The sequence below is a fragment of the Bos taurus genome, chromosome 1, assembly GCF_002263795.3.
Source record: "Bos taurus isolate L1 Dominette 01449 registration number 42190680 breed Hereford chromosome 1, ARS-UCD2.0, whole genome shotgun sequence".
Taxonomy (NCBI): domain Eukaryota; kingdom Metazoa; phylum Chordata; class Mammalia; order Artiodactyla; family Bovidae; genus Bos; species Bos taurus.
Window position 1 is genome coordinate 158,036,895 of NC_037328.1, and position 71,602 is coordinate 158,108,496.

Consider the following 71,602-nt stretch of genomic DNA (forward strand, 5'->3'; position numbering starts at 1 on the left):
TGTTTTTCCAGTCCTATATTATGTGTGGAGTCATACCACTTCTTCCTCTCACTTTATTTCTGCTTCCTTCAGTATCTAGCTCACCTAGCTCTGAAGTATTTTGTTTTTCTCATAGTGCTCTAGACCTTTTGTTGGCTCATCCGAAACACTGGGTGGGACTGGCTGCACAGAGTTGCTGTGACACGAACAGGGGAAGTACAGCCCCCTGTACTTCCTCATTCAGATCCCCTGGGGAGTCCCTTCTTGAATCTTCTCTCTCTCTCAACAACATGCATCCATTTTTGTTTACAAAATTAATTTCTGCTCGCTGTTTAAAAATCTAAAAACATATAAAAGTAGAAGAAAAGCATACCAAACCTCACTTCTAATCAGAGGAGTCAAGAATATACTGGAAGCCCTATCTAGCCCATGCTGTTTTATAATTAAACTTCAATCTTTATATGAAGACAGATTTCAGAATATCAAAAACAGGAAAGAAAAGATTGTATGAAGAGTAAAATCGGTGTTTTTTTCTTTCTCTTTTCACAAATTACTATTAAACACAGCTACTTGCACTTTAAAGGTCTTTTTAAAAACGTACACAAAATATAAGTATCAGTGAGTAATATAAAATATAATTCTGGTTTGTACCTAATAGATGTGATCCCTGACTTAATCTTTATACAGCACATGAAAATTGGCAGACTAAGCCAGAAATGACCAGGGAAGTGATTCTTAAGACTCTAAATATTCATAGATGATAGACACACATGAGAATGGAAAATATTTTCAAAATATTTGGATATTTGTCTTCTTGAATCAAAATCGTGTAAGAAAAAAAAAATGGGTTAAAAAAACAAAGCTAGGGGGGACTTCCCTGTGGTCCCGTGGCTAAGACTCCATGCTCCCAAGATAGGGGGCCTGAGTTCAATCCTTGGTCAGGGACTAGATCCCACGTGCTGCAACTGAAGGGCCCACACGCTTGCCACAAAGATTGAAGATCTTGTGTGTCACAGCTAAGACCCAGTACAGCCAAAAAAAAAAAAAAAAGCTGAGGCTTCCCTAGTGGTTCAGTGGTATAAAGAATCCACTGCCAATGCAGGAGACACAGCTTTGATCCCTGATCCAGGAGGATCTCACATGCCCCCACATGCCACAGAGCGGCTAAGCCAATGCGCCTCAGCTATTAAGCCTGTGCTCTAGAGCCCAGGAGCCCACAACTACCAAAGCCTGGGCACCCTAGAGCCCATGTTCCCCAACCAGAGAAGCCACAGCAATAAGAATCCCAGGTCCCGCAACTAGAGAGTAGTCCCTGCTTGCCACGACTAGAGAAAAACCCTCGAAGCAACAAAGACCCAGCAGAGCCAAAATAAATAAAATTATATATATTAAAAAAAAAAACTGAATGTCCTTGAACATGTCTGAATCTGTGACCCCCATGGACTGTAGCCTACCAGGCTCCTCTGTCCATGGAATTTTCCAGGCAAGAATATTGGAGTGGGTTACCATTTCTTACTCCATGGGAACTTCCTGATCCAGAGATCAAACCCACATCTCTTGCATCTCCTGCATTGTCAGGGGGATTCTTTACCACTGAGCCACAGGGAAGCCTGTCCTTGGTCATAAACCCTGTGACAGGATTTGAGACACCATAACATCTTTTACTGGGCACTGTGTTATTAGGGCAGTGACAGGATTGCAGAACCAGCTACCAGTGGTGTTGAAAAATGTGTGTTTCATTTCTTAGTTATCTTGAAATCTCTGAAGTTCTTGAGAACCCTCAAGGACCTGAACAGTGCTCAGAAGGGTTCCAAATCTGTCACTATTTTCAGATCAGAATACTCAAGGTGCCAGGAAGTGGGTGGAGGATGATGGGATGATACAATGTATAAAATCTTCTCAAGATACTGGTCCAGTCCAAACCAGGAAACTAGTTGGACAAAAGTGGATGCCCCAGGGGAGCAACATCCCCTGTGCACAGTGAAGACCTAAGATGATGAAGGCAGAGAACTGTGGCTTCACCGGAGTCTGTTGCACTTGAGTGGTATAAAGTCTAGGAGGTCTCAATCCTGCCACTGCTCTGGAAAGTCCAGATGTCATATCCCTTATGCCTCCAGTGGCTGGCCCTGAAGAGAAAAAAGAGAAGTTGTTTTGGGGATAGCCAAGACCAGAGAAATGGAAAAAAAAAAAAAAAAATTCCCTTGCACTGGGAGATGAGGGGAGGTGAGGACAGGTGTGAAAGCAGCAGTCCTGATCAGAATATTGCTTCTGATGACGATGATGGTAGTCTTTATAAAAAGAGAAGACCAAGAGATACACTTTCCACTTCTCCCTTCCTCACCAATCCATGTAACAGATCTTAGCCCCAGAGAAAGCCACAGGCAGAAACTTCTGGGAGGGGCAGACTGCCCAGGAGGGTCTCAGGAACTCTGTCTGTTACAGCAGTTAAAACTTGACTGTGACTATCATGGTGATCATCATTTCATTACTGGCACTACTACTGCTGTGGATTTTTATGTTTTTGAACAGAGGTTCGTACAATCTATCATGGAAAGACCTGAGCTAATTGGTTCCAAAACCAGTGTTGTCACAGGAATCTATTACCGGAACACACCATCCAGCAGGCATCTAGAATCAGTAAGGCTCTGCTAACCACAAAACCTTTGAGGAGAGTCCCTGGGGACAGTGTTCTAAAGTCCCAGAGAACCAGGACTCAGACCTTCTCAAAACTGTCCTTTCCCATCTTGTTAAGCAGCCCATCCCTGGAAGTAAGACCCCAATACAGTCTCCCCCATGAGAGATGCTGCAGAAATGTGGTATTTTCCCTGTGGACTGTGTGATTTTTAGGCTTTGAAAGTCCCCATGGTAGTTCTGGAAGCTGGATTCCCCAAACCTGGTAAAGAGTAGCCAAAGTCTCTTCCACAGCACATTGAATCTTTGTGATCTCATGAATACTCCTTGACTTGGTTTCAGGTCCCAGTAGACAGAAGCTGAGACTAGGATTCAGGTACACATAATTTATTGAGAGAGTAGTCTAAGGGAATCAGTGAAGAAAGACAGGGTAGGGGAGAGAAGTAAGGATGCAATTTCTGATGGAGTTCAGTTTCAGATAAATTGCACTATAATTATTTCCACCGTGAAGGAAGACGGATGGACTTTTGTAACTCACGTCCATCAATCATTAGCTATGGGCTCACCCTCCGACCCCAGAGGCATAACCAATGTGAGACGGCCCCCCTAGGTTAAAGGAAATTCTCTGAAGAAGATGGCAGCTGAGGATAATGAGACTTGGCTTTGGAACTGTGACGACCCTGAGAAGAGTCTTAGGTTTGCCGGCAGAGTTTAAGGGGTCAGCGAAAGAAGTTATATTTCTTGTCCGCAACCGGAAAACAGACGAGTTCCCCTCCCCACTCCCAGCCCCCTCATCTCTAACCACCTGGAATTCGAGGCCCGACCTTTTAAAGAACCTGTTGTAAAGATATGGAAAGAAACATCTGTGCGACAGACGCCCTTTTTCGCGGAATACGTTCATGGTCTTAATTTCCAAAGTTCAGGGCTGGGATCCGTGATGCGCATCTTCGCACCCACCCGGGCTCTGCGAGATCCCACCCTAAGGACGGAGTCTGGACCCTCCTCGGGTCTCCCCTCCCTGTCCCGGGCCTCCCTGCCCACGTCACCTCAGTCGTCTCAGCTCCCGCCTGTCCTTGGGGCCCCCAGACCCACCCCAGCTCCCACGGCCCTTCCCCACCCACACGGGGTCTCCTGGGGACGCGCAGTTACGAACCTGTGCGCAGCGCCCCCTAGTCCGGCTTTCTGCTCGTGCCCCCCAGGAGGGGGAGGGGATGCGACCGAGGGTAGAGGGCACCGGGGAGGGGAGGGGCGCACCGAGGGGTGCAGGGACCGGGTTAGAGGGGAGAAGGCGTTACCTTTTCTACGAGCTGATTTTCTAGACAACCTGAGTCCGAGAGAAACAGAGGAGGACAAGAAGTCGGGAGGAACTGAAGTGAACAGTCTTTTTCCGGGTTGGACTTTTTTCAAGCGCTCACCAAATTTCCTGAGGCGGAAGCTGCCGAGGTTCCTGCCGACCCCTATCCCCACTCCCACCTCCACACCCGTCCCAAAAGGCTCCGGGTGGAAAGATGTCACAATAGATTTTGACCGTGCTCTTGAGAATGACAGCGCGGGGTTTGAAGAGAAACTGCACGGGCTGACACCTGTAGCTGAAGGAAGATGGCCCCTGGGTCCAGCCCCTCGGCTCCACCCGAAAGATGCAGGTTCTCCTCCCCACCAGTCTGGCGCCTTCAGGTACCTCAAATGAGTTACTTTATCACATATGGCCCGTTATTTCCTGCAAATCCTTGAAGTTTTTTTTTTTTATTATTACATATATTAAAAAATACATATAATAGTCTTTATCACTTATTTCCTAGCTGCGAGTTTCTGTGACTCTTTTCCTTGGGATAACAGAAATACCCTTGACTAACGCTCCACCTGCCTATTACCGTTTCTGTCCTATTTTTCTGCTTCAACGCGTTCTAGAAAGTGAAGCATCTCCCTGGAGTTGGCATAGTACAGCATAGTTTCGGAAGGCAAAAGATTAACAACTGGATTGTTGTTGTTTAGACGCTAGGTCCTGTCTGACTCTTTTTCGAACCCATGGACTATAGCCCACCAGATTCCTCTGTCCATGGGATTTCCCAGGCAAGAATACGGCGGTGGATTGCCATTTCCCAGGCAAGAATACCGGGCTAGGTTGCCATTTCTTTCTCCAGGTAATCTTCCCGACCCAGGGATGGAATCCCCGTCTGGTGCATTGCCAGGAGGATTCTTACCACTGAGCCAACAACCGGATTGTTGTTGTTCAGTGACTAAGTAGTGCCCAACTCTTTGCGACCCCATGGACTGCAGCTCTCCAGGCTTCCCTGTCCTTCACTATCTCCCGGAGTTTGCTTGAACTCAGGTCCATTGAGTCCATGCGACCATCCAACCATCTCATCCTCTGTCACCTGCTTCTCCTCTTGCCCCTTCTCCAGCATCAGGGTCTTTCCCGATGAGTCAGCTCTTTTCATCAGGTGGCTAAAGTATTGGAGCTTCAGCTTCATTCATCAGTCTTGCAATGAATATTCAAGGTTGATTTCCTTTAGGATTGACTAGTTTGATCTCCTTGCAGTCTAAGAGACTCTTGAGAGTCTCTCCCAGCCACCACAATTCCTAAGTATCAATTCTTCATCGCTCAGCCCTTCTTTATGGTCCAACTCTCACAGCTGTACGTGATTACTGGAAAACCACAGCTTTGACCACAGGGACCTTTGTTAGCAAAGGATTTCTCTGCTTTTTAATATACCTGTAGGTTTGTCATAGCTTTTTCTTCATGGAGCAAGCGTCTTTTAATTTTGTGGCTGCAGTCACCATCCACAGTGATATTGGAGCTCAAGAAAATAAAATCTGTCACTTTTTCCACTTTTCCCCATCTATTTGCCATGAAGTGATGGGACCGGATGCCATAATCTTAGTTTTTTGAATGTTGAGTTTTAAGACAACTATTTCACTCTCCTTTCACTCTCATCAAGAGGCTTTTAGTTCCTCTTTGCTTTCTGCCATGAGTTGGTTATCATCTGTATATCTGAGGATTTATTTTCTTGGGCTCCACAATCACTGTGGACGGTGACTGCAGCCATGAGATTAAAAGACACTTGCTCCTTGGAAGAAAAGCTATGAGAAACCTATACCAAACCTGCTAAAAAGCAGAAGCATCACCTTGCCAATAAAGGTCCCTATAGACAAAGCTATGTTTTTTTCCATAGCTTTTGTTGATATTTCTTGATTACAGCTTGTGAGTCATCCAGCCTGGCATTTGTATGATAATACTCTGCCATATAAGTTTTAAACACGGTGATGATATACAGTCTTAATGTACTCCTTTCCCAATTTTGAACCAGTCCATTGTTCCATGTCCAGTTCTAAACTGTTGCTTCTTATCCTGCATACAGGTTGTCTCAGGAGGCAAGTAAGGTTGGTCTGGTATCCCTATCTCTTGAAGAATTTCTAGTTGGTCTTGATCCACACAAAGGTTCAGTGTAGTCAATGAAACAGAAGTAGATGTTTTGTTTGAAATTCCCTTACTTTTTCTATGATCCAACGGATGTGGCAATATGATCTCTGGTTCCTTTGCCTTTTTAAATCCAGTTTGTACATCTGGAAGTTCTTGGTTCAGAAGTTCCAGAACTTCCTCAGTTTTGGAAGTTCACATACTGCTGAAGCCTAGCTTGAAGATTTTGAGCATTACTTTGTTAGCATCATCTATTACTCACTGGGAGAAGACATCTTGATTCAGTTCAAGTGTACTTGTTCCTAGATTTGAGAAAAAGTTTGGAACAATCAATTAAATGGCCATAAAACAAGAAAAAAGTTGAAACACTCACCCAGTTCCTCTAGTTTGATGGGTAAAGCAATGTATGTTCTCTATAGAGAAGAACATGGGGTTTTGAGGTAATTTCAATTGAAAGAAAAATCATCCAGTGAAACCATTGGCTACATTTTTGTTCCCTTTAGCTTTCTGCCACAGGTATTCTACAAGGTAGAGAATCTGGTGATCAGTTCCTGGTGTTCAGGTCACTGCTCCCAAAGTTTCCTTCCTATTCAAACACGGAGCCATGACAGCAATCAAGAGTTAATCGCCCTATTTTAAGATGTGGTTACTTGTATCTTCTAGCTCACCAGTCTTCAGCAACATTGATGATCACAAATGGCCCTAGATTTTTCTATGAATGAAATCACAGTGACTGTATGGAGTCTTACTCTAGCCAAAATACATGAGATTATCATTTTTATTCAACAAGTGTCTGACTAGTTTGTTTGGGCACTGGTCTCTCAAGTCAAACTTAAGCTCAGGAAGTCCCCAAGGTCTTTGACAGACATCATAACCACTCTTTACCATCCTCAGAGAAAAAGTTGGGGACCTTTTTATGCTGGCCACCTCCTCACTCACACACCCAGTAATTCAACCATCTTGTCTAGAAATAAGTTGTTCAGATTTCTAATTTATCAGTTGACTTGTAAAACAAAATTTTAACTGACCTTCCTAGTTTTACAAATTTCCTCCCTAGTTACTTTGTACTACAATTGCTCTAAATTTGTAATCTTCAAAGCAATAGGTTTCTTCTTTAAGGTTGTAAGGAACCTTCCTTAAATCAACTATATCCCTAGAGTAGAACAGAATAAACCACTGCAAGTCAGTAGATGTTACTCTAGTTTCTAGCTCTTCATACTCTTGTAGAGCCAAGAGCTTCATGTGAGGAGGGCAAATGCATGGACAAGATTCTCCAGAACAGAGCTGGGTTGTACTAGGCTGCTGCTGAGTCACTTCAGTCGTGTCCGACTCTGTGCGGACCCCATAGACGGCAGCCCACCAGGATGCCCCGTCCCTGGGATTCTCCAGGCAAGAACACTGGAGTGGGTTGCCATTTCCTTCTCCAATGCATGAAAGTGAAAAGTGAAAGTGAAGTCGCTCAGTCATGTCCGACCCTCAGCGACCCCATGGGCTGCAGCCTTCCAGGCTCCTCCTTCCATGGGATTTTCCAGGCAAGAGTACTGGGAGTGGGGTGCCATTGTCTTCTCTTGTACTAGGCCAGGGTTCTTGAAAAATAATGCAGATAGCGATTGGCATTAAATATTTTCCGCAAAGTAGTTGACATTGTAGGGGGTGTAGCTCAGTGGTAGAGCGCGTGCTTAGCATGCACGAGGCCCCGGGTTTCAATCCCCGGCACCTCCAGTTAGAATTTGGCTTCTTGTGTAGCAGTTCTTCAGAACTACTCAAAATGGTTTCTTAGTTTTTCCTACCTGTTGAAACTTGTCACTCATAACTCGTGCTGATTTGCTCAAACTTATTTGTCAACCTTTTATTTTTGTAATTGGAGAATGTTGCTTTACAATATTCTGTTGGTTTCTGCCGTACAACCATGCTAATCAGTCGTAATTATATACATATCCCCTCCTTCTGGAACTTGCCTCCCTTCCCTCTAGCCTTCCACCTCCCATCCCCCACCCTTCTAGGTTATCACAGAGCTCCAGGCTGGACTCCCTGTGTTATATAGCAACTTCCCACTTTATACGTGATAGTATTTATATATGTCAATGCTACTTTCTCAGTTCATCTCAGAGCCATCTACAGGGTAGTGTAGTCTTTTTTTTTTCCTTAAGCTCCCCCCATTCCTGCGCCCTATTGGAGCAAAGTAAAATGAGGTAGATTTAACTCTCCTATAGTCACTCAGGTGGCTCTATGGCTTAGTTGGTTAAAGCGCCTGTCTCGTAAACAGGAGATCCTGGGTTCGACTCCCAGTAGGGCCTTACCTTTTTGCTCGAAGGTAGGTAGGGCAAACTCCTGAAAATTTTATTTTGGCTAGTTAACTGTGTCTTCTTACTGATCCTCCACAAATTCTCAACGAAAGTTAACAGCCCTAGAACTCTATCAGATACATTATAGGTTGTTTGATTGCAACCTGCCTCAGATTCCTTACTTTTAAAAGAAGTACATTCTTAAGAGATGACAATTCAAATGCAAGCCACCTAATACTGCATGTGACTTTATACTCAATCACTTTTCAAATAGGTTTTGCCATTAATACTGTTGGTAAAAGTTTTTGATCACCTACAGTGTGTGTTACTGTTTTAAAAGTATCCAGAGAGAAAGATATGTATAATCTCTCTAGACTCTAACAATCTCTAGCTCTACAATTGATTTCATTAAATAAGATAATGAACAATGAACCTATTACTAGCTACAAAGGAAATTAGGATGTTTTGCAGGGTCGTGGCTTGACATTTTGAAGGGACTATGAGGAAGAACAGTATATTCCCATGCTATCTCTCTTAAGGAAAACATTAGAGTATTTCAGGGAATGATGATCACTGAAGGAAAAATGTCCTAGATACAAACACCCTAGAGCTAGGACAAAGTCGCTGTTGAAAAAGAGCAAGCTGGAGAATTCTGCAGATATCTAAGGAAACTTAGATTCAGCCCTAGAGACTTATGGAGCTTCCTTATCTTTTTTTTTTGGGGGGGGGGGGTCTCCTATTGATTCATCAATTAATTCAACAATGTAAGCTGCTGGTTTTTTATATACCAGGCATATTTCTGTCTGTCTTTCCTTTTATTTTCAGTTACATTTTTTCCATATTATGGGACTTTTAAGATCTACTGTCTTAGCAACTTTTAATATGCAATTCAATAATTGTTACTATAGTCACCAAACCTGTGCATTACATCCCAGGATTATTTATCTCATAAATGGAAGTTTGCACCCTTTGACCACGTTCACTCATTTTGCCTGCCACCCCTCATCCCCTGCTGCCTCCAGTAACCACCACCAGGAATATTTCTAAGGGCAGGAAATACAGTAGCAAACAAAGCTAACAAAAAGCACTGCTGTCACGGATTCTCACATTCTGCGGGGGTGACATGAAAAATAAAGAAAATTAATATATAAAATAAGTAAGCATATAAGATACTGATGAAGTCTGCGGAGAAGAATAAAGCAATGAAAGAGTATGGGGACAGCATAGGAATAGAGCTGGACTAACCAGAGTGTCATCTGTTCTTTAATAAAATCACTGACATGTTAAAATATAATTTTTTTAACTTTTTAATGAGAAATGGTTACAAAGTGGCTACTATATTACTCTAAGAACTTGAGTAGCATATTAAATAGAAAACTGATGCCCCTTCCGCCCAACAATGGCCTGGATTCACTTCTGTTCATTTTGATTAGGGCTTTATTTAACTAGTTCCACTGCCTGTACTCAAATCTCAACTGTTCCACTTATTAGTTACGGGAGCTTTGGTAACTCTCAGTGGGCATCACTATCTTCATGTATAAAAGAGAAATAGTATATAAGCCTACCTAACAGAGTTAATGGGAGGACTTGTGGAGTAAATACCATATAAAATATTTAGAAGGATATCTAGCACATAAAGAAGCAATCAATAAAATAAAATAAGAATTGATTATACACAGAGCCTTCATTCCAAATCTGGGTGATTTAGGTGATGATATTGGAAGTTTTGAAAGGACAAGATTTAGATATGTTGATGGTGAAATGAGTTAAGATTTGGGGAAAATTGGAATGGAGTGAATATTTTTTTCATGTGACACAAGTGTGAATCTTTGGGGACCAGCAGGAAAGACTATGGTAGGTATAATTATGTCTCACACCCCCCACCCTGAGATGCCCATTTCCTAATCTCTAAAACCTGGGTAATATGTTATCTTGCCAGCAAAAAGGAATGTGAATTAAGAATCTGGAGGATAGGGAGATTATCTTGGATATTTGGGTGGCTCTATGTAATCAAAGTGTCGCTTATAAGAGGGTGGTAGCTGAGTCAGAGTTAGAAAGGAGATGAGACAACAGAAGAGAGGTCGAGTGAAGTGAACATGAGTCAAGGAATAGGAGCATCCTCTAGAAGCTAGAAAAAAGCAAGGAGTAATTTTCTCCCCAAGACCTCTAGAGAGGGGCAGCTCGGCTACACCTTGATTTTAATCCCACAAGACCCATTTCAGACTTCTGACCTCCAGAGTTGTAAAATAATAAATTTATGCTATTTTATGGAGAAGGCAATGGCACCCCACTCCAGTACTCTTGCCTGGAAAATCCATGGATGGAGGAGCCTAGTAGGCTGCAGTTCATGGGGTCGCTAAGAGGTGGACACGACTGAGCGATTTCACTTTCATCGCTTTCATGCACTGGAGAAGGAGGTGGTGGCCCACTCCCGGTGTTCTTGCTTGGAGAATCCCAGGGACGGGGGAGCCTGGTGGGCTGCTGTCTCTGGGATGACACAGAGTCGGACACGACTGAAGTGACTTGGCAGTATGCTATTTTAAGGTAATAAATTTTGCTAATTTTCTAGTGCAGCAGAGACGGTTAATCCAGATTATGGTTATAGGAAACATATTGAAAAACTGCTTTGCTGCCTAAGGAACCTGGTTCGAAAGAAATCAGCTAAACTTTCTTGAAGGACTACAGTTCCATTTATAATCGCATCATGTTGACAGGGAGTTAGTCCTGGGGCCTAGATTTCACACAGAACTTGATTGGTGGGATAGGGAATTTTGTTCCTTACCCCGCTTCTTTCTCAAATTGAAAGCATGTAGGAGTCAGAAAACTACTGTGCCTTCTCTTGAGGTTCGAACTCAGGACCTTCAGATTATGAGACTGACGCGCTGCCTACTGCGCTAAGAAGGCTCTGAGACAAAAGGTTTCATAGAAACTATCGATTCTCTTTCATGTTTTATACAAATTTTTCTGAGAAGTTATATTTTTCAAACAGAGTGCAAGATAAGAGTATGTGCTGTGGCATATATGACTGTTGCTCTGAGTATGTCATAATGATCAAAAATTATTTCAGGATTTCATCCATGAATAAATATGCAACACGGTGAATTTTTTTTCTCCCACTTATGCTTTAAATGGCAACCCACTCCAGTATCCTTGCCTGGAAAATCTCATGGACAGAGGAGCCTGGTGGGCTGCAGTCCCATGGGGTCTCGAAGAGTCGAACATGACTGAGCGACTAACACACACACACACATGCTTTAAATACCACTTACTGCTGGCAGACATCAGACTTCATTAGATTTCACTGTGCCCTACTTCACAACTACGTGTGTAGAAAGTGGCATACAGATACGAGGGGCCTGAGTTGGGTCCACAGGCTGGAAGATTTCCAGACTGAAACAGTGAGGACACAGAAATATGCTTAGCTCTGCTGAGGGCGAAGCTGGAGTATCCTTATCTAGCTCTGCATCTTCTTTGTCTGCCAGTATTCCCCTTAAATCCATGTCTGACCAAGTCCGTGATCTGAAGGCCTTTCTATTCTGGCTAAAAGTCCAGAATAATGTAAACAGAGGCGAGATAAGGTGGAAGAAATGAGGTGAGATGATTGAAAATGGAGAAACAATACACTGGATTTCAATCTGGCAAAGTGAAAAATGTCCTAAATAGATATTGTAGGACTGAAGTGTAAATCTTGTGTGTGCCATCTATTAAGTTAGGAAAAATAATTCACTTGGTTTTTTTGAGAATATGTCAATTTTTTAAAACTTCATTATCTGTAAATAGGATAATATTCACAGTATTATTTAAAAGACTGAATTCGACATACAAAAAAGTTGTTCAATGAATACTAATAAATGATACAAATGATGATAGCAAACTGTATTGAGTGCATATTACGGGCAAGTACTCTTATATGTGTGTTACATGTAGTGGCCATCTATCGTCTATCACTGTAGGCAACTTTAATTATTGTCATATCATTTACATATGATAAAAGTAAGAACTGAATAAGTTTAAGTGACTTGCCGATAGGGCTTGTGGCTACTCAGTAGATGAGAAGCAGTAGAACTCGGGCTCACTTAACTATGACTATGAAGCCACTCAGTCGTGTTCGACTCTTTGTGACGCCCATCGACTACATTAGCCCACCAGGCTCCTCTGTCCCATGGAATTTTCTAGGCAAGAATACTGGAGTGGATTGCCATTCCCTTCTCCAGGGGATTTTCCTGATCCAGGGATCAAACCCCAGTGTCCTGCATTGTTTATTGTCTGTCTTTTCTTCTAGAATATAATGCTCGACAAGGGGCATCGACTTTGTTTTTTTCCTTGTTCACCGTTCCCATCCCAGACTTAAAATAGTGACTGGTACATTGTATGGTTTCAGTAAGTTTTTATTGGATGAAAACCCCTACCTTAATGTATGGGTACTATACAACTGACTAAAATTTTCCTGAGTACCTATGATGTGTCAAGTCCTGTGCTAGTAGGTGTAGTGACAGAGTGGTTATCATCTGCCGGGGTCCAGCCCAGCAGGATCCAGGGGTACCCTCAGGATGACGGCATATGCGATAAGGAAAGTAAAAAAAGCGAAGAGAAAGAGGCTTGATCTTCCTTGATTAACACAGAAGCCAATAAAGCTACTGTGTTCCAAGGAGTCATCTTGAAAGAAGAAGAGAGAGAGAAAAAGAGAGAAAAGGAAAAAAGAACGACACGGGGAGACCAAGCTTTGGTGAGCGAGGCCCATAACTTATTTTCAAAAGGAACTTTTAATACCTTGACTTGTACATAGAGGGAAATGAAAGATGCAAAGTCATATAGAGTCAGCCCAAACAGTACATCTGTTTTGTCTTTATCAAAACCAGGATTTTTTCTGCATACCTTTCCCATAAACAATGTTGTGTACATTATCTTGTGGCCTTGGAGGCCTGTGAACATTTTATGACCCTTTATTGATAAAGGCTGATCAGCCAGAAAACTTGTTTTCCCTTAAAGTGTTTCTTCTTTATTTCTCCCAGCCTCAGAAAGTACTCAAACAGTTACATTCTCACGGAGCAAAGGTGCAGTGGGTCACAACAAAGAAAGAACCAAATTAGCTCAAAGGTCTGATATGGTTAACTCCAAGGCCTGCTACTTGTTTTTCTTACATTCCAACTGTGTTAACTAACGCATTCCCAGGTGCACAATGGATAAGGGATATGGGAACTTGGCAGCAAGCATTGGCCCAATAATGAAGCCCTTTACCAGTACTGTCTATTCTAATAATTTTCATCCCTTAAAGGACTCTATGCTCATTAGGATTTTTAGAAATGTTTTTGGCTTCCGTGCCTTTCAAGGTTGGGGAGTTGTGAACAATCAAGTGTGCTAATTGCAAGAGTATGGATAAACCTGTCAGGCAAGCTAGAATGCCAACAGAGGGTTAAAATAGAAATATTCCTTTCATGCCCAGGAGACTTATTAACTAAAACCCTAAGTTGACTTTTTCCAGAGAAAGGTGGTCGGGGATAGCCCCTGTTAATGTCAGAAGAGTTGGTGAAAGGCACAAAATAGTAAGAGAGACAGATTTTGGTTTTGGGGTGGATGCTCGAGCAGATTCAGGGGGTCCCTTGAGGCCTGATCCGCCTTTGCCTGTCGGGTTCTGTCCGCATGACCTTTGTCATGGGTGGGATCTCCCGTGGTGGCTCCCGGCAATCATCTGTGATTTTACAGAACTAACAATCACAGATAAAATTTCAGTTTTCTACTGAACAGGAATATTTTATTATTGATAAAATGTTATGTGATTACTTCATTAAAATTCTACATAATTTAGTTCATTTAGCAACACTTTGTAACAAAAGTTTACCTTCAAAATGCTATACTTTTTACCCTAAGATCCCAAATATTTCACAGACTATTTCAGTTACTTTTAAAAAACATCCCTGTCCCTCCATCATGGATTAAGTGATGTCAGCAATAGTAGTAGACTGAATATATCCTAACTAGTCTCTACTTTCAAATTGCTCTCGGGCACTCTCCTTTGATACTTTTCCATACATTTTCTCTTTAACTAAAAAATATAGAAAGCCTTTGACTGTGTGGATCACAATAAACTGTGGAAAATTCTGATATGCAGATCAGGAAGCAACAGTTAGAACTGGACATGGAACAACAGACTGCTTCCAAATAGGAAAAGGAGTACGTTAAGGCTGTATATTGCCACCTTGCTTATTTAACTTCTATGCAGAGTACATCATGAGAAACGTTGGGCTGGAAGAAGCACAAGCTGGAATCAAGATTGCCGGGAGAAATATCAATATCCTCAGATATGCAGATGACACCACCCTTATGGCAGAAGTGAAGAGGAACTAAAGAGCCTCTTGATGAAAGTGAAAGAGGAGAGTGAAAAAGTTGACTTAAAGCTCAACATTCATAAAACTAAGATCATGGCATCTGGTCCATGGGACCAGAAAATAGATGGGAAATAGATGGGGAAATAGTGGAAACCGTGGCTGACTTTATTTTTTGGGCTCCAAAGTCACTGCAGATGGTGATTGCAGCCATGAAATTAAAAGACGCTTACTCCTTGGAAGGAAAGTTATGACCAACCTAGATAGCATATTCAAAAGCAGAGATACATTACTTTGCCAACAAAGGTCTGTCTAGTCAAGGCTATGGATTTTCCAGTGGTCAGGTATGGATGTGAGAGTTGGACTGCGAAGAAAGCTGAGAGCTGAAGTTGAACTGTGGTGTTGGAGAAGACTCTTGTGAGTCCCCTGGACTGCAAGGAGATCCAACCAGTCCATCCTAAAGGAGATCAGTCCTGGGTGTTCATTGGAAGGACTGATGGTGAGGCTGAAACTCCAATACTTTGGCCACCTCATGCGAAGAGCTGACTCATTGGAAAAGACCTTGATGCTGGGAGGGATTGGGGGCAGGAGGAGAAGGGGACGACAGAGGATGAGATGGCTGGATGGCATCACTGACTCGATGGACGTGAGTCTGGGTGAATTCCGGGAGTTGGTGATGGACAGGGAGGCCTGGCGTGCTGCGATTCATGGGGTCGCAAAGAGTCGGACACGACTGAACGACTGAACTGAACTGAATCTCATTTTTTTAAAAAAAAGACCACTTCTTCCCTGTATATAATATAATCAGACCTTTGAAGAATTACACACGACTTCCCCTGATCATAGTAGGGCTCACTTAAACGGTGCAGCATATAATGGATCAGGTTGTTCAGCTAAAGGATGAGCCGTCTGGAGACAGGGATTATGTGGGGAGGAGACCCGTGGACTCGCGAAGTTCGCATAGGTGAGGTTGGAGCGGGTAGAGCAAGTAGTCTCTGGGCTTGGAGAGTATGCTACACCACGTACTGAAAGCAAACTAATCCCCTCCCTGAACTTTATAAATGAAGAACATGATCACATTCAGCGAAAAGTAGGTCGGTTTGCACAGTTGTTTTCTTTAGTAAGAAATCACACACAAACTCTGACTTAAGTTCCGTGTGAGCGGGGAGAAGAGCGTCTCTGTTTTCTAGGTGAAGAAATAAAAAATAACTTCCCACTGCTGACTCCCAAACGCAGTTGACAAATTGGAGACTCCTGATCTCTACATCCCGAGTTTCGGTGGGTGCTGTGCCGGCGATTTCTCATCCTCTTTTTTTTTTTTTTAATGACTGATTCGAGTTTATGACTTCGAGTTTGAGGGAATTATGCATGGCTGCTTCTCCCTTTACTTTCGAGTATCAGAAAAATAGCACAGAAGGCAAATGTGAATCTCCTAAAGTAGGAACCTGTTTGCGGATTTTATTAGTGGATGAAATGACAGAGTTGTATGTACAGGGGGAAAATAGGAAAAATAACACAGGTTTGTGCAAGTCTTTTAAACTGCTAAGAAGAAGTTTGAGGTGGGGCACTTACGTGGTAGCGTCGGCGAACGCGGTCTAAGGCGCTGGATTAAGGCTCCAGTCTCTTTCGGCGGGCGTGGGTTCGAAATCCCACCGCTGCCAATCTCTATCGTAGACCCATTCTTTAAAGCAGTCGTGTGACCCCCTTTAAAAGTTCCTACGGAAGAGAGTATGTCAAATGGTTTGAAATGTTCTTACAGATTTAAGAAATAAGCAGAAATTGGTTGATAGTTATTAGAATGTATTAATTGAAATTCAGTCTTCATCCTATTTCATTCCACTCCAGCACTGGATTCTGATTCCTCTCACAAACATATAAGGAATGATAACTTCACGCCTGAAGTTAAAGATGTGCTTTTTGCATGCAAACCAGAAGAAGCCTATTATTTTCTCATATTTTGCACTTTTCAAAATCTATTCTATTGCACTTGCCTTTTCAGTTCAGTTCAGTTCAGTACCATCAGTCGTGTCAGACCTCTTTGCGACCGCCATGGACTGCAGCCCGTCAGGCCTCCCTGTCCATCACCAACTCCCAGAGCTTACTCAAACTCATGTCCATCGAGTCCATGATGCCATCCAACCATCTCATTCTCTGTCATCCCCTTCTCCTCTCACCTTCAATCTTTCCCAATGAGTCAGCTCTTCGCATCGTCGTGGCCAAAGTATTGGGGCTTTCAGCTTTGATCAGTCCTTCCAATGAATATTCCAGGACTGATTTCCTTTAGGATTGACTGGTTGGATCTCCTTGCAGTCAAGGGACTCTCAAGAGTCTTCTCCAACACCACAGTTCAAAAGCATCAATTCTTCGGTGCTCAGCTTCCTTTATGGTCCAACTTTCACATCTATACCTGACTACTGGAAAAACCCTTTGATTATAGGGACCTTTGTTAGCACACGTAACGGTCTCTGCTTTTTAATATGCTGTTTAGGTTGCGTCATAGCTTTTTCTTCCAAGGAGGAAGCGTCTTTTAATTTCACGGTTGCAGTCACCATCTGCAGTGATTTTGGAGCCCAAGAAAATAAAATCTGTCACCGTTTCCAATGTTTTACCATCTTGTTGCCCATGAAGTGATGGGACCAGATGCTGTGATCTTTGTTTTTTGAACGTTGAGTTTTAAGCCTCCATTTCCATATCAGCATAGAAATAGCTTATTTTCCTTTGTCTCAAAATATTCCATGTTATGGATATATTTTTATTTAACAAGTCACATTTAACAATATAAACAACACAAATAAATAACATCTGCATTTCATAAGTGTGTGTATTAGAGAAATTTTTTGAAAATGCAATTGCTGAATTAAATGTGTGTGATGGTAATTTTGGTGGTTCTTGTCTTAGTCTTTCCTAAATGTTACTAATTTATCCCAGAGAGCCAAGGAAGGGCTTGTTTCCTTGACACCATGACCCACACAGAACATTGCTGTGACATTGAGAATTAACAGCCATTAAATTCTTACAGAGCCCCAGATGTTGTCATAGTTCTTTTATATTCTCAGTAATATATAAGAAAGTTCATATTATTATTCCTATTTTATTAAGAGAAAGAAACTGAAGTTATACCAGTTAATCTCTTGTCTGTAGGTGGAGGAATCAGGATGTTACTTCTGTAGGTGCAGACTGGAACAAAAAATGATCCTTCAAAAATATTTTCACCCTAATTCCTGGAAGCTGTCAATATTCACCCTTAATATGGCAAAAAAATAAAATAAAATAAATAAAAATGAGAGCGTCTTTGCAGAGGGGATATGAGTTTAGGATCTTGAGATGGGGAATTTATCCTGGATTATCCAGATGGAGCTTGAATGCCATGCCAAGTGTTCTTAAAGGAGAGAGGCATAGGGAGATTATGGAACAGAAAGACGATGTGAATATAAAGGCAGAGGAAATGCAACTGCAAATCAAGGAAGGCTGGTAGCCATCAAAAGCTGGAAGAGACAAGGACAGATTCTCCCCTACAGCCTCCACAAGGGAGTATGACCCTGTCAAAAACCTTGATTCTGCCCCAGTTGATACTGACTTTGGACTTCCGACCTCCAGAACTGTGGGAAAATTAATTTCTGTTCTTTAAATGCTACTGGAGCTATGGTAATTAGTTACAAAAGCCACAGGAAACTCATACAATGGACTTCAAGTGCTAATAGGCAACACTACTGCAAACAATTATTTTTGTTTGTTTTTTTACCAATCCTGCTTGATAGAAAATATTATTTCATTGTAGTTCTTTAGTTTTGAATGTCTCTGCGGAAACTCCACCCAACTAGGACAGAGAAAAGGACTGGATTAGGGAGGTTTCCCACCCTAGAGAAGGAAAATGGCAACTCCAGTATTCTTGCCTGGAGAATCCTATAGACAGAGGAGCTTGGTGGGCTACAATCCATAGGGTCAGAAAGAGTCCGACACGACTGAGCTGCACCCCCGACTCGCCCCCCCCCACCCTCCCCCCACACCTTTAGCTAACTTGCCCTCGGTGAAATAACTCTTCTTATCTAAACTAATTCCGGAAGCAGGAGTGTTTTTCTTTAGCTTTTAAGGAGAGCCTATTTACTTAGGTTCCGTTTGCGGACCTGTGGGGCCTGGGATATGGCAGTGGGTCTGAACCCATGTTTCTACAGAAATTAGAGACTTATTCTGCATCCTAGAAGGGCTCCCACACTACCTCCAAAAGGGCTTTAATTAAACATTTTTCTTATTTCAAAAACATATTAAGAAACTTCTGTAGTTTTTAAATAGACTGCTTTTCTGCTCCTTTGTACAAAATAGGAGCTTTGATTCCTACCCTTGGGAATATTCAGAGGCCCACGTGCGAGCCTCACCTGCTTTATCCTACCACGGTTCCCCCCGGTCAGCTACCTCTGTCGCCTTCTGGGCGTTCAGGTGGACCGAAGTCGCGATCAGGTACTAACCTCAGACCTAGATCTCAGGCCTGTCCCCTCCGGGGATGCGACTTGGGAGAGGGAAGGGCGGGTCATAGCGGAGTGCAGGAACCTGGTTAGAGGGAAGAAGGCATTGCCTTCTTTGCGAGTTGAGGACCTGTTGCCTGGAAAGCGGGCCCTTGGTGGGTAGGGTTCAGTGGGTGGTTCTCTGGAACTGTAAGGCTCTCCACCTAAGGAGGATGGTACGTGGATCCAGTGAACACTCTGTGGTCCCAGGGGACCGTTAGGCCCTCTCCCGTTCAGCACTCCGAGGGGCTTTACAACTATGGTTGTGTATCTGAGTCTTTACAACCACCTTGACACTGCGTTTTTTGGATTTTTAGAGAGCGATATGCCTGACTGTAGCTTAACTCTACACTTCCAGCCGCCTTCTCCGCTCGCGGTCCTTCCCCTTCAAGTCACCGCTTGCTGAGTGCAAACGTGTAGGAACGCTAGGTGCCCCGACTCGGCGGTCTAACGAGCTTAGACTAGTTAGTGGAGTTCCATTTTTAGAGCACCTCACTTAGGATACTGGAACTGAAGAAACTTAGTTACGAAAAGTCGAGGTGCAGTAACATCAAAGTTTGCTTTTAGAAGAATTTATCCCTTTTAGGGAGAAGGCAATGGCACCCCACTCCAGTACTCTTGCCTGGAAAATCCCATGGATGGAGGAGCTTGGTGGGCTGCAGTCCATGGGGTCGCTGAGAGTCGGACACGACTGAGCGACTTCACTTTCACTTTTCACTTTCCTGCATTGGAGAAGGAAATGGCAACCCACTCCAGTGTTCTTGCCTGGAGAATCCCAGGGACGGGGGAGCCTGGTGGGCTTCCGTCTATGGGGTCTCACAGAGTCGGACACGACTGAAGCGACTTAGCAGTAGCAGCATCCCTTTTAGAAAAAAGTGAGTAGCTCCGACTTTTATTGAACGATTCCCATTGAATTAGTTGAAGTCCTGTTGGTTCCAACATTCAAGCTGCCCGAAACTTTTCCAGCTTGTATCTGTTCTGCAGCGCGTCTAAGTAAGCAAAACGTCTTCTTGAAGTTTATCTCTTTTCTCATAGTAAACTGCTCTAAATCCCACAAACTGCCTCAAGAATATTTAATCTCACGGTAAGGACAGACCGAGTATAATGCAGGTTTATGCGCAGGCTCCATGGCTTAGTTGGTTAAAGCGCCTGTCTTGTAAACAGGAGATCCTGGGTTCGAATCCCAGTGGGGCCTCTCCTTTTTCCTCCCTCTTCATGGGGACCCAGATTCTTCATTAACTCCCCACTGCTTCTATTTCTCCAGTGTACTAGGTATTACTGTTAAATTTTGATTCAATCATGCAAAAGCAGCTGTAACTGCAAAAATTCTCAGTTCTAAAGAAAAGGCGAGGACTTGCCGACGTTCCGGCCTCAAGACACTGCCCTTCCAATGCAGGAGATGAGGGTTCATCCTTGCAGGGTTGGAGCCAGAAACGAGCAAACAAACAAAAACTTGGAAGAGAAGATGGTGGGTCACTTTATGGAAACAAAGAAAATAGCCCTTTTGTTTTTCATCTTAGCTGTCCTCTCATTTCTAAACTGGGAGGTGGGAGTGGGGGTGGGGACAAAACTGTACCAACTCTTAAAGCCTATTTCTGAGCTCCCATGCAAACTTATTAGTGATTTTAGGGAACTCAGCATTTATGTTATCTGTTTTATATATGATTTTCCAAATATTACTACATTATAATAATGGTAATTTACATTTGCTTGTATTCCTTCAGTCTTCATGGAAGGGCTTTAGTCCTAAAGGGAATACATAAATTGGCCCCACTAGAACCTAAACTTTAATTTTATAATTAAAAAGAAAACAACAGAATGATTCTATAATGCAATGATTCCCAAGCCCAATATACATTTAAATTGCCTTGGGAACTAGTTAAAACTCATCCCCAGAGGTTTTAATTCTGTTTTGGTGGACGTCCCAGAGATGTGTGTTTTTCACAAGCACCCCAAGTGATTTTGAAGTAAATGAATCACATTTGCAAGTATCCAGCTTAAAATATTGCACACAGAGCAGAACTGAAAGTGAGGTCACTTTTGTATACTCTTAGCACTTTTGTACTGATTCATGAACATCTGCTTACTCTCATTATCATCAAGTTACCATTATTGGAAATCTGCTACATTCCAAGAGTTTCCAGACATGCTGTCATCTAATTAGCCCAACAATCCTGTCAAATATGTGTTATAATCAGTTCTTTAAAGATGAGGAAACAGATTCAATAATATTCACGGTAACAAAGTGACAAAGTTAAATTTCAAATTCAGATCTAATTCTGGAATCCATGCTTATCTCATGATATCTATCTTCTATTTCATTAGAGTCAAGAATGAAGTTTTTGGCCACACAGCTAAATAAAATAAAGCAACTTAGACTGATCTCAATCCTTAGTCCTATTCGTTGGGAATCCTGAGATAACTTTCTGTTTTCTACTGGAAGATAATCAGCCCAGTGAACAGTTGCTTAATGCATTTAACTTAGGGAGGAGGAAAATATAAAACCTCAGAAGTCTATGTAGGAGGTTCTCCATGAAAAAATGAGCAGGCCATATAGACAAACTCAATTAATCTTCTCCATCTCCTAGACTCTGTTATTTGGTTGGTTTTGGTTTTGTTTGTTTGTTTTTGTTTTTTGCCTTGGACATGCTCTCTTCACGCCCTGATTCTTTAGATTTAAACATAGTGTATTAGTCAGCTAGTGAAAAGTGATAGTGTCTCAGTCATGACCAGCTCTTTGTGACCCCTCGGACTATAGTCAGCCAAACTCCTATGTCCATGGAATTCTCCAGACAAGAATACTGGAGTGGGTTGGAGTGAGTAGCCATTCCCTTTTCCAGGGGATCTTCCTGACTCAGGGATCAAACGCAGGCCTCCTGCATTGCAGGCAGATTCTTTACCGTCTGAGTCACCAGGGAAGCCCTGTTAAGATGGAATTAATGAGTGGAAGAACTGATGCAATCTTCAATCGTGACCAAAAGTATAAACAAAAGATAGACACTATCTCCAAGGAAATTAATTCACCAATGACAGCCCCTATGGGATCACTGACACACTGGGTGCAAACTGGTTTTATTTGCCTTTAAATCAAATTTGGAACCAATACAGATTATTCGATGCCTCCAGAATCACATTCACCCTACTTGCATATGGAGACCCTTAGTGACTTTTACTGAAGCCCTGACCTTATCATATTTGCTTCCCTCTCTCAGGATTGTTGGAATCCAACCCTTTTGCAACCTTTCTCTTGACTAAACTTCTATAGCTAAAGACATCTCCTAAATACAAATTCAAATAAGAAGAGGTAAGTTCTAGTGATGTCTCTTTCTATTCACACCATCCTAGATGATATTGGGTTTTGTTCAGTTTTGTTTTGAGATAGAAAACGAAGGTTCTGAGTTTTGGACAAGATCAGGCAGGATAAGATACCTCTATGAGCTAAATGGTTTCTCATTATGCCAGACCAATGGTTGTCATTTGTTCAAAATCATGTTAATCCCAGAATTATGTCCAAAAAAATCCAATTATCTAGGAGATGGGGAGGAATCAGAAGGCAGGTCAGCCACCAAAAAGCAATTCTCTAAAGACCAATACTGTCATTTTTGTTACACCCCAATGTGAAGATCAGAAAGAATTTCTCAGTAATAAATTCTTTATCTTTTTGCTTTAAAATGAATGAATGAAGGCCAGTACTCTGAAGATAAATTTGAGGATTAAAAAATATAAACAATAACCAATGGTTAAAAAAAAATGAGGATTTGCAAAGTGGAGTGGGGTCAATGGGATCTTGGTCTTCAGCCATTTTATACTCAAATGTATGAACTTCCTGGCAAATGTAGTCTATTATCTTTTCTGGAGACATACTCCATTGCCTCTGCTTCTGCCTCTTTCTAACTGTGTCCCCGTCCTTGGTGGTTAAACAACCACAACAAACCATCCTAGTCATGAATTCAGGTAGCTGTATGATATTTTATAAATGAGTAGTTGGTCAAGTTGAACTAGAGGTATCTGGGTGAAGCAGGAATCCATCCTCTAGTGAATGGATCCTCAGGGCCAATTGTTATAGGTTAAATTTATTTTTTTTCTGAGCTCTTTTCTTGGTTAAATCATGTATTCCTATCAATTCTTATATACATGCTTCTTTCTGTTAACTGAATTTTCATTCTCTCAGCACCTCAGATTGAAACTTCAAACGTTCTTTCAGCTCTTTCCTCTCTCCAACATTCCTACTCTGCTCTTCATTCCCACTGCCACTACCAGAGCTAACGTTCTCAGCCTCTCTCCAAAAGACTCTTGTTGTAACCTCCCAGCTTCTGGTCTCTTTTTGAATCCCTTGTTATTCAGTCATAATAAATGTTTTAAAGCGCTGCTCTAATCATTTCACACCTCTTCTTTTTTAAAAAATGAATTTTAAAAATTCATTTTTAAATGAATTTGATTAGATTCCTTGCCTAGTATTCAAGATTTTCCATATCCTGGACCCAAGCTGTTTTTACAACTTGATTTTCCACCACCTCACATTGTGGACCCTGTGCTGCAACAATTGATGAGGTGTGCTTTCCATGCTTTCAGATAATGTATATCCCTTCAATGCCTTCACCATCATTGGTAAATATTCAGATCCCTTCCATTCCTTCATACTTAATTTTCTGTTATATTAAAGACATATATGTTTACAGTTAAAAAAATAAAATAATATATAGGGTTACGATGAAAAATAGCAGTTCCCTTCCTCATCATTTCTCACTCTCAATTCCCATTCTCCTGAGGTAACACATTTTTAATAACTTAGTGTTTTCTTCTATATACCCATATTTCTTAATAACATGCTTTTATTCTATCTGCATTTTTACTTTTAAATATGATTTATTACTTACTACAAAAAATGAGAACTTTTAACCCTTACATAACAAAGAGAGAGCAAAAGTGAGGGTGAGAGAGAGAGATCTATGCTTCACTCTCCAGATCCTCTTATATCTTTTTGGTTTGATCACTGTGGAGTGTATACACTTCCACGACCTTATAAACATTAGCCACAGTGGAATCATGTAATGAACTATTGTTACCTAAAAAATAAATCTCTCAGTTCTCATAGATGATCAAATTATACAATTCCTGTTGTTTTGTTTGTTTTTGGAGACATTACAAGGAATCTTGTCCTCATCACCAGTCTGTTTTCATCAATCAAGTTAATGCAAATATTACATAACCCACACATGTCTTCAGGGTCCTTCTACTATATGCTAAGGGAATTCTGACAAGTCAACATCATTTAGGTGGGACCCCTTAAACCCAGGTTTTAGTGTTAACTAAAACAACAGAAAAAAAATTAAAATCATACCCATGGCTCCAGCCAGTAAACTGAAACAAGCCTCTCTGATAAAGGTAACAATGATAAATTCATAACAATCTCAGAATTCATTCTCGTATACTGTCTCCACATTTCTGCCCCAAATTAGCAAGGACCTGTAGTGTTTCTTGCCCTGGCAGAGCCTGCAGCAGTCTTAACCCTGTTTACTTGGTGGAGAGGGCCATGAGGAGAATTGTTCCTTTTACTCTGCATCGCACTCAGTAAGGAAGTATTAGGATTTTTAAGATTTTATCTTTAGAACAGTTTTATATCACAGCAGAACTGAGCAAGAGTACAGAGATTTCCCATATAACCCTTACTCCCCACACATGCATAACCTCCTCCTTTATCAACATCTCGCACCAGGCTGGTACAATTGTTACAACTGATGAACCTATTCAGGAAGTCATAATCACCCCAAATCCATAATTACATTATGGTTCTGTCTGGTATTGTACATTCTGTGAGTTTGGAAAAATGTATAATGACACGCATACACCATTATATCATACTGAGTAGTTTCATTGCCTAAAAATCCTCTGTGTTCTACCTAGTCATCCCTCCCTTCTTCCTATACATTGGCTGATCTTTTTACTGTATTCCTAGGTTTACATTTTCCAAACATACTGTACGATAGTTGGAATCATACTGTAAATTATGTTGCCTTTTCAGATGGCTTCTTTCAGTTAGTAATTAGCACTTGAAGTTCTATGTCTTTTTGTGGCTTGACAGCTTGTGTCTTTTTAGCACTGAATTGTCTGGATGTACCACAGTTAATTTACCCATTCACCTTCTGAAGGACATCTTGGTTGTTTCCAAATTTTGGCAATTATGAGTAGAGCTGTTACAAACATCTTTGTGCAGGCTTTTGTGTGGATATAAGTTTTCAGCTCCTTTGGGTAAACACCCAGGTGTGTGATTTCTGGATCACACGATTAAGAGTATGTTTAGTTTTGTAAGAAACTGCCAGAGTGTCTTCCAAAGTGGCCATACCATTTTGTATTCCCACCAGTGAATGAGAGTTCCTGTTGTGCCGCATCCACACCAGCATTTGGTGTCACTGTTCTGGATTTTATTCACTCTAATAGGTGTGTCGTGGAATCTGATTGTTGTTCTAATCTGCATTTCCCTGATGACATATGTCTTAGTCCATTTGGGTTGCTGTAACAAAGTGTCACAGACCAGGAGACCTATTTACAACATTTATCTCACAGTTCTGGAAACTGGGAAATCCAAGATCATGGCACTGGCAGTTTCAGTGTCTGATTAGAGCCCACCTTTTGGCTAATAGATAGCACCGTATAGCTGTAACTTTGTCTGGTGGAAAGGACAGGAATCACTGTGGGTTCTCTTTTATAAGAGCACTAACCCCTTACAGGAAGGCTCTACTTTCATGATCTAAGCACCTACCCAAGCCCCCACCTCTTAGGTTGTACACTCATTTAGCTGCAAGGTAGCTAGGAGAAAACTGCCTCCTAGTGGCCTCTTTAATCATACAGAATAGCCAAAACAAGTGATGAATGTCCACTAACCTATCACATAGGGCACTGATACAGGGGGGGAAAATGAAGCCACTTTCTCTACTGAGAGGATTTTTTCAAATGTGAATTTTAATATTAATTTTAATTATTATATTCCTTAATGTTTCTATTGAGGATATACCCCATTGCTCCCCCATAAGGGTATAATTTTCCCCCTGGTATCATCAAAACTTCTGCCAACTCAGGGTTTTTTTTAAAGATATGTTTTTATTCATTCATTCATTTATGCATGCTATGCCAGGTCTTAGTTGTGGCATCCCCTAATCAGGGGTTGAACTCAGGCCCCTTGCATTGGAATATTTGAGTCTCAGCCACTGGATCACTAGGGAAGAACCAAATCAAGGTTTTTAAAAGTCATCCTTTTTCTTGATTTTAGCAGGTGTCTCTCATCAAAATTCAATGAAGCACATGAATGAAAGTTTTCCAGAGGATTTCATTCTCATGGGCTTTACCAAATATCCATGGTTGGATGTTCCTTTCTTCTTTGCCCTCCTAACCTCCTACATGTTCACACTATTGGGAAACATTGCTATTATTCTGGTTTCCCAACTAGATTCCCAACTCCAAAGTCCTATGTATTTCTTCCTCACAAGCCTCTCCTTCCTGGACCTCTGTTTCACCACCACAACTGTACCCCAAATGCTGTTCAACTTAGGCGGACCCAACAAGAACATCACTTATATAGGCTGCATGACCCAGGCATATGTATTTCACTGGCTAGGCTGTACTGAATGTGTCCTGCTTGGCACCATGGCCTTAGACCGCTATGTAGCTGTGTGTAAGCCTCTGAGATACCCTGTAATCATGAACCACAAGCTCTGTCGGCAGCTCTCCAGCACTGCTTGGCTCATTGGTCTGGCCAATTCACTACTGCAGTCCACACTCACAGTCCAGCTGCCTCTGTGTGGGAAACAAGAACTGGACCACTTCTTTTGTGAACTGCCTGGTCTAATTAAGATGGCTTGTGTGGACACCACAGTCAATGAGCTTACTTTAGCGGTGGTGGCCACCTTCCTGATAATGGGTCCCCTCTCCATGATTCTTGTCTCTTACAGTTATATTGCACAAGCTGTATTTCGAATTCCTTCTGCTGGTGGGAGACTTAAGGCCTTCAACACTTGTTCTTCGCACTTATTGGTGGTGTCTTTATTTTATGGCCCTGGCATCTACATCTATATGCAGCCTTCAGGGGACAGCCCTCAAGACCTTATCAAAGTTCTGACGCTGTTTTACTGTGTTATTACTCCCATGGCCAACCCATTCATCTACACCTTGAGGAACAAGGATGTTAAAGGAGCTTTGAGGAGACTTCTGAGGAGGGCCATTTTGTCCAAGAAAATATGATGCTTTATTCTGAATAGGAAAGCTCAACAATAACGTGAAATATATCCTCCTTTAAATAGATGTTCCATCAAAATCATGCTCAAAAGTCAAGTCAAAAAAAACCTTTGTGTGTTCTGTTTACCACTTCTGATATCAAACACGTAGGGTTTTTTCCGCACAATATCTGGTTCTCTAAAACCAACTGGGATGTCCTACAGTTCAGTTCTATTTTTTGGTTGTGCTGGGTCTTCCTTGCTCAGTGCAGGCTTTCTCTAGCTGCGGCAAGTGGGGGCTACTCTCTCTGGCTGCAGTGAGGGGTCTCCTCATTGCAGTGGCTTCTCTTGTTGTGGAGCACAGGATCCAGGGTGCACAGGCTTCAGTATGGCTCCAGAGCACAGGCTTATTAGTTGTGGTGCATGGGCTCAGTTTCCCTGTACACGTGGGGTCCTCCCAGCCTAGGGATGGAACCAGTGTCCCTTTCATTGCAAGGTGGACTCTTAAACCAATGAACCACCAGGAAAGCCCTCTCAATTTAATTCTGACACTACCCAGAGTTAGCATAGACCTCACAGATTAAGGGCTCAATTCCACAAAATTTTATTATTGGAGAATAGGTTCTCTTCTTGTTGCAGTAAGAATTCAGAGTTGAGACAGGGAAGCTAAGACAGCAAAGTGAGAATTTATTAAGCAATAGTATACTCTCAGGAGGGAGAGTGGGCAGGATCAGATGAGCAGCTGCTCTGAGTTCCTTCGGCAAGCTGGTTATATGGAATGTGAAAATGATTGCACAGACAATATTCATTGAAGAGGCAGGGGTTTCGGGTCAAATCTCTTGATTTTCATCCCAGCTCTACCTTCCCCAGGGGAAGAGGGATTTTCACCCCTCTTTGGTCTTGAGCAGAAGTGTCATGGTGTCAGTGCCTAATGGGTACTTCTTTTCTGCAAGGCTAAATTTATTGTAATTGAGGGCATAATGAGCAAAAGGTGACATTCAGAGACCAGAAATGCCCATCTATTGCAGCCTTTCTTTGCCTCTAGGACTCCTGTCTCCACAAGATGGACCGTTTCCAGTCACTAGCTCTTGCTCCCACCCCCTTTCTCAGCTCACATCTAGTTAACTACCTGTTCTCATACCTCCACTTCAGAAGCCAATAACAAATTCAGGCCACCTGTACTTCTGACCAGCCAACTATAAAATCAAGGGCTTCTACAACTCCTTCCTCAGATTTGATAATTTGCTAGAATAGCTCACAAAATTCAAGGGAACATTTTACATACTTTTACTAACTTATCTTGGGGCTGAAATAGCTCAGTTGAGAGAGCATTAGACTGAAGATCTAAAGGTCCCTGGTTCAATCCCAGGTTTTGGCAGAAAAGCACTTTTTTGGGGGGCTTCCCAGGCCAGTAGAGGTAAAGAACACGCTTGCCAATGCAGGAGACCTAAGAGACATGGGTTTGATCCCTTGGAGGAGGGCACAGCAACCCACTCCAGTATTTTTGCTTGGAGAATCCCATGGACAGAGGAGCCTGGAGGGCTGTGGTCCATAGATCTCAAAGGGTCAAACATGACTTAGCACACACGCACCAATTTATTATAAAAAATATAACTCAGGAATAGCCAAATTCAAGATATGCATAGGGCAAGATATGACAGGGAGGAGCAGTGGGCAGAGCATCCATTCACTTTCAGGGCATGCCTCTCCTGCATCTCAGTGTGGTCACCAGTTAGGAAGCTCTCCAAACTTCATTGCTCAGTTAATTTTTATTCCAGGTGCCGATGGACACAGACAAAAAATGCAACTTCTGATATCTAATAAAAAGGAGCTACTTACTTAGTGGGTAATCAACAGCCTGCCTCAGTCCTAAATAAAGTCATGGCATTTTGAGTTCTAAAGTGCATGTACCTACTCTTAATGAATGTGTGCTAAAAGATCAGTGAATAGTTGGATGAATGAATGATAACAGGTACAAGAAACAAAATGAGAAACTGGAGATACAGTGGTCTAGTGGTTATCAAGAGGGGAGGAATATAATAAGGAGAAGGAAAAGAGGAAACCGGAGAATGAGAACTGATGAAACTCCTGAGTTGGAGTGTCCTTAAACTCACTAAACTTCAATAATGACAATATTTTTCAATAATTATAATAATATTTAAAAGCCGGAGGAAAAATAATTTAAATCCATTTCTCAGTTTCTTCATCTCTAGAAATGGTTTGATTTAAAAAAATAAAAACTATTGAAATATAGTATATATATTTAAAAAGTACACAAATCTTAGGTGTACAGCTAAATGAAATTCCTGAAGTGAAATCACCACACAACCACCACCAACATCAAAAAATAGAACATTACCAGTTCCCCAGAACACCCCAGTCGTGCTCCCTCCCTAACTATTCCTTTCTTACTCCCTGTTGTGGCTTCTAACACAGAGATTCCTTTTCCCTGTTTTAAACTTGATATAAATGGAATCATGAAATATGCATCTTTTGTGTCTGGTTTCACTCATCATTATGTTTGTGAAATTTATCACTTTGGCTTGTAGCTGTAGTTCATTCACTTTCATCATTCATAGTATACCATTTTATGAATAAACTTCCATTTTTGCACTCATCTTGCTGTTAATGGACTTTTGGATTGCTTCTGGTTTAGAACTATAAAAAATGTGGCTAAAGTGTGTCTTCAGATGTAAATATATATACAATATATATACTCTGCTGGCAGCAATATAACTAAAAGTGAAACTCCTGTGTCGTAGAATATGCATATGTTCAACTTCAGTAGATATACCAAAGAGTTTCCCAAAAACGGTGTTGCCAATTTACACTCTTATGAACATTTCCATTGCTCCATAATCCTCGCCAACATTTGGCACTGTGAGTTCATTTTTAACAGGGATTTTAGCATTTAGTTTGTAATTCTTTCAGTTCAGTTCAGTTGCTCAGTTGTATCTGATTCTTTGCGACCCCATGAACCACAGCACGCCAGGCCTCCCTGTCCATCACCAACTGTCGGAGTCTACCCAAACCCATGTCCATTGAGTCAGTGATGCCATCCAACCATCTCATCCTCTGTCATCCCCTTCTCCTGCCCTCAATCTTTGTCAGCATCAGCGTCTTTTCAAATGAGTCAGCTCTTTGTATCAGGTGGCCAAAGTATTGGAGTTTCAGCTTCAGCATCAGTCCTTCCAATGAACACCCAGGACTGATCTCTTTTAGGACGGACTGGTTGGATTTCCTTGCAGTCCAAGGGACTCTCAAGAGTCTTCTCCAACAACATAGTTCAAAAGCATCAATTCTTCGGTGCTCAGCTTTCTTTATAGTCCAACTCTCATGTCCATACATGACTACTGGAAAAACCATAGCCTTGACTAGATAGACATTTGTTGACAAAGTAATGTCTCTGCTTTTTAATATGCTGTCTAGGTTGGTCATAACTTTCCTTCCAAGGAGTAAGTGTCTTTTAATTTCATGGCTGCAATCACCATCTGCAGTGATTTTATAGCCCCCCAAAATAAAGTCAGCCACTGTTTCCACTGTAGAGCCCCCCAACAGTTTCTACTGTTTTCCCATCTATTTGCCATGAAGTGATGGGACCGGATGCCATGATCTTAGTTTTCTGAATGTTGAGCTTTAAGCCAATTTTTTCACTCTCCTCTTTCACTTTCATCAAGAGGCTCTTTAGTTCTTCTTCACTTTCGGCCATAAGGGTGGTGTCAACTGCGTATCTGAGGTTATTGATATTTCTCCCAGCAATCTTGATTCCAGCTTGTGCTTCCTCCAGCCCAGCGTTTCTCATGATGTACTCTGCATAGAAGTTAAATAAGCAGGGTGACAATATACAGCCTTGACATACTCCTCTTCCTATTTGGAACCAGTCTGTTGTTCCATGTTCAGTTCTAATTGTTGCTACCTGACCTGCATACAGTACCTAATGGCCTATCAGATCGGCAATATTCAAAAGCCTGAAAACATACAATTAGGGAGGTTGTGTGAAAGCAGGCACTATCTCACATTGCTGTTGAAAGTGCAAAATGATACAACGCTTACAAAGACATCTCCCTTCTCTCTTCATTGTTCATTGCAGCATTATTTGTTAAAGCAAAATACTGGAAAGAATCCAAATACGCTCCCTAAAAGATTGGTTAAAAAAACAATAGTGTGTGTGCTTAGTTGCTCAGTCGTGTCTGACTCTTTGTGACCCCACAGACTGTAGCCCACCAGGTTCCTCTGTCCATGAGATTTTCCCAGTCAAGAATACTGGAGTGGGTTGCTATTTCCTTTTCTAATGCAATGAAGTACCATGTCACAGTAAAAGAAAAAGATTATTTCCATCAACAGATTTAGGATGATTTCCAGCTTATTCTTGGAGAAGGAAATGGCAACCCATTCCAGTATTCTTGCTGGGAAAATCCCACGGGCAGAAGAGCCTGGCAGGCTACAGTTCAAGGGGTCGCAAAGAGGTGGACACGACTGAAGCAACTGAGCATGCACGTGCACCAGCTTATTCTATTAAAGTAAGATGCAAAAGGGTATATATAACATTATTTATAGATATAAAGGGGTAAAAGTTTGTTTTTGTACAAGAAAGGAAGGGAAGGGATAAGAGAAGGAAGTAGGAAGAAGGAAAGGATAAAACTAATAAAAATGGGGCAAGAGTATATAGGAGATAAAAGAGTTAGGGATTGAAACAAAACTCTGAATATATATATTTTTTTATGTAATTTTAATTTTGAGCTGTTTTTCATATTCAGAAAGGAGAAGGAAGAAAGGAAAGCAAATCTTGAAACTGAATAAAACAGAAACAAATGACTAACTGTATATCAAATTTATAATATAACTACACAGAGAAAAGAATTCAAATAAGTTATGTATATATACTCTATCTCCCTTAATGAGATACAATTCAAGAACAAATAAAGCAAGCAAAGAAATTTAGAACTGTACATAGTAGATGTGTTATTGCTAATGGTGTTGATATTTTAATTTTGAAAAAATTTAAAATATATATTGTAAGACCAAATTGAATGACTATATGGATGTTGTTGGGAACAGGGTTTTTTTCCTGTGGAAGAAGGGAAGATCATATGTGCAATGGTGAAAATGAAAAAGAAATCTGTGACGTTGTATTTGAATTGGAAATATTTTATAAAATCCTTATCATATGTATATTTTATTCCAGCCCTAAGGTCTAGTGATGACTTTGCAGGTGGCCAAAGTGGTAAAGAGTCCACTCGCCAATGCAGGAGATGTAAGTGACGCGGGTTAGATCCCTAGGACAGGAAGATCCCCTGGAGGAGGGCCGGGCAACCCACTCCAGTATTTTTGCCTGGAGAATCCCCAAGGACAGAGGAGCCTGGTGGGCTATAGTCCCTAGGGTCGCAAATGAGTTGGACGGTAGTGACGCAACTTAGCACGCACGCATGTGTTACTAAAAAAAAAGGGGGGGGGGTCTAATGATAGGGATACTGGGATACTGATCTATCCCAGTAGCAATGAGTTTATTATTCAAAATTCAGATCTTAGTTTCTGTATATCATTCTACATTAAAAGGAACCACAGCTTCATGGAGCAATGGAGGATTCCAGGTCTAAGGCAGGAAAAGTATAAAATGAGCCTGGAATATCTTGTGCTAGAAAATAAGGTGCACACAAAGCTTTCTTTGCAGGAAATAGTAATTGATAAATGTAGACAGAATGTGCCTTAGGTTTCGATGCTGGGAGGGATTGGGGGCAGGAGGAAAAGGGGACAACAGAGGATGAGATGGCTGGATGGCATCACTGACTCGATGGACGTGAGTCTGAGTGAACTCCGGGAGTTGGTGATGGACAGGGAGGCCTGGCGTGCTGCAATTCATGGGGTCGCAAAGAGTCGGACACGACTGAGCGACTGAACTGAGCTGAAACGGATATAATTATACCGAACCCACAGGACTGTTATGCAGAATAAGTGAGTGAGTACGTGTAAATGAAATAGTGTACAGAAAACACTGTGTTGGACAGTTATTGTATTACCCCACCCCCAGCCCCTTGAAAGAGACTATGAAAGCCAGCGCCTCCCTACGCCTAGCAGGGGATTCAGAGCAGCGACCACAGAGGTGTGAAAACCTCCGGGCTTACTAGAAGGAACACACCCTGAGAGCCGCGGTGTGACGCACTTCCGGCCTTTGTAGTTTATCGTTATCCAGGCTGAGATTGTCAAGGATTCGAAGGTGGTGCCGCGGCTGCCCGGTGAGCTTCGGAGTCGGGCTACCGCAGGGCCTTTGAAAAGTCCGGACTGTGCGCTGTGACTCTGGACTGGGTGTGGGGAGGAGGCAGCGGGTCTTCTTGGCCAGGGCTTGGCTGGAAAGGTGAGGGGCAGAGGAGGCTGCCCCGGAACCTGCAAGGGCCTTGTTAGTTGAAAGTCAGCGTCCGTGTCCCCACCCCCATCCCCTTCGTCTGTTCCTGAAACCTTCAAACACTTGGTCCTAGCACCGGTGTCCTTCGGAACTCTCTTTCCCTGCATCCTAGGATAAGATTAGGTTCCGATAGCCAGAATGGTTTGTATTTTCCCACGGCTGCCATTCTCTACTGGGGGCTTATTTTAAACAATGAGCACGACAGTTTTATAACATTGCCACAGCCTCTTTTAGTCTGATTCACTCAAGAATGTATAGGCTCTTGCCAACTGTTGATTTAAAACAAAACAAAACAAAACACGAATATTTAAATAGCACTTTCATGTCCGCCAGCACTGTTCAAAGCACTTTCCCGATATTAACTTAGTTCTAATAACTTTATGAGGTAGACACTAGTAGTATGTTACTTCCCCGTCCCGCCACCTTTTTTACTTTTTTAAGGCCCAGGAAGAAAATGAAGTTGAGTAACTAGCCCCGGGTTTTACAGCTGGTAATGGGGTGTACTCAGGATTCACATCCAGGGAGTCTGACTTCAGAGTCCATTTTCTTAAACCCTTTGCCGTGCTGACTCAGCTCTTTTTTTCTGTATTAGCTTTATTGTAAGGGAAGTGAGTTCCCTTATTTGAATATGGTGCTACCCCTTTTACACCTTAGTAATCTTGAACTTCTAGTTAGGATTTAAGTTTAGAGAGAGGAATATACTTGAGGACGTGTGCCGTCTGCAAACCTGATGAAGCAGCCATTTCATTTGTGTGTGTACACCTGTTTTCCCACCCACTCGCTGGTGTTGCGCTTTGATCAGTAGAAAAGATGACAGAGAAGAGGGAAATTGATCTCAGTGAAATTGAGTCAAGATTTGAAACACCATGGACCAGAATAGCACCAAGTGGCGCTAGCGGTAAAGACCCTGCCTGCCAATGCAGGAGACATTAGAGACGCGGGTTGGATCCCTGGGTTGAGATGACCTGGGGAGGGCATGGCAACCCACTCCAGCAGTCTTTCCTGGAGAGCCCCATGGACAGAGGAACCTGGCAGGCTGCAATCCATAGGGTCGCAAAGAGTCAGACACACTGAAGCGACTTAGCACCCGTGCATATCAGAAATGGTTTTCTGTTGGCAGAGCTCAAAGCTTCAGTTGCATTGTCTGTGAACAGAAAAGCTTTGACTTGAAACCAAGATGAGTAGGTAGCAAATAGGGAAAAGATATTTTTCAGGGGCCTGAAAAGTTGACTAAACAAGTGGTTGTTTATTCCTTTGAAACCAATCTTGGTTAATTGAGTAATTTGTACCCCAAAACTTTCTCACCCTAAAACAAGCTCAGCAGACCTGGTTCATGCTACCACCATCTCACCCCTGAACTATTACTTTAGCTTCTCTTCCTGCTTCTGCTTTCCCCATAGTCTTTTGTAGCAGCAGCCAGTTATGTTTTTATATTAAAACTGAGTAAAATTTTATCACCCCTCTTGCTTGAAACTTCCAGTAGCTTTCCTCGTCTCTTAGAGTACAAGGCAGAACCCTTATAATGGCTTTTCATGATCTGTTCCTAACCTGACTTCATCTCCTGTTCCTGTCTTGTTTGCCTTCTCTCTTCTAGCCACATTGGTTAACTAACTGTTCCTTGAAAAATGCATACATGTTCCTGCCTCCAAGAACTCAGTGTTCCCGTGCATGCAACAGTCTTTCTCCAGATAGTTCCATGATTTGCTCCTCACTTCCTTCAGGTCTCTGCTCAAATAATAGTTTATCAACAAGGCCTTCCTTGACTAACCCACATAAAATAGAAACCTTTCTTCCCTCTTACTATATCCTTTACATTTATTGTTCTGCATAGGATTTATCACTACTTGACATACATTTAATTATCATCTGGCCCCTCTGACCCCCTTTTGTCCTCCTGTCTCCTTCTTCCCCCTACATAGAGGAGAGATAGTGGTATAGTGATTGAGAATATGAATTCTAAAGGTAGGTTTTCTGGGTTTGAATTGCAGCCTCACCACTAACTACTTGTGACGCTTTGGGAGAATGATATAGACTCTTTATGCCTCAGTTTTCTCATCTGCAATATGGGGTTAATAATAGTACCTTAACTCATGGTTGCTTTGTGGATTAATTGAGTTAATATATGTAAAGCATCTAAAATGGTGCCCAGTACATTAAAAGCACTGTAAATGTCAATTATTGTTATAAGACTGTAAATTCCTTGAGGTGAAAACTGTTTTTGTTTGTAGCCCAAAAGAGTACCTGGAATATGGTAGGCTCTGAGTAAATATTTGCTAAATGAATGAATTGGCATATGAAAAGTTCAACAGAAAAAGATAATGTGGTCAGAGTGGTGGTGAGTTGGGGGAAAACATGAATTCAGGGATCCTATCTTTTGAGTAGAAACTGTCTCCACTCTTCCTGAGGTGGTCTATAGAAGTCAAGCAAGCCAAAGATGTTAGAAATTTGTGAAGGGATAATGTTCACAGGTAACCTGTGAAGGATGCTGTCTCATACCAATGTGCTTTTTTTTTTTCTTTGATGACTATAACCAATAATGGCAATATGAATTTAACTTTTCTTTTAGTTGTAGTATGATCAATGTTCACTAACAACTTAAATAATCTATCCTTAGTTTTTTAAATTTTGTGATGCCTGCCAATACTTATGAATGATGTAGGGTTATTTCTACAGTGAATTACAGTAATTTTACTTAAAATTAGAACAAAAATATTTAAAAAACTATAAGTCATGATCCCTATGTGGGTCGTGTAATCTATATAGTGGGTTATGACCAGGGTTTTTTGTTTTTTTCATTTTAAAAACTAGGATTTTAAAAATAAGAGTATATATCACATAAGGTAAGTATACATGGTATTTTGTAAAAAAAAATTATTTCCATTTTTGTGTTTGTGTATATCACACATGCACAAGCATATACTCATATGCACATGTATATGTGTTCTGGGTCATAATATAAAATATTTCTTACTAAAGGCCCTGGTCAAAAAAGTTTGAAAGCCTGTGCCCAAGAATGGTGCTTGGAAATCACTAGGTCACATAATTATTTTTCTTTCAGAAGATTGCCTGTCCTGATTAAGATTGTTCATAAGGTTAAGTGGTCATAGACATTTGTCTCTTTTTTAAAAAAATATTTATATATATTTCCCTGTTCCAGGTCTTAGTTTCAGCACACGTGATCTTTGACCTTTGTTGCAGCATGCAGGATCTTTAGATGTGTCATGTCGAATCTAGTTTTCCAACCAGGAATCACACCCAGGCCTCGTGCATTGGGAGTATGGAGTCTTAGTTACTGGATCACCATTGGAAATTCTGACATTTGTCTCTTTATTAGCACTTATTTTACATACAGTTGCCCACTCTCCATCCTTGAGGAGCTTCAAAGAGAAACAGTTTCCAAGAAATTAAAAGGTAAGAAAGAGCTAAAATTCTGTATTTTAAAAATAGTAAAACTAACATTTCCTTCATTTTACTATCTATGAGCCAAGCCCACTCCAGTTGACTACTTTCTGATTCTTTTGCCATTGTGTTTAGATCACTAGGATATTCATTTAATCTTTCAATAAAATTTATAAGAAAAAATATTTGAAAATTTTATAAGAAAAATAGTCATAGTAGTGATTAATTTTTTAAAAAAGATTATTTATTTATGACTGCTCTGAGTCTTCACTGCTGCATGCAGGCTTTCTCTAGCAGTGGGTGAGGGGGCTGGTCTGTAGCTGTGGTGCCCAAGCTTCTCAGTTCTATAGTTTCTTTTTTTTGCAGAGAAACGGGCTTCAGTAGTTGTGGTGCTTGGGCTCCATAGTTGTTGCTCATGGGCTCTAGAGCACAGGCTCAGTAGTTGTGGCCCACGGGCTTAGTTGCTCCACAGAATGTGGGATCTTTCTGGACCTGGGATTGAAACTATGTCCCCTGCACTGGCAGGCAAATTCTTTGCCACTGAACCACCAGAGAAGCCCCACAGTCATGGTAATTTATAATACTTTAGAGTTTACCAAACTGCCTGCTTCTTTGTGCTCTGTATCTGTGCTCTTATTTAATTTCTATATCAACCTAGAGAGGTAGACAAGGTTGGCTTTAGGATTCCTATGTTATAGATTAAGTAGACTAAAGTGCAGAAGGTGAAGCCCAAGACTGTGGAGGGAGTACCTGGGGATCAGTCTCAATTCCAGGTTTCCCTGCTCCAAGCAGGCATCTCTTCCCTCCAGACCTAACGTGCTTCAAAGAATTCAGCTTCTTTTCCCCAGGCACATTTTTGTTTTTGTTGTTCCTCATTCTATTTATTTATCTTCTTTACTTTCCCTCCCTACTCCTTTTTCTTTCCTTTTTCTCCTTGATTCTTAGTGTCTTCTGTGACATCTTGGAACCAAAGTGTTTGTTTACCTCCATTCAACTAAAAACTGCCTGAGTCTAGTATCTTGCCATTCAAATGGAAACCCAGGATATTCAAACTGATTTATTTGAGCTGATTCATTCAGGATGATCAAACAGTCCCTTCAATAAATCTCAGGGAGAGGGCATTGTTTTGGTTTTGTTTTCCTTCCTATATTACCTTCACCAGTATTTGCTTAATCATTATCATTATTATTATTAATCATGCATTCATGTTCTTCATTAGAGTTACTGATTTGGGTATAAATACTTCCAGTGCCTACCAGCAAAAAGAATTTTCTTCATTTTCTTTCCTGCAAATTATTTTTTAGATTTTGGAATTTCCAGAAGAAAAGATCAAGAGGGAATTATTAAGATTAGATTCTTTTTCTGAATAGCCACAGCCTTGGCCCTTCAGACTCCAGAGATGCACGAGGGACTTCTAGCAGTGAAAGTGAAAGAGGAAAAGGGGGACCACACAAGAATGGGCCAGGAACCTGGCCTGTCAGGAGATAACCCTCATACCAGGGAGATCTTTCGTAGACGCTTCAGACAGTTCTGCTACCAGGAGACACCAGGGCCCCGAGAGGCTCTTCGAAGACTCCAGGAGCTCTGCCATCAGTGGCTGAGACCAGAGATGCACACCAAAGAGCAGATCCTGGAGCTGCTGGTGCTGGAGCAGTTCCTAACCATCCTGCCTGAGGAGCTCCAGGCCTGGGTGAGAGAGCACCGCCCAGTGAGTGGAGAAGAGGCGGTAATTGTGCTGGAGGATTTGGAGAGAGAGCTGGATGAACCAAGAGAGCAGGTGGGAAGAAGGGAGAACAAGGATTTGTGCTTGTATGGTGAAGCATGGGGTTTCAGTGCAGTAAGAGGAAGAGGAGGAAAAGATGGATTTCTTTATACCTGACTTGATCTGTAATAGACTCTTTAATCTCTCCACCTTTTCTCTTTGCCAGTTTCTTGATCCATCTTTTCCTATCCATTGATCCTGAGAAGGCCTTGCAGTATCTTCTCTGATATTTGGTTTCCAATTGTCCTTAATTTTTGCCAGGTCCCAGCCCGTGATCATGAACAAAAGGAGCTTGTGAAGGAGAAAGCAGCTCTAGGAACAGCCCAGGAGTCATCAAGTAGCCAGCTCCAAACCTTGGAAGAGCGGCCTCAGTGGAACTTGAGAGGGGTGGGCCCGATTCAGGAGATTGGTGAGGATTAGAATTTGCTCAGGAAGCCTAAGTCATTCCCCGAATGGTCATCAATTCAGCATGTTTACTTGTTGTTTACTTTGGGCCCAGCATTGTGCTGGGTACTGGAGAAGCAGTGATGAGCAAGGTAGACATGGTCCTTGCCCTTAGGGAGTTTACAGTCTGGTGGGAGAGGTAGACAATAAACAGGCAATTGTGATACAGGGCATCTTCTCACTGAAGCCCAAGTATAATTATTAAGAGTGGGAAAGTAAATAGAAAACATGGTTGCTTGTCCCCTTCCACCCACTCTCCTGACCAGTATTTTTCTTTCTTTGGGAACACAACATTCATGTAATCCATTTATTATTTCAGACAATGAGACTGGAACTTGGAATGTGGAGTTAGCTCCAAAGAGGGAGCTGTCTAAAGAAAAGAAATCTCTTGTGGAGGCACCTGAAAAACTGAATGGTGATACTATTCCAGTGCCTGAATATGGAGAGACCTGTGACCAGGAAGGTAGACTGGAGAGGCAACGGGGAAGCTCTTCAGTGGAAAGACCCTATGTCTGCAGTGACTGTGGGAAAAGCTTCACCCAGAATTCCATCCTTACTGAGCACCAGAGAACGCACACGGGCGAGAAGCCCTATGAGTGTGATGAGTGTGGGCGGGCCTTCAGCCAGCGGTCAGGCCTGTTCCAGCACCAGAGACTCCACACTGGGGAGAAGCGCTATCAGTGCAGCGTTTGTGGCAAAGCCTTTAGCCAGAATGCTGGGCTTTTTCATCATCTCAGGATCCACACGGGGGAAAAGCCGTACCAGTGCAATCAGTGCAGTAAGAGCTTTAGTCGACGTTCTGTCCTCATTAAGCATCAGAGAATTCACACTGGAGAAAGACCTTATAAATGTGACAAATGTGGCAAGAACTTCATCTACCATTGCAACCTCATCCAGCATCGGAAAGTCCACCCCATGGCTGAATCCAGCTAGCTCCTTGGAACAGGTAGGGCAACATTTCCTGATGCCAGACTGCTGGGCAAGGAAGCCAGGGTCCTGGTTCTTACTTTGTCCCTGAGAGAACAATAGTATTAATAATTTAATCCTCTAGTAATAGGAAGCTCCAGAGAAAGCCAGTGAAAGTGTCCTGATTTTTAGGCTGAGATCAGATCAGTCACTCAGTCGTGTCTGACTCTTTGCGGCCCCATGAATCGCAGCACTCCAGGCCTCCCTGTCCATCACCAACTCCCGGAGTTCACTGAGACTCACGTCTATCAGGACGTCATTATCAGTCAGTAATGCCATCCAGCCATCTCATCCTCTGTCATCCCCTTCTCCTCCTGCCCCCAATCCCTCCCAGCATCAGAGTCTTTTCCAATGAGTCAACTCTTTGCATGAGGTGGCCAAAGTACTGGAGTTTCAGCTTTAGCATCATTCCTTCCAAAGAAATTCCAGGGCTGATCTTTAGAATGGACTGGTTGGATCTCCTTGTAGTCCAAGGGACTCTCAAGAGTCTTCTTCAACACCACAGTTCAAAAGCATCAATTCTTCGGCGCTCAGCCTTCTTCACAGTCCAACTCTCACATCCATACATGACCACAGGAAAAACCATAGCCTTGACTAGACGGACCTTTGTTGGCAAAGTAATGTCTCTGCTTTTGAATATGCTATCTAGGTTGGTCATAACTTTCCTTCCAAGGAGTAAGCATCTTTTAATTTCACAGCTGCAGTCACCATCTGCAGTGATTTTGGAGCCCAGAAAAATAAAGTCTGACATTGTTTCCACTGTTTCCCCATCTATTTCCCATGAAGTGGTGGGACCAGATGCCATGACCTTTGTTTTCTGAATGTTGAGCTTTAAGCCAACTTTTTCATTCTCCACTTTCACTTTCATCAAGAGGCTTTTGAGTTCCTCTTCACTTTCTGCCATAAGGGTGGTGTCATCTGCATATCTGAGGTTATTGATATTTCTCCCGGAAATCTTGATTCCAGCTTGTGTTTCTTCCAGTCCAGCATTTCTCATGATGTACTCTGCATAGAAGTTAAAAAAGCAGGGTGACAATATACAGCCTTGACGAACTCCTTTTCCTATTTAGAACCAGTCTGTTGTTCCATGTCCAGTTCTAACTGTTGCTTCCTGACCTGCATACAAATTTCTCAAGAGGCAGATCAGGTGGTCTGGTATTCCCATCTCTTTCAGAATTTTCCACAGTTTATTGTGATCCACACAGTCAAAGGCTTTGGCATAGTCAATAAAGCAGAAACAGATGTTTTTCTGGAACTCTCTTGCTTTTTCCATGATCCAGCGGATGTTGGCAATTTAATCTCTGGTTTCTCTGCCTTCTCTAAAACCAGCTGGAACATCGGGAAGTTCACGGTTCACATATTGCTGAAGCCTGGCTTGGAGAATTTTGAGCATTACTTTACTAGCATGTGAGATGAGTGCGATTGTGCGGTAGTTTGAGCATTCTTTGGCATTGCCTTTCTTTGGGATTGGAATGAAAACTGACCTTTTCCAGTCCTATGGCCACTACTGAGTTTTCCACATTTGCTGGCATATTGAGTGCAGCACTTTCACAGCATCATCTTTCAGGATTTGAAATAGCTCAACTGGAATTCCATCACCTCCACTAGCTTTGTTCGTAGTGATGCTTTCAAAGGCCCACTTGACTTCACATTCCAGGATGTCTGGCTCTAGGTCAGTGATCACACCATCGTGATTATCTGGGTCATGAAGCTCTTTTTTGTACAGTTCTTCTGTGTATTCTTGCCACCTCTTCTTAATATCTTCTGCTTCTGTTAGGTCCATACCATTTCTGTCCTTTATCGAGCTCATCTTTGCATGAAATGTTCCTTTGGTATCTCTGATTTTCTTGAAGAGATCCCTAGTCTTTCCCATTCTGTTGTTTTCCTCTATTTCTTTGCATTGATCGCTGAAGGCTTTCTTATCTTTTCTTGCTATTCTTTGGAACTCTGCATTCAGATGTTTATATCTTTCCTTTTCTCCTTTGCTTTTCGCTTCTCTTCTTTTCACAGCTATTTATAAGGCCTCCCCAGACAGCCATTTTGCTTTTTTGCATTTCTTTTCTATGGGAATGGTCTTGATCCCTGTCTTCTGTACAATGTCACGAAGCTCATTCCATAGTTCATCAGGCACTCTATCTATCAGATCTAGGCCCTTAAATCTATTTCTCACTTTCACTGTATAATCATAAGGGATTTGATTTAGGTCATACCTAAGGTCTAGTGGTTTTCCCTACTTTCTTCCATTTAAGTCTGAATTTGGCAATAAGGAGTTCATGGCTGAGAGAAGCATAGTATCTTAAATACAACTGTCAAAGTCTCTTTGGTCAGTGACATCCATAACTTTGCAACACTGTTATTGCATTGATTTCATAATTTCATACATATCTGTCCAAAAAGTTTTCTAGATATGCTTCAGGAAAACTTTATCCTAGTTTTTTAAAACTTATTTTAAGTCTTAAAAATTATATGCAACCTGAATACAAAAAGTCAAAGGTAGTATTTAAAAATTAATTTAAAAATAATTTCCGTAAAATCTATAATATAAACTATTAGATTAGTTTCTATTTGCATAAGATAGGAAAATTTGCCTTCTAACCTACAAAAGGGGGCACTTGGATCTTTCCATACACAAAAGGCTTTTCCCTGTAGAGGTTTAGTAACTCAGCCCTCAGTTAAAAACCAAGAAATTGATTATTAAAAATCTGATATCTCACTTAAGATCTTTGTTGTGAAAATATAGGTCTAACTGTATTTTTGCTGTGACTTGAGCATTTTGGGGTTTTTATTTAGCCTTTTGTTAAGGAAAATTTCAGACATATACAAAAGTAGAGAGAAAAGTATGATTGGTCTTCCATGCTGATTGCTTTTTATAGCCTCCATGCTTCTCAGTGCTATTTATTGATTACTACCAAAGTCATACATTAAAAAACTCCTTTCCCTTAACACTGAGTGTTATGAAGCTTTATACTAAGGCCAGGAGACAAAGAAGTGGAATATCTATGGTGATAACAATCTGGATTGGAATATTATATACACATGCAGGTAACTTAAGAGTAATAGAACACAATAAGGGACCTCAGCGTCATTTCTGCATGCCCTTTATTAACAGATATGGATACAGAAGCTCTAGAAGTGACTGTGTAACATCACACAGCTAGTTAATGCAGCTGGAACTAGAACCCTCTCTCCTTACTCTTAGTGCAGTGCTCTTTCTGCTGAGCCATCGGAAGCATTGTATTGCCATATGCAACTTAGAGCACTTACAAGGCATTACAATTTTGCTTTTTAGCTCAACAAACCTGCCCGTTTATTTGTTTCAATAGATGTACAGCCTATTTAATTTACAGTGGAGTCCCAAGAAAGATTCCTCCTACTTATTTCTCATTTGAGGCATTTCATTTATTTTTGTAATGAGTGATTATTTTTAACTTTAAATTTTAATTTACTTAGAAGGAGTTTTTAAAAAAGATAATTCATTCTGCACCTGGTTCTAATATCAAAACATTAAAAAAGGTCCCTATCTTTCCCCTTGTAGGTAGTCATTTAACTAGTTTCTTAATACTTTTCAGGGTTTCTTTATGTAAATACAAGAAAATATGAATATAATTTTATTCCCTTGATTACGCAGAATGATAGCATACTATTCACACCCTTCTACATCTTGTTGTTTTCATGAAACAGTGTAATCTTCAGATATTTCTGCCTTATAACAGCAAGCTTCCTTACTCTGTTTACAAGTTGGTGATATATCATTTGTTGGTGCTGCACAGTTCAATGTACTCCTACAGATGAAAAATTGCTACTTCAGAATGTTGTATATTGTTTTATTCTTTTCCCTAGTTTGGTCCAAGTCAAACTCTTTCTGTTTAAAAGCTAACAACCTCCACATGAGCTAGAAAACAAGATTTGGATGATTAGAAGTGCACATAATGCTTATGTTGAGAAATGAAGTTATAAGTGATGTTTTTTATTTCATGTATTTTGTTCTGTTATATATTCTTAAACCTAACATTTCAAACTGTTAGTGTCACTACCTGTGACTAATTGTATGTATTATCAACAATTTTAGAAGAAGAAAACCTTAAATTTCCTCAAGAGTATATAGTTTATTGTGTCTTGAGGTTTAAATTCTTATCCAACAGAAATACATAGGGATTTTAGGATGAAGTTAAAGAAAATATAGTAGGATAAGTTTGCAATAAAATCAACTTCTCAAGTTAAATATATACTCCATATAGTGATATAATAGGCTTCCCAGGTGGCTCAGTGGTAAAGAATCCACAGAGCTATTGCAGGAGCCACAGGAAATGTGGGTTCGATCCCTGGATGAGGAAGTGGCAGCCCATTCCAGTATTCTTGCTTTGATAATCCCATGGACACAGGAGCTACAGTCCATGGGATTGCAAAGAGTTGGACACGACTAAGCAATTGAGCACATAGTTATATAGTATTTATACTATTATAGTTTGAGTTCATAAGTTTTAAATGCTTCTCCAAGATGCTGAAGCAGCATGTTTGTTAGCTTTTAAAATATTTAAAATATGAACAGATTAGGATTTTAGAGGAAGTATTTCTAATGAACTGAGTTTTTACATTTGCAATTGAAGGTTGAATGTTTGATTTGTTCTGTGCTTGTTTTTTTGTTTTGTTTTTTTATAGCTTTTCAAAAATTCTTAATTTTCTCAACAGCTGGTAAAACACCAAGAAACAAAATATGTTATATATGCTGTAGAGACAGATGTACTCTTAGAATGCAATGATGGTTCATGCAATTAAAATGACTTACAGTTCACCAAACTAACTTTCCTTGTTTTCTGATACTGATTGTACTAATTCTCTTATGCTAATTCTTTTATCTAGGATCCACATTCCTCATTATTTGAGAAATAATATTTGACTTAACCTGTAGGCAATGCAGTCACAAAGAGTTGGACATGACTTAGCAACTGAGCATGGACACAGACAATGGCATGAAGACCTTGGCTGTTTCTGTGATTATTCCAGTCTTCCAGACCAGAAATTCTTAGTTGTCTCTTTACATTTCTAAACTTCCCTCACTTCTCTCTTTTCCCATCCTGGCTCCTTTTATTCACCTATGAAGTCTCTAGTGTTGAACTCATTTCAGGTGTTCCCTGGACCAGTATCCATCCCTCCCTGTGCCCTTGAAAAGTCCAATCTGAAAGAGATTTTTGGTTTTATTTTTGAGCAAGATGTAAGAAATTCAGTTTTATGATTGAGCAAGGTATAAGAAATATTGATTCAAATCCAATTAAATAGGCTTATTGGTTCTTGAAGGATAGTCCAGCACCCCTTTCAGCAGTTAGGACAGTGGACACTACATCAAGAAATGGTTAAGTGGGATGTCCTTGGTGGTCTAGTGGTTGACTCTGCTTCCACTGCAGGGAGCCTGGTTCTGTCCCTGGTCAGGGAACTAGGATCCTACATGCCTTGCTAAGTCGCTTCAGTTGTGTCCGACTCTGTGCAACCCCATAGACGGCAGCCCACCAGGTTCCCCCATCCCTGGGATTCTCTAGGCAAGAACACTGGAGTGGGTTGCCATTTCCTTCTCCAATGCATGAAAGTGAAAAGTCAAAGTGAAGTCGCTCAGTCGTGTCCAACTCTTAGTGACCCCATGGACTGCAGCCTACCAGGCTCCTCTGTCCATGGGAGTTTCCAGGCAAGAGTACTGGAGTGGGGTGCCATTGCCTTCTCCCTACATGCCTTAGGTGCAACCAAAAAAAAAAAAAAAGAGGAAGAAATGGCTAAGTGTCTTGCAACTAAAACCTACCTAGAGTTGTGGATAGAGCCCTGAAGATTCTCTTTCACTATAATTTTGAGTTGAAGGTCAGGACTCTAGGAGAATCAAGACTGTCCATATTTTTATATTTGGAAATGATTCCTATTTTCTGTATCTGACAATGCTTTCCTTTAAAAAAAGTAACTTCTAGTAGAAGATTTTTTTAATATTTTGCTAGTAAGACAGAAGTTATTTCTGAGGAGATTCTAAATGAAAGTATACCTAAGGTCAAAATTTTATAAAATATGAAGATTTTCTGTTTTAGAATTTTTAAATACAAAATATATACCAACATATGTGGGTCATTGGTTAAATGTTGAGTTAATAATGGAGAGAAATGTAGATTCTTTGCAGAGGGAGATGGAGGATAGAGGAAAGTGTTTTTGGCCGAAGGACTAGAGTGAGGCAAGACCCTAATTTAAGACATGTTCAAGAGGCAAAGGGTTTCCAGTTTGTCTGGGTCACAGAGTTCCTGCAGGGAAGTGCAGGAGTGGGAGATTGTAGGTGGGGGCCAGATTGAGGGCCTTGAACACTTTTCTAATGCATTGAGTCTTTGTTTGATAGGCAGTGTAGAATCATCAAAGGTATAGTAGGAGCTTTTCAGTATATAGTCAGAGAATGCATACATGCATGCAAGTCACTTGAGTTGTGTCCGACTCTTTGCAACCCCATGAACCATAGTCCATCAGGCTCCTCTGTTCGTGGGATTTTCCGGGCAAGAATACTGGTGTGGGTTGCCATTCTCTGATTCTCCTTTTCCAAGAATAAAAAAATACTGAGATTTAAAAAGAAATTTTGGAGTTTAGCTCATTTCATACCTACTTGAGAAAAGTGAAACCCAAGTGGTTAGTTATGGTGATCTGTTTTTTAGCCATATTAAAAAAGTTTTTTTAAAAAACTATGAACAAAGATCACTGTGAATTATATGTAGTTTCATGAACACTTAGACTTGGAGCCCTGAGACACATTTTCAGTTCAGTTCAGTTCAGTCGCTCAGTCGTGTCCGACTCTTTGCGACCCCATGAATCGCAGCACGCCAGGCCACCCTGTCCATCACCAACTCCCAGAGTTCACTCAGACTCACGTCCATTGAGTCAGTGATGCCATCCAGCCATCTCATCCTCTGTCGTCCCCTTCTCCTCCTGACACATTTTAGGCATCAGCAAAAAACAGATGAAAAGAGGAAAAGGATGGCCAAAATGTGAGAATACAAAAACGAATCAGAGGGCAACAATGGTGTCCAAAGAGAAAAAATAAAAAATAAAAAGATAGATACAGAGACATCTTTACCAAGTGATGTTCTTCATCTTCACAGTACGTATTAGAAGTCCCTCCATCTCAGTTGTTTCAAGTGTCTTAGGTACTGGTGTCTCAAGCAGTGGTAATCTCTGCCTTTGGTTCTCATTTATTTTAATACTATCCATAAAAAGGAGAACTGGGAGAAGAACACAGTCTGTAAATTACCCTGTGATGTTTTTAGGTCTCTGGACCCACATTCAGATTTCCATGCTAGCAACCTTAGCTCTATGATGAAGTCACTGTTTCTTGGTGTCTACCTGTGTTAGAATCACCTAGGCTGTTTGAAGTGCAGTTGCCCGGCCCCACCCCAGACGGACAAAATCAGTGGTTAGGTTACTCAGAGGGACTCAGTTATTCAAAGAATTAAAACAGTGGAGGGCAAGCCATCCTCTGCCCCTTTTGTTGCTGCTCTTCCCATAGGTGGGTGTTGATTATTGCTTCTGACCCTGGGAACCGAGTGAGGGTAATTGTCAGTTGGTATCTTAAGAGACTCTTCTGGAGAGTGATCCTAAGGGCTGAAAGCTCAGAGGACCTGGTGCTAAGGGAACCTAGGGCTGCGCAGCATCCGGTGAGAGTGGCCAGGTGTCCTCATTGGGGTAGAAAGAAACAAGCCCAGATTGAGTGGCTCCTGGACACCAGAGGTTACAAAAGAACCCTTGTCGACTTGCCTGCCTTATCGATTAGGAGGAAACCTCTGAGCATGCACCTTGATAGCTCAGTTGGTAAAGAATCGGCCCGCAATGTGGGAGACGTGGATTCAATCCCTGGGTTGGGAAGATCCCTTGTAGAAGGGAAGGGCTACCCTCTCCAGTACTCTGGCCTGGAGAATTCCATGGACAGTCCATGGGGTCGCAAACAGTCGGACACAACTGAGCGGCTTTCACTTTCACTTTCTGAGCTCGCAAAGTTGGGTCAGTTGCCAGTTCAGTTCAGTTCAGTCGCTCAGTCTTGTCTGACTCTTTGCGACCCCATGAATCAAAGCACGCCAGGCCTCCCTGTCCATCACCAACTCCCGGAGTTCACTCAAACTCATGTCCATCAAGTCGGTGATGCCATCCAGCCATCTCAACCTCTGTTGTCCCCTTCTCCTCCTGCCCCCAATCCCTCCCAGCATCAGGGTCTTTTCCAATGAGTCAACTCTTCGCATGAGGTGGCCAAAGTATTGGAGTTTCAGCTTCAGCATCAGTCCTTCCAATGAACACCCAGGACTGATCTCCTTTAGGATGGACTGGTTGGATCTCCTTGCAGTCCAAGGGACTCTCAAGAATCTTCTCCAACACCACAGTTCAAAAGCATCAATTCTTCGGCGCTCAGCTTTCTTCACAGTCCAACTCTCACATCCATACATGACCACTGGAAAAACGATAGCCTTGACTACACAGACCTTTGATGGCAAAGTAATGTCTCTGCTTTTGAATATGCTATCTAGGTTGGTCATAACTTTCCTTCCAAGGACTAAGCATTTTTTAATTTCATGGCTGCAATCACCATCTGCAGTGATTTTGGAGCCCCCAAAAATAAAGTCTGACACTGTTTCCACTGTTTCCCCATCTATTTCCCATGAAGTGATGGGACCAGATGCCATGATCTTCGTTTTATGAATGTTGAGCTTTAAGCCAACTTTTTCACTCTCCACTTTCACTTTCATCAAGAGGCTTTTGAGTTCCTCTTCACTTTCTGCCATAAGGGTGGTGTCATCTGCATATCTGAGGTTATTGATATTTCTCCCGGCAATCTTGATTCCAGCTTGTGCTTCTTCCAGTCCAGCATTTCTCATGATGTACTCTGCATAGAAGTTAAATAAGCAGGGTGACAATATACAGCCTTGATGTACTCCTTTTCCTATTTGGAACCAGTCTGTTGTTCCATATCCAGATCTAACTGTTGCTTCCTGACCTGCATATAGGTTTCTCAAGAGGCAGGTCAGGTGGTCTGGTATTCCCATCTCTTTCAGAATTTTCCACAGTTTATTGTGATCCACACAGTCAAAGGCTTTGGCATAGTCAATAAAGCAGAAATAGATATTTTTCTGGAACTCTCTTGCTTTTTCGATGATCCAGACATTGGCAATTTGATCTCTGGTTCCTCTGCCTTCTCTAAAACCAGCTGGAACATCGGGAAGTTCACGGTTCACATATTGCTGAAGCCTGGCTTGGAGAATTTTGAGCATTACTTTACTAGCGTGTGAGATGAGTGCAATTGTGCGGTAGTTTGAGCATTCTTTGGCATTGTCTTTCTTTGGGATTGGAATGAAAACGGACCTTTTCCAGTCCTGTGGCCACTACTGAGTTTTCCACATTTGCTGGCATATTGAGTGTAGCACTTTCACAGCATCATCTTTCAGGATTTGAAATAGCTCAACTGGAATTCCATCACCTCCACTAGCTTTGTTCGTAGTGATGCTTTCTAAGGCCCACTTGACTTCACATTCCAGGATGTCTGGCTCTAGGTCAGTGATCACACCATCATGATTATCTTGGTCGTGAAGCTCTTTTTTGTACAGTTCTTCTGTGTATTCTTGCCATCTCTTCTTAATATCTTCTGCTTCTGTTAGGTCCATACCATTTCTGTCCTTTATCGAGCCCATCTTTGCATGAACTTTTCCGTTGGTATCTCTAATTTTCTTGAAGAGATCTCTAGTCTTTCCCATTCTGTTGTTTTCCTTTATTTCTTTGCATTGATTGCTGAGAAAGGCTTTCTTATCTCTTCTTGCTATTCTTTGGAACTCTGCATTCAGATGTTTATATCTTTCCTTTTCTCCTTTGCTTTTCACTTCTCTTCTTTTCACAGCTATTTGTAAGGCCTCCTCAGACAGCCATTTTTCTTTTTTTGCATTTCTTTTCCATGGGGATGGTCTTGATCCCTGTCTCCTGTACAGTGTCTTGAACCTCTGTCCATAGTTCATCAGGCACTTTGTCTATCAGATCTAGTCCCTTAAATCTATTTCTCACTTCCACTGTGTAATAAGGGATTTGATTTAGGTCATACCTGAATGGTCTAATGGTTTTTCCCACTTTCTTCAATTCAAGTCTGAATTTGGCAATAAGGAGTTTATGATCTGAGCCACAGTCAGCTCCCGGTCTTGTTTTTGCTGTTATATAGAGCTTCTCCATCTTTGGCTGCAAAGAATATAATCAATCTGATTTTGGTGTTGACCATCTGGTGATGTCCATGTATAGAGTCTTCTCTTGTGTTGTTGAAAGAGGGTGTTTGCTATGACCAGTGCATTCTCTTGGCAAAACTCTATTAGTCTTTGCCCTGCTTCATTCCATATTCCAAGGGCAAATTTGCCTGTTACTCCAGGTGTTTCTTGACTTCCTACTTTTGCCTCCAGTCCCCTATAATGAAAAGGACATCTTTTTTGGGTGTTAGTTCTAAAAGGTCTTGTAGGTCTTCATAGAACCGTTCAATTTCAGCTTCTTCAGCCTTACTAGTTGGGGCATAGGCTTCGATTACCACGATATTGAATGGTTTGCCTTGGAAATGAACAGAGATCATTCTGTCGTTTCTCAGATTGCATCCAAGTACTTCATTTTGGACTCTTTTGTTGACCATGTTGGCTACTCCATTTCTTCTAAGGGATTCCTGCCCACAGTAGTAGATATAATGGTCAAGGTCAGGAGGGGTGGCCGTGAGAAGATACCCCTCATCCAAGGTAAGGAGAAGCGGCTGCGCTTCCGTGAAGAGATACCCATGTCCAAGGTAAGAGAAACCCAAGTAAGGTGGTAGGTGTTGCAAGAGGGCATCAGAAAGCAGACACACTGAAACCATACTCACAGAAAACGAGCCAATCTGATCACATGGACCACAGCCTTGTCTCACTCAATGAAACTAAGTCATGCCATGTGGGGCCACCCAAGACAGACGGGTCACGGTGGAGAGGTTTGACAGAACGTGGTCCACTGGAGAAGGGAATGGCAAACCACTTTAGTATTCTTGCCTTGAGAACCCCATGAACAGTATGCAAAGGCAAAATGATAGGATACTGAAAGGGGAACTCCCCGGGTCACTAGGTGCCCAATATGCTACTAGAGATCAGTGGAGAAATAACTCCAGAAAGAATGAAGGGGTGGAGCCAAAGCAAAAACAATACCCAGTTGTGGATGCGACTGATGATAGAAGCAAGGTCCAATGCTGTAAAGAGCAATATTGCATAGAACCTGGAATGTCAGGTCCATGAATTAAAGCAAATTGGAAGTGGTCAAACAGGAGATGGCAAGAGTGAACGTCGACATTCTAGGAATCAGCGAACTAAGATGGACTGGAATGGGTGAATTTAACTCAGTTGCCAGACCAACCACGAAAATGACAGGTCCTCTGAGTTTCCTAGAGAGGCGGCTGAGGAACCGACGGAGATGCGTTTGAGTGTTGTGACGTATTTCCAGTTCCTGGTGTGAGCTGTGGCTTAAATACCCCTTTCCTTGGTTGACTCAGGACTGTAACTGGAGTAGGTGGAAACCTGGTTCATCCCGAGGCTGGATGCTCCATTTTTGGTTTAGTCGCCAAGTCACGTCCAACTCTTTTTGAGACCCCACAGACTGGAGCCTGCCGGACTCCCCTGTCTGTGGGATTTCCCAGGCAAGAATACTGGAGTGGGTTGCCATTTACTTCTGCAGAGATCTTGGGGCTGGATTGGGGGTGTTGTCCTCTTTTCCTAGGCCTGGCTTGGGTTCCTCTTCCTTGCCTTACATAGATCCCTCAGGACCGGACTCTTCCATGTTGGAGCTTCTGTAAGTTTCAGCGATGCAGAGAGCTAAACACAAACAGGGTACAGGGCTGGGTCTGTGTGCACCATCTGGTTTTCGAAGGAGACGCATTTACTAGCGGGGAAACTCCTCCAGTGTCCATCGGTTGATGGACCTTAAGGCTAAAACATGGTTTCTTACACTTTTCGTGAACTTAACTGAGCAGTTTCTCAGTTTTCATGAAAAGCTCTTATAGTAATGGTCATGATTACATATTTGTAGAGGTTTAGTTCTTAAAAAATAAAACTATAACGCGATCCTCACAGTTTTGCAAAGCAAAGGGAAGTGCTCGTTCATTTCTGTGGCGAAGAAAACAGATTCAAAAGTGTGGCAGGGAAGTAGAGGAGGGTGGCAGCTCATTACTGTCAGGTAAATGTAGAAATCCAAGTTTCTACTTGATTGCCATTTAGGTTCTCCTTACTGTTGGGTAGGGGTAGAAATTCTGAGTTTCATGTGGTCACCACAGACACTGTGTGAGCGCTGATTAGTTATTGCTGAGTGATGGTGGAAGTCCGGACCTCACTGGCCCTTTTCTGACGTTGCCTTAGTGTCACCGTTCCCTACTTACCCTGCCACAGTAGTTTCAGGGAAAACCAGCTAAAACTAAGGTTTAATTAAGATCCAGTCTCATAACACAGTACAAATAGCAATAAAAAAATCCGAAATACCAAGAACCAGGAGATCGCAAATGGAATGAAAAGAGATGCCAACACCAAGCGAATAGAGGTTTTAGAATTAACAGAGGTTTTAGAATTAAACAGAAATTTATAGCAATCATGATTAAAAAAAAAAAAAGCTTCGATGAGGGACTTTCCTGGTGGTCCAGTGGCTAAGACTTCTCTCCTGATGCAGAGGGCTCCAGTTCAACATCTGGTAGGGGAATTAGATCTCACATAGTGCAACTTAGGGGCTTCCCTGGTGGCTCAGAGGTTAAAGCATCCACCTGCAGTGTGGGAGACCTGGGTTCGATCCTGGGTCGGGAAGATTCCCTGGAGAAGGAAATGGCAACCCACTCCAGTATTCTTGCCTGGAGAATCCTATGGATGGAGGAGCCTGGTGGACTATAGTCCATGGGGTTGCAAAGAGTTGGACATGACTGAGCGACTCACATCACTTCTGTTGCAACTAAAGATCCTGCATGCTGCAAGAAAATCAGAGATCCGGTGTACTGCAACTAAGACCTGGTGCAGCCAGATAAACGTTTTTTTAAAAAAAGCTTCAATGGGAAATTGTGAACACATATAAAAGAAGTGAAAATATAGAAAGAAACCCTCAGCAAGGAAATAGAAAGTCCTAGCAAGTAAATAGAAAATGTAAAAAAAAAATCAAGTGGAAATTTGAGAACTGAAAAATACAGTTATAATATTAAAAGCTCTGTGGGTGGCCTTAACAACAGGATGGAGGCTAGAGAAAATCTGAACTAGAAGACTAAACAACAGGAATAACCCAGTTCTACAACAGAGAAAATAAGCTGGAGATGGGGAAAAGGAGAAACAGGGGTAGTAGGCTGAAAAATAGTCACCCAAAGATACGTTTCACTTCCTAATCACCAGAACCTAAAAATATTATGTGGCAGAACAGTGAATATTATTTTATATGGCAAAATAAGTGATTAAGGATCTTGAGAAAAGGAAGATTGATCCTGAATTATCCAGAAGGGGTCCAGAATGCCATAATAAATATTTTTATGAGAGAGAGGCAGAGGGAAATTAGACACACAGAAAAAGGTGATGTAAGATGCAGGTAGAGATTGGGAGTGGTGTGACCTCAAGCCCCAGCGACACCAAGGGATGACCAGGAGTGGAAGAGACAAGAATGGGGTCTCTACCTCAGAGTCTCTGGACAGAGCCTTGAGTGTAGACTTCTGGCCCCTAGAATTGTCAGAATAAATTTCTGTTGTTTTAAGCCACAAGTTTGTGGTAATTTTGTTATAGAAGCCAAAGGAAACTAGTACAGTGATACAAAGAACTTCAGGGATTTGTGCAACTGTAGAAAGATGTAATGATCATATCAATGAAGTCCCAAGAGAGGATGGGGCTTAATAACTACTTAAAATAGTGGCTGAAAAGTTACCAATTTTGCAAGAGAAGTAAAGGCTGCAGATTCAAGAAGGTTGATCAAAATGGAAACAGGACAAACCCAAGGAAATCCTTTCAAAACAGCAATACAATTAAACTACCCAAACCCTAAGACAGCGAAAAGATTTTGAAGCAGCCAGAGAAAAATGACATCTGTAGGAGGAAATTCAAATGACAGTGGATTTCTTATGAGTAATGAGGCCAGAAGAGACTTGGACATGGTATTTTTAAAGAGCTGAAAGAAAGAAACTATCAAGCCAGAATCCTGTACTTGGTGAAGTATCCTTCAGGGAGTGAACAGAAAAATCAAGACGTCCTCACATGAGTAAGATGTAGATTTGTCACCAGGAAACCTACATGTTAAAAAAAATGGCCAAAGGACAATCTCTAAATAGAGAATAATCAGGAAAGGAATATGGGTAAATACAGCAAGCTTTCCTACTTCTCCTGATTTTTCTAAATTATGTTTAACTGTTGAAGCAAAAATTGTAATTTTGTCTGCTGTGGTGCTAAATATATTTAGAGGAAATATCTAATTAAGAGAATTATAAGTGGGAAGGGCAAGAGACGTAAAGGAAAGTAAGGTTTCTATACTTCACTCAAATTGGTAAAAAGATGCTACCAATAGAACGTGATAAGTGTGTATATATAACTGGAAACCTAGAGCAACTACTTAAAAAAAAAAAGTGTACAAAAAGATTTACCAAAGATGGTAAAAGTGGAAGCAGTGACAGATTTTATTTTCCTGGGCTCCAAAATCACTACAGATGATTACTGCAGCCACAAAATTAAAAGATGCTTGCCCCTTGGAAGAAACACTGACAAATCTATGCAGCATATTAAGAAGTAGAGACCTCACTTTGCCGACAAAGTTCCGTATGGTTAAAGCTTTGGTTTTTCCACTAGTCATGCACGGATGTGAGAGTTGGACCATAAAGAAGGCTGAGTGCTGAAGAACTGATGCTTTTTAACTGTGGTGTTGGAGAAGACTCTTGAGAGTCCCTCGGACTGCAAGGAGATCAAACCAGTCAATTCTAAATGAAATTCACCCTTAGTATTCCTTGGAAGGACTGGTGCTAAAGCTCCAATACTTTTGCTACCTGATGTGAAGAGATGACTCACTGGAAAAGACCCTAATGCTGGGAAAGATTGAGGGCAGGAGGAGAAGGGAGCGACAGAGAATGAGATGGTTAGATAGCATCACAGACTCAATGGCCATGAGTTTGAGCAAACTCTGGGAGATGGTGGAGGACAGAGGAGCCTATTCGTGATGTCACAGAGTTGGACACTAGTTAGCAACTGAACAACAACAAAATATCAAAAATAGATAAATCAAAATGCAGTTAAAAAAGGAAAAATGACTTCTTCTTGAAGTAACCTACAGGAAGCCAAGAAAAAGAAAATAGAGAAATATGGGAATTCCCTGACAGTTCAGTGGTTAGGACTCCGTGCTTTCACTGCAGAGTGCCTGCAGTGATCAAATCAGGTTTGATTTGGGAGACTAAGATCCTACAAGCTGCACAATTCTGTCAAAAAGGAAAACAAATGAAAAAATAAATATGAAATGGCAAAATTATAGAAGCAGAGAACAGAGTCCTGGTCGCCAGTCATTAATGAGAAGATGGGAATTAGGTGTGTTCATAAAAGGGATTAATGTAGTGATGGAAATGTTCTGTATCTTGACTGTAACAATGCTCTGGTTGTGACTGTACTATAGTTCTGCAAGATATTGCTATTAGTAGAAACTTGGTAAAGAGTAAATGAGATCTCTGCATTCTTTCTTAAAACATATGAATCTACAATTATATTAAAATAAAATTTAACTTTAAAAAGCAAAATATAAGCATAGTGTTTTGTGAGTAGAGAAAGTAATATTGAATTCAAGTTTCAGTGTGCAGAAATCAAGCTTTATTGGAAGAAAAAAGTTAATTCTCAACTAAGAAAACCTATCTTGAGGTCAGTTGGATAGAATTAGATGAATTCTATCTGCAACCTGAATCCCTCTTGCCAGGTAACATAATAAATTCACAGGCTCTGGAGATTAGGTGAGCAGTAGACTTCTTGGTGAGGGTGGAGCAGGTGGTGTCATTATTCTACCTACTGCCAGTAGTCTGCTGTCAGCACCCAACGGTCACTCTATAGCAGTACCTCAAAATACTTCTCGTTCTTTTTATAGCTGCCTCAGTAGTTATGCCACAGTTTATTCAGTCAGTCACTTATTGATGGACATTAGGTTTGTTTCCAGTCTTTTAGCTTGACTATCTAAATAAATAACCTTGTGCATATGTATTTTGTAGATTTGTCAATGTATCTTTTGGATGGATTTCTATTGCAGGAACAAAGAATAAACTTATGTAAGCAATTTTGCTACATTTTATTATTTTTCCAAATAGGGGCTGTACTATTTTGTGTTCCAATTAAGAGTGCATAAGAGCTCCTCTTTCCTCATGAATAGAGTATATTGTCAAACTTCTGAATTTTTTCCAGTCTGATAAAATGACTAATGGTACTTGAGTGTAGATTTTAGTTTGTATGTTTATATTTAGAGTGAAGTTGAGCATCTTTACAGACATTTGAGCACTGCTACAATTTCTTATTCTGTCAGCTCTTCATTTCCTTTGTCTATTTTCTCCATTGGGTTATTGGTTCTTTTCTTTTTTTCTCTCTTTTATTTTTAAAAAATATTTCATTTATTTGACTGGGCCAGGTCTTAGTTGAGGGACGTGAGGTCTTTGATCTTTACTTCAGCATGTGAACTCTTAGTTGTGGCATGTGGGGATCTAGTTCAATAACCAGGGATCAAACCCAGGCCCCCTGCATTGGGAGCTCGGTGTCTTAGCCACGGGACCACCAGGGAAGTCCTCAGTTATTTTCTTTTTAGGAAATATTTTAGGAACCCTTTATATATTTGGGATATTAGTCCTTTGTGATATGTTGCAAACATTTTTCCAGTGTATTATTTTTCTTCTGACTTTTCTTTGTGGTATTTTTTGATAACCAATCCATTTTATTTTTAGGCAGATTTACTTATTATTATTTTTTTTTTTATTGCTTTTGTCTAATGTTCTATAGATACTATTAAGATCCAACTCAAAAGTATTACCCTAAGCCACTGTTTCCTTATTGATTTTCTTTCTGAATGATCTGTCAACTGATAAAATTGGAGTGTGTGAAGTGCCCTATTTGTATGATTGTCAAGTTTCTCCTTTGTGTTCTGTTAATATTTCCTTTATATATCTAAGTGCTGTTATATTAGGTGAATTTATCTTCACAAATGTTACATACTTTTTTTAGCAATCTTTTATCATATTAATATTCATTCCTTATTTGTCTTTTGTTATACACTTTTTTTAAAAGTCTTTTCTGTCATGATTATTGCTATTCACACTGTCTTTTCATTTCTATTTGCCTGAAATATCTTTGCCATCCTTTCATTTCTGACATTTGTTGCTGATGCTAAGTTGCTTCATTCGTTCCGACTCTGTGTGACCATAGAAAGTAGCCCACCAAGCTCCCCAGTCATTGGGATTCTCCAGGCAAGAAACACTGGAGCTGGGTTGCCATTTCCCTCTCTGGGGGATCATCCCAACCAGGGTTTGAACCCAGTCTCCTGCATTGTAGGCAGATGCTTTACCGTCTGAGCCACCAGGGAAGCCAATACCCGACAATAAATCCTAGGCCTGACAGAGCTCAGTTCACATTTTGCAAAGTGAAAACTCGTGTGTACAAAATTAAGATACAATGAAAGAGACAGCATAGACATGTCTTTCCTTTTCTTTTTTAAACATCCAACCAGCTAGCCTATGTCTTTCAATTAAAAGCATTTGGTCAATTGACAATTAAAGTAAGTATTGAGAATGTATACACTTATTGCCATTTTATTACTGTTACTTTGTTATTCAATAGCTCTTTTCTTTTTCTTTTTGTTTCTTCCTTTGTAGTTTGATGATTTGATTTAGTGTTATGCTTGTTTTTCTTTCTCTCTTTTTCTGTACATCTGTAGGATTTGATTTGTGGTTACCATGGAGTTCACATATATTAACCTGTAGCTATAGCCTACTTGTTTTAAACTAGTGGTAATTTAAATATGCTTTAAAAGACCTATAATTTTTACTCCCCTTCACAACATTCTGTGTTTTGATGTCATATTTTACAGTTTCACATCTATTCTTTTCTTTTAACAATAGCTATAGTTGATTTTTTACAGTTTTTTATTTTTTAAATTTTGTACTGCTTGTTTATTGATCCACAGAATATACTATGATATTTATCTTGTGAGGATTTTTCATTTCTCATAATTCTTTTTCTTTTTTTTTTGGTAGTCTTTTCTTTTTTATTTAAATCAGGCCCTTTAACATTTCTTGTAAGATTGGTTTACTTTTTATGAATCCTTTAATTTTTGATTTGTCTGAGAAGCTTTTCATCTCTCTTTTAATTCTGAATGATAGTTTTGCTGAGCAGAATATCCTAGGTTGTAAGTTTTTCCTTTTAGTGTTTAAACAAATTGTGCACCCGCCTTCAGCCCTGCAAAATTTCTGTTGAAAAACCAATGGATACTTGTGGGGGTTTCCTTTGTACGTCGACCTGTTTTTCTCCTGCTGACTTTAAAATTCTCTCTTTAACTTTCACCATTCTAACTATGATGTGTCTTGGTGTGGGTCTCTTTGGTTCATCTTAGTTGGAACTTTCTGTACATCCTGTTCTTGGATATGTTTTTTTCAGCTTTAGGAAGTTTCCAGTCTTAATTTATAAAATATATTTTTGTCCTCTTTTTCCCTCTCTTCTCATTCTGTGACCCTGATGATGTGCAGATTAGTAGGCTTGATGTTGTCCAAAGGTCCCTTAACTCTCCTCATATTTTAAATTTTATTTGTTTTTATTTTGCTGTTACAACTTGAGTAATTTCCACTATTCTTCCCTCCAGGTCAGTTATGCATTCTTCTGTATCATCTAATCTCTTGTTTTTAAAATAATTTTTAATTGAAGGATAATTGCTTTACAATATTGTTGTTGGTTTCTTCCATACATCAACATGAAATCAGCCATAAGATATACATATGTCCTGTCCCTCTTGACACTCCCTACCACCTTGCAACTCATCCCACCCTCTAGGTTGTCACAGATCCCCATTTGAGTTCCTTGAGTTACACAGCAAATTCCCTCTGTTAACTATTTTAAGTATTGGTAGTGTATATGTTCCATTTACTTTCTCCATTCTTCCCATCTTCTTCCTCCCACTGCTATGTCCACGTGTCCACAATCTGTTTCTGCTGTCTGTGTCTCCATTGCTGCCGCTGCTTATAGTGCTTCAATATCATATTTCTAGATTCCACATTGCATGTGTTAATATATAATATTTGTTTTACTCTGACTTACTTTTTCTCTGTATAATATGGTTTTAGGGTTCATCCACCTTATTAGACTGACTCAAATGTGTTCATTTTATGACTAACATTCCATTAGATTAATGTACCACAGATTCTTTTCCATTCATCTGCCAATGGACCATCTCAGGTTGTGTCCATGTCCTAGCTACTGAAATAATACTGCAATGAACATTGGGGTGATGTGTCTTTTTCAATTAAGGTTTTCTCAGAGTATATGCGCCCAGTAGTGGGGAATTGTTGGGTAATATAGTAATTTTATTCCTAGTTTTTAAAGGAAATCTCCATACAGTTCTCCTTAGTGGCTGTATCAATTTAAATCCTACCAACAGTGCAAGGGTTTCTTTTTTCTCCACATCCTTTCCAGCATGTATTGTTTGCAGATTTTTGATGATGGCATTTATTCACTGGGCGTGAGGTGTACCTCATTGTAGTTTGAGTGCATTTTTCTAATAATGAGGAATGTTGAGCATCATTCCATGTGTTATTGGCCATCCATATGCCTTCTCTTGAGAAGTATCTGCCCATTGTCTAATAGTGTTGCTTTTCTGATATTGAGCTACATCAAGCTGCTTATAATATTTGGAGATTAATCCTTTGTCAGTTGTCTGTTTGCAATTATTCTCTTCCCATTCTGAGGGCTGTCTTTTCATTTTCTTTATGGTTTATTTGCTGTGGCAAAAGTTTTCAAGTTATATTAGGTCCCACTTTGTTATTTTTTGTTTTTATTTCCATACTGTAGAAGGTGGTCCACTAGAGGATCTTGCTATGATTTTATCTCATAGTGTTCTGCCTATGATTTTCCTTAAGAGTTTTTTATTTTTATTGGTCTTAGAGTTAGGCCTTTAATTTATTTGAGTTTATCTTTGTGTATGGTGTTTGAAGTGTTCTAGTTTCATTCTTTAGTGGTAGCTGTCAAGTTTCCCCAGCACTTCTTGTTGAAGAGACAATCTTTTCTCCATTGTATGTTCGTTCCTCCTTTGTCAAATATAATTGCCCATAGGTGCATGGGCTTATCTCTGGGCTTTCTTATCCTTTCCATTGGTCTATATTATACTTTTTGTGACTAGAACCATGCGTCTTGATGACCTAACTTTGTAGTATATTCTGAAGTCAGAAATGTCGATCCTTCAGTGTCTAATCTTCCTTCTCAATATTACTTTGGCTATTCAGGGTTTTTTTGTGTTCCATACCATTGTGATTTTTTTTTCTAGTTCTGTTGAGAAATGCCATTGGTTAATTTGATAGGGATTGCATTGAATTTGTAGATTGCATTTGGAAGTATAGTCATTTTCACAATATGGACTATTCCAACCCAAGGACATAATATCTCTCCATCTGTTTATGGCATCTTGATTACTTTCATCAGTGTCTTATTAGTTTTCTGTATATATCTTTTTGGTTTCCTTAGATAGGTTTATTCCTAAGTATTTTATATTTTGTTGCAATGGTAAATAAAATTGATTCCTTCATTTCTGTTCTGAATTTTATCATTTTAGTGTATAGGAATGCTAGTGATTTCTATGTATTGATTTTGTATTCTGAAGTTTACTAAATTCACTGGTTTAGGCTCTAGTAATTTTCCTGTTATATATAGGGTGTCCTAGTGTCAGCTACAGAATTGTGCAAACAGTACGCAGTTATAATTCTTTTGCCACTTAGGTCGTATTATTATCGTGTTCCTTCTTCTCTGATTATCGTAGGTAGGACTTCAAAACTATGGTGAATATAGTGGGCACCTTTGTCTTGTTCCTGATCTCAGAGAAGAATGCTTAAGTTTTTTCACCATTGAGAATCATGTTTGCTATGGATTTACCATATATGACCTTCATTATGTTAGAGTAGTTTCCTTCTATGTCCATTTTTGAGGAGTTATTGTCATAAATGGGTGTTTAATTTTGTCGAAATATTTTTCTGCATCTTCTGAGATTATCATATGGATTTTATCTTTCAAGTTCAACCTTCCAAAACTGAACCAGGAAGAAACAGCAAGATCTTGAAACAAGCCAATCACAAGCACTGAAATTGAATCGGTGATCGAAAAAGTCCCAGGCCAGTGGCTTCACAGGTAAATTCTAGCAACTTTTAGAGAACAGCTAATGCCAATCCTTCTGAACTCTTTAAAAAAAAAAAAATGCAGAGGAAGAAACACCTTCCAAACTCATTCTATGAGCCACCATCATCCCCAATACCAAGCCATTATAAAGACATCACACAAAAAATTGCAGGCCAGTATCACTGATGAAGGGTCCCCAGGTGACACTAGTGGTAAATAACGTGCTTGCCAAAGAAGAAGACAAAAAGATTGGTTTCCATCCCTGGGTGGGGAAGGTTCCTGGAGGAAGGCATAACTACCTACTCCAGTATGCTTGCCTGGATAATCCCATTGGACAAGAGGAGCCTGGTGGGCTACAGACCATAGGGTGGCAAAGAGTTGTACATGACTGAAGAGACTAAGCACAGCACAACACATCACTGATGAACACTAGATTTAAAAATCTCAGCAAAATTCTAGCAACAGATTCAACAACACATCAAAAAGATCTACCCCCATGATCAATTGTGCTTATCCCAGCAGTGCAAGATTTCTTCAGTATACACAAATCAGTCAATATGATACACCATATTAACAAAATTGCTTTTTTTAATAGTATAATTTTCATTTCAGTTATTGCATTATTCAGCTCTGACTGGTGGTTTTTATTACATTCTAATTCTCTGTTGAAATTCTCATTATGTTCCTCTCTCTTTACCATGCTCAGTTACCATTCTATCATTATTGCTCCTAACTCTTTATTTGGTAAATTACTTATTTCTGTTCATTACTAATTTTTCCTTTGTTTCTTTTAATTTGAACCACATTTCTTTGTCTTTAGTTTAACTTTTTCTGTCTCTATGAAATTAGTAAAAACAGTGTACATATCCCAGGCTTAAATGGATGTCGTTGTCTGGTAACATCTGGACTGGAAACAGAGGGTGGTGGCTCACTACTGAGTTGGTTTTGCTTTTGCTGGTAATATCAATTGTGGTGGTTTAGTCGCTAAGTCGTGTCTGAATTTTGTGACCTGTAGCCTACCAGGATCTTCTGTTGGGGGATTCCCAGGCAAGGACATTGGAGTGGGTTGCCATTTCCTTCTCTAGGGGATCTCCCAACCAGAAACTGAACCAGGTCTCCTGCATTGCAGGCAGATTCTTAACCGACCGAGCTACTAGGGAATCCCCAGGTAATCCAGTATCTCCCCTGACTTAGTTTCACTTCCTAATAAGGGTAGAAGCTTGTGTGCTCACGAAGGCTGCCTCCACTTTGCCAGAGGAAGGGTTGGATCCACATGGTTACATTCCCTTTATGTTGCATACTGCCCTTTCAACAGCAGCCTCAACTCTTAGGGATTTTACAAGAACAGGAAGAGTGCTTGAGCAGGCACCCATTGAAGGCTGGGATGAGTGCTGGGGTTGTCCCAGGAAGTTGACCAGAGCTCTAGGGTCAATTTGCTGCCTGCACATAGTGATTGTGAGTAAAAAAAGTGTGTGCATGAACTCAGGGACTCATGCACTGGTAATTGCTGCTTTCTGCCTTCACCTGTTCACTGGAAGGGTCAAGTACAAGCCAGCTCCATTTCCTGTAAATGTGCCACTCCTTTGATCACAATAGCTCTACTCTAGTGAAAGCAGTGCTGAAGCAAGAGGGGCTGGAGTAGATGTCTAGTGTGTGCTGGAGTGTGCACTGAATCAGTCCCAGCAAGCACCAGAGTCCCAGAAGTTTCAAGGTGTGCTTCCATGTTGCAACCTGGAGTGAGCACTTCAAGGCAGAGTCTCAGTTTCTTATAGTCTTTATGGTAAGTCCTATCATGTTTTAAAATTAGCTAAAGGAGCTCATTTTTCTGGTGTGCCAATACGTTGCTTGAACCTCTCGCTCCCCAGGGAGTATCCCCAAGCCCATGCTATCCCTCTTCCTATTCTATGGCCCCTGCTGGGGTGTGAGATTGCTTCTCTTCCTTTCCAATCAGGCCATGTTTCTATCTCTTTACAGCCTTGGTTGTAGAAGAACCTCTCTGACAAGTCTTCAGATTGTTTTCAGTGAGAAATAACTCCATGTACAGTTGTAGTTTTGAACTGTTCACTGGGAAGTTAAGAATAGCATCACCTACTCTACTACAGAGAAAGCGATGGCACCCTACTCCAGTACTCTTGCCTGGAAAATCCCATGGACGGAGGAGCCTGGTAGGCTGCAGTCCATGGGGACGTGAAGAGTTGGACACGACTGAGTGACTTCCCTTTCACTTTTTCACTTTCATGCATTGGAGAGGAAATGGCAAACCCCTCCCAGTGTTCTTGCCTGGAGAATCCCAGGATGGGGAGCCTGGTGGGCTGCCATCTATTGGGGTCAAACAGTTGGATATGACTGAAAATGACTTAGCAACATCAACAACTCTACTATCGAGATCCCATGAACTTTAAAAAATGTGTTATTTTATTAAGGGCATGTATTAATGGAATTAGGGTCCACTCACTAATCTAGGACAAACTTTATCTTGATATTCTTAAAATTAATTATTTGCCAAAAACCCATTTTCCAAATAAGCTGCTATTCAGAGGTTGTGCATCAACTTGTCTTTTTAGAGCCATCATTCAACCCAGTACAATTGCTAAACAAAGAAAGCTTACATTCAAGAAATATATCTGTGCAAAGTTTAGAATACTCATAACAATTACATGCTCTAGAAGACTTACAGAGGGAGGTAGAGAGAAGAGCATATGCTAACGAAATAGCAATTTATATTGTCTTTTTTTTGTTTGTTTTAAAATAAAGCACTCTATTTTGATATGAAACTGGATTTAGTTCAGACAAAATAGCACTAAACTTTGAATATAAAATTTTCAATCAAGTGAGCTTTGAGAAAAAAGAAATAAAAGAAAAAAGGGGAAAAATGCATTTCTAATTTCTGGGAAATCAAAAAACAACTTTTCTGTTTCTGTAATATCTTATCATGTCAAGTCTTTAATAGTTAAAACTCTTCAAAGGGTAAAAACAAAACAAAAATGAGATAACCATTATGAATCATTCTTAGATTTTTAATGAGTTCTATTAAATGGAAGCTATTATTTAGGTCTTTGTATATAGAATACCTCAAATTCAGTATAATGAATCCTATAATCAAAAGTACTACTATCTAAAAATATTTTGGACTATCTTAATACTTAATTAAGAGACTCATAGCCACAGAATATAAGAATATAAAGAATACACACACCACATGTTAGAAGATCTTCACTCTGAATAATATGTACTTGTGTTTCATATAGATATATCAAGGGAAAGATATTCTTCCTGTTTTGGAAGGACAAGAATTCCTAGGTCTCCCAAATTCAATCTATACAAATACATAATTAAACATGTATTTTCCAATTATGTCAAGGCTAAAAAGACCTTAACGGTGATAGGTGATATTTGTACTCCCCTTTTATAATAATCACATTAAAGTACCTCCTGTCTCTAGCCTTGAACATGACTTCTTTTGTACAATTCCATTACAAGAAAATCATTGTTTCTGGAGTTTCATCAATATTGGGTTAGATCTTGCTTGATTAATTCTTGAAGCCTATTTTCTATAGAGACTGCTTATTGATCTGATGCAACACTTTGGAGCCAAACAGGAATTTTCCTACGTGCCAGCCTTTCTAATCATCTATAGTTCTAATTTTCTGCCCATATTCTTCCTTTTTTCCAAACCGTATACACTCAGATCATTTTTATGGTTATTTTAAAATATATTCTAGGATTAATATTCTCTTTAAAGAGTTATATTAAAAACTGAAAACTAAACTCCAGTTTAAAGAGGATTACCCATATAAAGCTGAACTTAAATTTTACATTTTGTCAATGGCAGTAGCTGTTTATAATAGCCATATTATTTTATTATGTCATAAATTTCTTACTGCCAATTGCCTCCTCCATAATTTCTTTATACTTTCTGTTTTCATCCCCATAGCCTCCTCATCCTATTCTTGTGCACTTTTTTGATGTTCCATCTGCAATAGCATTAACATTTTTTCCTGGATTTAATCTAACGTTGTACTTGGACTCTTCTACATATCTTCAAATAATGAACATATTTGTTAAACATATGTTCTATGTCTTCTGGTAGCTTTATTGGAAAAAAAAAAAAAAATGCCTAAGAAGCCAGAATTAGAAGACATAGTTCTCTTCTATGACAAAATTGTTGAGTAACTTTTAATGTAAGTGTTTTCAAAACTGTTACTAACTCCCATAACTGAACAGGCAGCAAACTCATATTTTTTTCATAATTTCCACAAAAATATCATTAAATTTCATACTGTATTCCAAACATAGTATTACATGTTTCCATTACTTAGCAGGCAAGCAGCATTGCCAGAAAGTAAGATTAGTGTGATGTAATTTATTCTTAGTGAACAAAAAACCTGTTTTAGGAACAGACATAAAATCCTTGTGCACTAAATTGCATTTCCAGTCCCAAATTTCAAGTATAATTTTTTGCATAGTGAAAAATTAATAATCATTCTACTTTGATAACTGGAAACATCACTGCCAGTTTTGTTATCTTCAAGCTCTCCTTTTCTTTGTTTGATTAATCTCCAAAGATCATTTATAAATTCTAATTATTATGGACTTTTAAAATGTATATGGACAAAAGTCTGTGACTATATTCATATGTGAGCCCTTAAATTACCTTTTTAATTTGGCCTTAAATTCACAATTGATTCCATTCTTTGAAAGAACATGATCTCTTGCAAAAACAAGAGCCTCTTAGGGTGAGCAAAGAAAAATATAATAGGAAAAGGTGGTCCTGCCCTTTCTATTATTATATACAGTTGACCCTTGAACAATATGGGTTTAAACTGTGATGCACGATACTGGATGCTTGGGGCTGGTGCACTGGGACGACCCAGAGGGAGGATATGGGGAGGGAGGAGGGAGGAGGGTTCAGGATGGGGAACACAGGTATACCTGTGGTGGATTCATTTTGATTTTGGCAAGACTAATACAATATTGTAAAGTTTAAAAATAAAATAAAATTTAAAAAAAAGAAAGAAAAGCAAATAAAAATGAAATAATTAAAAAAAAAACTGCATTGATCTGCTTATATGCAAGTTTTTTCCAATGAACGTTGAAAAAAAAAATTAGTATATTTTGTAAATATCTGAAAACAAAACAAAACAAAAACACCTCACAGATGGATGACATAGGCTTAAAAAAAAAAAAAAGACAAGAAAGAAAGAAACATTAAGTATGCCATGAGTGCATAAAATATGTGGAGATACTAGTTTATTTTATAATTTATTACCATAAAATATACAGGAAAACATTATTAAAAAGTTAAAATTTAACAAATCTTATGCACACAAACACATACAATCTCTATATATCCCACTGTCAGTTGTGAGAATGTAAACAAACATAAAAATTCAGTATTAAATCAAAACTGCACAGAACTAACTGTAGTACATACTGAACTACTCTAATAATTTTGTGGCCATTGCCTGTTGTCATTTTGGTGAGCTCAAGTGTTGTGAGTATCTGCTTAAGATGTCATATTAAAGAATCACCTTCATAGGAAGAGTTGATCCTTCCAGTAAATTGCATATTACAATAGAATGTGGTCTTTCACAGTTCTCATTCACCTTTCATCGTATTTAGTGCAATAACATAAACACTGAGCAACATCACAGGACCTGGGAGCAGTGCCACCAGTGGTGCTGGAAGAGCTCCCAATAATTAAGTTTTGACATTTAAAAAAAGAGTTGGATCACCATATTTTGAGGTCTGCAGTTACCCATGATTGCAAGATATGTGAATCCAGTTAAAGGACGATAGTAAAAAAGAAAAGAAAATTTGTGAAGCCATTGGCTACTGTTACTCCTGCAAGCATGAAAAACTTGCACTTTTTGTGAAATATATTTTTATCTTGTGTTGAAAATGCTACTTTTATGTGGATGCAGGATTGCTAAAAGAAGGCACAACAAAATGGACTTTACTATGATTTGAGAAAAAGCAAGGTCACTGTATAAAACTTAAATAAAATTAAGGTGATGGATTTGGCTTTGCTTGTGGCTCAACTGGTAAGAAATTGCTTACAATGCAAGACGCCTGGGGTCCATCCCTGGGTTGGGAAGATCCCCTGGAGGAGGGAAAGGCTACAACTCCAGTATTCTGGACTGGAGAATTCAACATACTGTATAGTCTATGGGGTAACAAAGAGTAAGACATGACTGAGGAACTTTCACTTCACTTCAAAATGATAGATCTAAAGCTGGAGAATGTCATGCTAACAAAGGATTGTTTGATAATTTTAGAAAGAGATTTGGCTTAAAAAATGTCAAGGTAACAGGAGAGGCAGCAGAGGATCTCTCAGACACTATTAAGAAAATGATCAAGAAGAAATAAAGCAAATGACAAAGGATTAATCTTAAAAATATACAAGCAACTCCTGCAGCTTGATACCAGAAAAATAAATGACCCAATCAAAAAATGGGCCAAAGAACTAAACAGACCTTTCTCCAAAGAAGACATACAGATGGCTAACAAACACATGAAAAGATGCTCAACATCACTCATTATCAGAGAAATGCAAATCAAAACCACAATGAGGTACTATTTCATGCAAGTCAGAATAGCTGCTATCCAAAAGTCTACAAGCAATAAATGCTGGAGAGGGTGTGGAGAAAAGGCAACCCTCTTACACTGTTGGTGGGAATGCAAACTAGTACAGCCACTATGGAGAACAGTGTGGAGATTCCTTAAAAAAACTGGAAATAGAACTGTCATATGACTTAGCAATCCCACTGCTGGGCATACACACTGAGGAAACCAGAATTGAAAGAGACATGTGTACCCCAATGTTCATCCCAACACTGTTTATAATAGCCAGGACATGGAAGCAACCTAGATGTCCATCAGCAGATGAATGAATAATAAAGTTGTGGTACATATACACAATGGAGTCTTACTCAGCCTTTAAAAAGAATACATTTGAATCAGTTCTAATGAGGTGGATGAAATGGAGCCTATTATACAGAGTGAAGTAAGCCAGAAAGAAAAACAGCAATACAGTTTACTAACACCTATATAACGCTTGCTCCTTGGAAGAAAAGTTATGACCAACCTAGATAGCATATTGAAAAGCAGAGACATTACTTTGCCAACAAAGGTCCGTCTAGTCAAGGCTATGGTTTTTCCTGTGGTCATGCATAGATGTGAGAGTTGGAGTGTGAAGAAAGCTGAGCCCCAAAGAACTGATGCTTTTGAACTGTGGTGCTGGAGAAGACTCCTGAGAGACCCTTGGACTGGAAGGAGATCCAACCAGTCCATTCTAAAGGAGATCCGCCCTGGGTATTCTTTAGAAGGAATGATGCTAAAGCTGAAACTCCAGTACTTTGGCCACCTCGTGCAAAGAGTTGACACACTGGAAAAGACTCTGAAGCTGGGAGGGATTGGGGGCAGGAGGAGAAGGGGACGAGAGAGGATGAGATGGCTGGACGGCATCACCAACTCCATGGACATGAGTTTGAGTGAACTCCAGGAGTTGGTGATGGACAGGGAGGCCTGGCGTGCTGCAATTCACAGAGTTGCAAAGAGCTGGACACGACTGAGCAACCGAACTGAACTGAACTGAATGCATATATATGGAATTTAGAAAGATGGTAACAATAACCCTGCATGCAAGACAGCAAAAGAGACACAGATGTATAGAACAGTCTAACCTCCAATTAAAATAAATAAATTTATATTAAAAATATAAATAAATAAATAAGGGTATCTGCCTGTACAGGTTTTATGCAAATTGAAAGTGCCCTATTTTGTAAAAAAAAAAAAAAAAAAAATGCCACAAATAAAATTTATTAGCAAGGACGAGAAGCCAGAACCAGGGTTTAAGGCAGGAAAAGATAGGCTTTTCCTATATGGAAAGACGGAGCTTTCCATATATCTGCTAACCTCTGAGCCTTGAAGGGAAAGATAAAAACAGTTGTTTATTCACTGCACAACAAAAAGGTTTGGAAAAAGAAGAAATCTTTTTTTTTTTTGGATTGATTCCATTGAAGCTACGTCTGAAAGTCAAAAATTACCATGCCAGTGAGGGACTGAGTTTTAAAGTTCTTTTCATACTGGACAATGGCCCTGGCCACTCAGAACACTGAGTTCAACACTGAAGGTATCAAAGTGATCAGATTGCACCAAGTTCAGTTCTGTTCAGTTCAGTTGCTCAGTCGTGTCGGACTCTTTGCGACCCTATGGTGTTTCTCATGATATACTCTGCATATAAGTTAAATAAGCAGGGTGTCAATATATAGCCTTGATGTACTCCTTTCCTGATTTGGAACCAGTCTGTTGTTCCATGTCCAGTTCAAACTGTTGCTTCTCAACCTGCTTACAGATTTCTCAGGAGATCTGGTATTCCCATCTCTTTCAGAATTTTCCACAGTTTGTTGTGATCCACACAATCAAAGTCTTTGGCATAGTCAATAAAGCTTGCCCCCAAATGCGCCTCTAACTCAGCTTCCAGATCAGGGGTCATAATTTACTTTAAGTTTTATTACACATGATAGGTACTCTAGGGTAAGCATTGTTAATGCTATGGAAGAAAATCCTGATAGAGAGAACATCATAAAAGTCAGGAATATGTCATAGTTGTTATATTAATAGAAAAATCCATCAAGCCTAAAATAGCAAATTCCTGCTAGAGGAAAACACATCCCGATATTGTGCATGATTTCACAAGATTTACTACAGAGTCCATCAAGAAAATTATGAAAGAGATTGTGAATGTTGAAAAAAAAGTAAAAGATTTAAGTTGAAGGGTTTCAAGATATGAATCCTAGAGAAGTGAAGAGCTAAAAGACACCACATGAGAAGAGTTGACAGAAGACCATGTGACAGAGACAAGTACTTCCCAATAAGAGCCAGATGAGGAAGAAGACATGGAAGAAGCATCACTAGGTAAAAAATAGATATTGCACAACCCTGACTGAAGGGCTCTGATTACTCAGAATTTCTTTTAAATTCTTTTATGACCTGGATCCACTATGATTTGGACATTGAAACTAAAGCAAACAGTGGAAGAATGATTTATACTATATAGAAACATTGTCAGAGGAAAAAAAATAGCAAAAGGTCAGACAGAAACTACAATGTATTTCCATGAAGCTACAGCTGCCTCTCCTTCTTCCCCCTCCACCTCCTCTACCTCTTCTACCCCCACTACCCTGAGACACAAGGCCAACCGTCCTCTTCTTCCTCCTCCTCCTCATCAACCTACTCAATCTGAAGATGGCAAGGATAAAGATCTTTATTGTGATCAACTTCCACTTAATGAATAATAAACCATCATCACACTCTACAGTTAAAAAACTTACCTGTTGTGTATGTGTTAATATCTTTGTGTGAAAATCTAATAACTGGACAGCAAGAGCTATGTGAGACATTTCTGTGTCATCATCTTTAGTATTGCTTTAGTATACATCCTGTAGAACATGATGTGCAAGTCTTGTATTGAAGAGGGGAGCCTACTCTTACCTAGGCATAAGGTGAGAGATTACAAATGCAAAATTAATAATATTCTAGTTTTTTTACTATGTTATAACTTTGTGTAGAGGTAAGGAATGTTTCTCTCTTAGAGACTTTGGAAGGTAGTTTGGCTTGCAAATTTTTGTTTTCAGACTTGTGGTCTACAGAACTGTGAAAAAATGAATTTCTACTGTTTTAAACCACAAAGTGGTGACTTATTACAAAAGCCTATAAAACTAATATAGTCATCATCTGTATTTGACTGAAATCTGAAAGTATGAAGATCCCATATTCATGACTCAAAGAGAAATAAATACAAGAGAAAAATCAGCCAAAGATTTGGTTGCCTGACTCAGTAACTGATGTTCTGTGTTAGGAAAGTAGAAATTAGTAAGGCATTAAGAGAAAGCTCTTTTGTCTCTTTGCAGAGATTGGAAACTGTCA

General features: G+C 40.3%; 2 protein-coding genes and 5 non-coding genes across 9 annotated transcripts; 6 read left to right on the plus strand and 1 right to left on the minus strand.

Moving 5' to 3' along the window:
* Window positions 1-7,677: 7,677 nt before the first annotated feature.
* TRNAA-AGC (transfer RNA alanine (anticodon AGC)) lies at window positions 7,678-7,750 on the plus strand. Its single transcript has one exon. It is a non-coding gene; the product is annotated as a tRNA-Ala (tRNA).
* A 501-nt stretch (window positions 7,751-8,251) lies between these two features.
* TRNAT-CGU (transfer RNA threonine (anticodon CGU)) lies at window positions 8,252-8,325 on the plus strand. The gene has a single exon. It is a non-coding gene; the product is annotated as a tRNA-Thr (tRNA).
* A 2,818-nt stretch (window positions 8,326-11,143) lies between these two features.
* TRNAM-CAU (transfer RNA methionine (anticodon CAU)) lies at window positions 11,144-11,217 on the minus strand. Its single transcript has one exon. It is a non-coding gene; the product is annotated as a tRNA-Met (tRNA).
* A 9,039-nt stretch (window positions 11,218-20,256) lies between these two features.
* Window positions 20,257-20,330, plus strand: TRNAT-UGU (transfer RNA threonine (anticodon UGU)). Its single transcript has one exon. It is a non-coding gene; the product is annotated as a tRNA-Thr (tRNA).
* A 6,095-nt stretch (window positions 20,331-26,425) lies between these two features.
* On the plus strand, window positions 26,426-27,370 carry OR2B28 (olfactory receptor family 2 subfamily B member 28). Its single transcript, NM_001390092.1, has one exon. The coding sequence runs from the start codon at window positions 26,426-26,428 to the stop codon at window positions 27,368-27,370; it is 945 nt and encodes a 314-aa protein (NP_001377021.1).
* Window positions 27,371-28,647: 1,277 nt separating this feature from the next.
* TRNAF-GAA (transfer RNA phenylalanine (anticodon GAA)) lies at window positions 28,648-28,720 on the plus strand. Its single transcript has one exon. It is a non-coding gene; the product is annotated as a tRNA-Phe (tRNA).
* A 4,678-nt stretch (window positions 28,721-33,398) lies between these two features.
* ZSCAN23 (zinc finger and SCAN domain containing 23) lies at window positions 33,399-51,547 on the plus strand. Of its 3 annotated transcripts, XM_059889752.1 has the most exons (6): window positions 33,399-33,575; window positions 36,900-37,153; window positions 38,512-38,918; window positions 39,165-39,312; window positions 39,667-40,293; window positions 47,267-51,547. In XM_059889752.1, the coding sequence occupies exons 2-5, from the start codon at window positions 36,964-36,966 to the stop codon at window positions 40,278-40,280; spliced, it is 1,359 nt and encodes a 452-aa protein (XP_059745735.1). In that variant the 5' UTR covers window positions 33,399-33,575; window positions 36,900-36,963; the 3' UTR covers window positions 40,281-40,293; window positions 47,267-51,547. The 3 variants fall into 3 exon arrangements, with proteins under 3 accessions (XP_059745735.1, XP_010799687.1, XP_010799688.1); XM_010801385.4 differs by lacking the exon at window positions 47,267-51,547 and having other exon boundaries at window positions 39,667-46,097; XM_010801386.4 differs by lacking the exon at window positions 47,267-51,547 and having other exon boundaries at window positions 37,077-37,153; window positions 38,446-38,918; window positions 39,667-46,097.
* The last annotated feature ends 20,055 nt before the right edge of the window (window positions 51,548-71,602 follow it).

Bases quoted from the DNA above. Each gene is read 5' to 3' on its own strand.
- ZSCAN23 (XM_059889752.1), top strand. From the start codon at position 36,964: ATGTCGAATCTAGTTTTCCAACCAGGAATCACACCCAGGCCTCGTGCA. The intron at 37,154-38,511 runs GTAAGAAAGAGC...TTTTCTGAATAG, and splicing joins AGTTTCCAAGAAATTAAAAG to CCACAGCCTTGGCCCTTCAG. The intron at 39,313-39,666 runs GTGAGGATTAGA...TTATTATTTCAG, and splicing joins GGGCCCGATTCAGGAGATTG to ACAATGAGACTGGAACTTGG.
- OR2B28 (NM_001390092.1), top strand. From the start codon at position 26,426: ATGAAGCACATGAATGAAAGTTTTCCAGAGGATTTCATTCTCATGGGC.